At 42.1% G+C, this 50752-nt stretch overlaps 1 protein-coding gene across 1 annotated transcript; it reads right to left on the reverse strand.

Annotated features, from left to right (window-relative positions):
- Positions 1 to 11640: 11640 nt before the first annotated feature.
- On the reverse strand, positions 11641 to 47207 carry LOC138775008 (ATP-binding cassette sub-family C member 4-like; the record flags this gene model as incomplete). Its single annotated transcript, XM_069955767.1, has 11 exons — positions 11641 to 11804; positions 15763 to 15863; positions 16938 to 16975; positions 17942 to 18082; positions 18254 to 18466; positions 18730 to 18826; positions 24098 to 24184; positions 25126 to 25220; positions 34864 to 35055; positions 39578 to 39667; positions 47100 to 47207. Coding segments are annotated over 11 exons (1326 nt in total), but the record flags the coding sequence as incomplete, so codon positions are not given.
- Positions 47208 to 50752: the final 3545 nt, after the last annotated feature.

The raw sequence follows: 50752 nt of genomic DNA on the forward strand, positions 1-50752 counted from the left end.
AGACTGATGCAACCCTTTGTCTTGGAATATTTCAGTCACTTGCACTTTATAATATCAGCAGGGCTCAGGTCAGGCGAGAACAGAATGTCTGTGGTGCTCAGAACCACAGGATACTGTCGCCAACGTAGCAGCTAGGGAATGCCAGGGATGTTCGCAATAATAGACTTTAGTCAAAACTGAAGGAAATAAAAACTATCGACACCCGCAGAGGACAACAAAAGCAGCAGTACGATCGCAAAAGTTACGTCACAAAAAAAAGTGTGTGTCATAAGTTACTGATCACAGCTGTCTCATGCTGGAGACCGCCTCGATAGGAGAATATTGGAAGAGAGATCAACAGCCCAGCGTTGATCCACCTCCCCGTCCGCCGCTCATTCATCACTATTTCTTATAGGTACGCTCACGCCTAGATACTAAATTATTTTTAGAGACAAGACGCTTAAGCATGTCTACGGGGAAAAAAAAAATTACATTTTTTTATTTGTTCACACAATATTTTTCAAGGCCCTTCATTGGTACACAAGCTGGCAGTATTTGAGGTGGTTGTAAATGGAGGAGAAACATGTTAACAACACAGCAAGATGCGTCTATCACACAGAGTACATAACACTGGGATAAAGAGGGGCTAGTGTTGCTGTCTCGTCTGCTTAATGTTTTCTAATGTTGCAATAAAAATAAATCTGCTGGTATGTGTGCCAGGCGTATTACTGCACTAACTTTCAAGGCCAGTGTTATTACCCTTAATAATTAAGCTAAAGAAACTACAACTTTCTATAAACGAAATCACATCACACAGTCAATAACTCACCTCGATACTAAAAACCACAATGGACGAAAGCAAAGACTCAATTGGAGATTAAGGTTTGTTTCTGGAGTGGAGTGTTATTATCACAGTTTTGTCATGAAAAAATGAAAGGAGATGGATTGGCGTGCCGTATAAGAGAGCCGCCAATGGCTAGGCCACGTTTTGAACTATGCTGCCCTTGTGTCCATACAACAGCAAGACAAGGGCAGCTAATTCACAACCACGCTTGGAGCTGCAAAATGTCAATCTTATTGTTGAAATATTAGGTTTGTTTTAATAACAGTACAAAGATAATATGTTACCAATATTGCTTCATTTACTCTCAGGACCATGCAGATAATAGAATGCAAGGTTATGGAGCTACAGGGGAATTAAGGGCAATATACTTCTACATCTTAATTCCATACTATAATCAGAAATGCTCTTGCATTTCTAGAGGATATTAATAACATCATAACATTGCATCATGTAAATATATTTTTGCACATTTTAAGTAGTTCCCCACAGGTAAAGCTTTATGTTAGAGAGTCCATTAGGTTCTATATGCACTATAAGCCGAACTGTGCTCAGTCTGTATAACAAGCAAATGCCTCAATACATGGCTCATACATACAAGTGATTAAGGCCCAGCTCCGAACAGTATATTTTTTATAAATGATATAGTAACTTTATTAACTTTTCATATCTGTACATGGAGTTTAATTCCTTTTACATATAATAACATCAAATGATGTACAGAGGCAAAGCTACCCAGTTTTTAGTAAAACAAGATACATTTATTTTTTTTTTCTAATATTTTTATTTTCTGGATGTAGATTATTTTTTTTTTTTTGTATATATTAAATAAGCAGGGTCATTTCAGCAAATTTTGTGAATACAAGAAACTGTATTGTATCTTATTAGACAAAAATACTAGCTTCTTATGTTGTCGTCCACTCTGAAAAACCACACCTGCACCATCCTGTAGCTAGTTCACAGATCAATTTACAAACAAGACAATTCTATAGAGGAGGAAGAGGAAGAGTAGCTGGGTACACAGGCTGAGAAAGACATAGAACTGTCAAGTGAGATCTCACCCAGGGCTTTGACACACATGCAGCGTAAGAGCAACAGCTGTTTCACCACTTTATCTGGCTATTTATGTACATTTTATTACTTTTAAAAAAAAAGAAAGAAATTCAAATAAAAGTAAACGTGCTTAAAACTATTTAATCATTTTTGCACTATGATCTGTAAATTATTTTTTTATCTGTACTACTGTTAGGCCATGTTCCCACAACTTTTATTATAGAATGTATTTATTTAATTATAAAAAAACCCTTTTTTTGTAATTTTAAACCCCTCGTGCTGCAGCTAGTTTGGGCCTTAATGACCAGGCTAATTTTTCAAAATCTGACCTGTCTCACTTTATGCTCTTATAGCTCAGTGATGCTTTAACGTATGCTAGCGATTCTGAGATTGTTTTTTCGTGACATATGGCACTTTATGTTAGTGGCAAAATTTGGTCACTACTTTGTGTGATTTTTTGTGAAAAAACATCAAAATATCATGAAAAATTTAAAAAATTTGCATTTTATGAACTTTGAAATTCTCTGCTTCTAAAAAAAGAAAGTCGTAGCACATAAATTAGTTACTAAGTCACATTACCAATATGTCTTCTTTATTCTGGCATAATTTGGTAAACATATTTTACTTTTTTAGGGTGTTATGGGGCTTAGAAATTTATCAGCAAATTATCACATTTTCGTGACACTGATTTTTTTAGGGACCAGTTCTTTTTTTAAATGGATTTAGAAGTCTGGTATCCTGAAAAAACCCCATAAGTGACCCCATTTTGGAAACTACACACCTTAAAGAATTAATCTAGGGGTATAATGAGCATTTTAACCCTACAGGGGCTGGAGGGAAAGTATTCACAATTAGGCAGTAAAAAAATTGAAAATTTAAATTTTCCAATAATATATACGTTTAGATTAAAGTTTCTCATTTTCAAAGGAATATGAGACAAAAAGCACCCCAAAATTTGTAACGCAGGTTCTCTTGAGTACAACGGTTACCCCATATGTGGGCGTAAACCACTGTATGGGCACACAGCAGGACTCAGAAGGAAGGGAGCGCCAATTAGCTTTTCCAATGCAAATTTTGCTGAAGAAGTTTCTGAGCGCCAGGTGCGTTTGCAGAGCCCCTGTAGTGTCAGCAGAGAGAAAACCCCCCCATAAGTCACCCCATTTTGGAAAGTACACCCCTCAAAGAATTCATCTTGGTGTGTGGTGACCATTTTGACCCCACAGGTATTACAGGAAAGTATTCAAAAGAAGACAGTAAAAATGAAAAACTTGAATTCTTCCAATAATATGTTCGTTTAGTTTGAAATTTCTCAATTTCACGAGGAACAAGAGGAAAAAAGTACCCCAAAATTTGTAACGCAGGTTCTCCCGAGTACAATGGTACCCCATATGTGGGCATAAACCACTGCATGGGCACACAGGAGGGCTCAGAAGGGAAGGAGCGCCAATTAGCTTTTTCAATGCAGATTTTGCTGCAGAAGTTTCCGAGCGCCAGGTGCGTTTGCAGAGCCCCTGTAGTGTCCGTAGAAGAGAACCCCCCCCAAAAGTCACTCCATTTTGGAAAGTGCACCCCTCAAAGTATTCATCTTGGTGTGTGGTGACCATTTTGACCCCACAGGTATTACAGGAAAGTATTCAAAAGTAGACAGTAAAATGAAAAAACTCAAATTTTTCCAATATTATGTTCTTTTAGTTGAAATTTCTCAATTTCACGAGGAACAAGAGGAAAAAAGTACCACAAAATTTGTTAAAGCAGGTTCTCCTGAGTACAATGGTACCCCATATGTGGGCGTAAACCACTGCATGGGCACACAGGAGGGCTCAAAAGGGAAGGAGCGCCAATTAGCTTTTTCAATGCAGATTTTGCTGAAGAAGTTTCTGAGCGCCAGGTGCGTTTGCAGCGCCCCTGTAGTGCTAGCGGAGTAAGATCTCGCCATAAGTCACTCCATTTTGGAAAGTGCACCCCTCATAGAATTTATTTTGGGGTGTGGTGAGCATTTTGACCCCACAGGTATTTGAGGAAAGTATTCAAAAGTAGACAGTAAAATGAAAACTCGAATTTTTCCAATAATATGTTCCTTTAGTTTGAAATTTCTCAATTTCACGAGGAACAGGAGAGAAATGTCACCCCAATATATGTAAAGCAGGTTCTCCTGAGTAAACGGTACCCCATATGTGGGCATAAACCACTGCATGGGCACACAGCCGGCTCAGAAGGGAAGGAGCGCCAATTAGCATTTTCAGTGCAGATTTTTTCTGAAGAAGTTTCTGAGCGCCAGGTGCGTTTGCAGAGCCCCTGTAGTGTCAGCAGAATAGATTCCCCCCAAAAGTCACCACATCTTGGAAAGAGCACCCTCAAAGAATTCATCTTGGGGTGTGGTGGACCATTTTTACCCCACAGGTATTAGAGGAAAGTATTCAAAATTGGCCAGTAAAAATGAAAACTCGAATTTTTCCAATAATATGTTGGTTTAGTTTGAAATTTCTCAATTTGACGAGGAACAGGAGAGAAACGTACCCAAAATCTGTAACGCAGGTTCTCCTGAGTACAACGGTACCCCATATGTGGGCATAAACCACTGTATGGGCACACAGCAGGGCTAGAAGGGAAGGATGCGCCGATTTACAGGAGCAAAGCGCAGCTAGTAATGGTTATTAGAATAGCGCAGTTACTAAAATAAGATAAAAAAAATGAGATTACAGGTAATGTGGGGTGGTTACGGGCAACCAGGGGTGGTTATGGGCAACCTGAGGTGGTTACAGGTAATCTGGGGTGGGTACGGACAACATGGGGTGGTCACGAGCAACCTGCTGTGGTTACAGGCAACGTTGGGTGTGGTTACAGGCAACGCGGGGTGGTTACGGGCAACGTGTGGTGGTTTGGGCAACGTGTGGTGGTCACGGGCAACCTGCTGTGGTTACAGGCAACGTGGGGTGGTACAGGCAACGTGGGGTGGTTACAGGCAACGTGGGCTGGTTACAGGCAACGTGGGCTGGTAACGGGCAACCTGCTGTGTTACAGACAATCTGGGATGGTACGGGAAACGTGGGGTGGTTACGGGCAACCTGCAGTGCTTACAGACAATCTGGGGTGGATACGGGCAACGTGGGGTGGTTACGGGGCAACCTGCAATGCTTACAGACAATCTGGGGTGGTTACAGCAACGTTGGCTGGTACGGGCAACCTGCAGTGCTTACAGACAATCTGAGGTGGATACGGGCAACGTGGGGGTGGTTACGCGCAACCTGCAGTGCTTACTGACAATCTGGGGTGGTTACGGGCAACGTGGGTTGGTTACGGGCAATGTGGGTGGTACGGATAAACTGAAGTTCTTATAGGCAATCTGGGGTGGGTACCTGTAATCTGACATGGGCACCGCAATCTGGAGGGGGTCATTGGCAATTTGGGGTGGCAGAGGCAAGGTGCGGTGGTCAGAGGCGACGTGCGGTGGTCAGAGGCGACGTGCGGTGGTCAGAGGCGACGCTGCGGTGGTCAGAGGCGACGTGCGGTGGTCAGAGGCGACGTGCGGTGGTCAGAGGCATTGTGGCGTGGTCAGAGGCATCGTGGCGTGGTCAGAGGCATCGTGGCGTGGTCAGAGGCAACGCGCAGTGGTTACGTGCAATCTGGGGGGGGTTACATGTAATCTGGCATGATTACGGGGAACCTGGGGGGGTTATGTGCAACCTGGAAGGGTTACAGACAATCTGGGATTGTTACTGATAAACTGAAGTGCTTATAGGTAATCTGGGGTGGGTACATGTAATTTGGGGTGGTTACGGGCAATCTGGAGGGGGTCACTGGCAATTTGCGGTGGTTACGGGCAACGTGCGGTGGTTACGGGCAACGTGCGGTGGTTACGGGCAACGTGCGGTGGTTACGGGCAACGTGCGGTGGTTACGGACAACGTGCGGTGGTTACGGGCAACGTGCGGTGGTTACGGGCAACGTGCGGTGGTTACGGGCACGTGCGGTGGTTACGGGCAACGTGCGGTGGTTACGGGTAATCTGGGGAGGGGTTAGGGGTTAATTGGGAGTAAACTGCAATTATTACTATAATAAAAAGTGTGTGTTTTATTTTTTTGTATGTTTGTCACTTTTTGTACTTTACATATTCATTTCACTGTATTACTATGATTACTGTGATATTTTCTATCTCAGTAATCATAGTTCAGTGACAGAGACCAAATTGGTCTCTGTCACTTTAAATTTTCAGAGCTTGGCTGGTTGTGAAGCGCATGCGCACTTCATAACCAGCAAGGACGTCGAGGAGGAAGGAGCTCCGTCGATCCGGTGAGTATATGGGAAGGGGGGGGTGGGGGGTGACTGGGGGACGGGGGTGACAGGGGGGGGTGGGGGGCGACTTGGGGGGTGGGGGGACATCACTTTTTATCCCCTGTCACAATCATTTATGGTGACAGGGATAAAAAGTGCCGGGAGCACATGGCACAAGCGATCAGCGGTATATAGTATATACCGATGATCGCTTGTACCGGGACCCCACAGGGGGGTCCCCGATGACTGCCCCATGCTCTCCGCTACCTCCGGTGGCGGAGAGCATGGGGCTTTCATTCATTTTAACTTTTTAATCGCTGTGAACCGACTAACGTCGGTTCACAGCGATGGCGGCGGCCATCTGGAAATGATGGCCGCCGGGGGAGGGGGTTAGTTATCGGGGCACTAGGGGGGTCTGATCTGGGGTCTGATATACACTTATTTCATCTCCCCCCGCCGTAGATTCACGGCGGGGGGGAGATGAAAGGCGGCGGCGGCACCGGTACTCTCATTTACGACGGTCGCCGCTATAACGTTAATAGCGGCGATCGTCGGTAAGGGGGGGGCGGGACGGACCTCACACACTGCCCCAACCCCTCAGCTACCTCCGGTAGCCGGGGGGATGGGGTGGGGGCCGTCCCGGCCCCGCAGCCTTATTCTCTGCCATCGCCGTAAAAAGCTGATGGCAGCAGAATAAGGCCCATTAGTGACCGCCGTAGAAAGCCGTATCGGCGGTCACTAAGGGGTTAATGAACTTCTATAAGCAATAGCATGATTGCTAAAAGATCAATGCAGTACCTATGTACGGCATTGATACATCACCTTAGCACCACTATTGGTACAGCCTACTTAAGTCAGGCTGAATAAATTGCTGAGCAAGGCAGGCACAGGAGGCCTAGAAAAGTCCTCAGGCTGTACCGACAACAGATTCTCCCCCCGCCCCTAATGATCTTGTTACACAACCTTGTCAGTTAAGTAATGTAATGCTCTGGCTATTCTGAAGTTCACTGCATTTTAATAATTTATAATGACGATAGTGACTTTTACAGATAAGTGTTCCATCAGTGATATGAGGCCAACACACGGGCTGTATATCACGGGCTGCACACAGATGTGTGTTTTAAGCCTAACTTAGTGGAGGTGCTAGGCTGTTTATGTAACATGCATAAAGTAGCCCATTCACAGGTAGCACCGGAATCAATCATTTATGGCATATCCTGTGGATACATGTTGAAATGGGAATACCCCATAAAGGGGTACAAAAGGTGAACAAAAGACATATCAGTATATATATTTCTACATCCATGATTGTATACCACACTATACCAGCTCCTACTGTCCAAATTGTTCAATTTTTGTTGTGCTGAAAGATGTTGTCTATACAGCACACAATAAATTTTTTTTACAGACATTAAAATGTCACTTCGTCGTTTCATTTTTTTCTTTTTTCAGAAATCAATAGTACAGGTGATTTTCAGAAATCAATAGTACAGGTGATTTTAAGAAACTTTGTAGTTGGGTTTATAAGGCAAATATGCCATTATCTTCTCATTGTCCGGAAATCTTGACTCTTTTACATCAGTTCAGGCCCTGTCTGTGCTATGGAGAGGGGGGGGGGGAGGGGAAGAACAAAGGATTACACAGCTGAGCTGTGGAAAGCCCTATTTAGAGGTCAGGGCTGACCTGAGGGAGCTAGCCCCGTGATGTAGCTGTAAATTAACTTTTTGTTGTCCTGTTTGGTGCCTCATCTCTCCCCCCCCCCCCCCTCTCTCTATAAAGAACAATGAAGTCGGGGGGAGAGCTTCCAAACTGCTTTTTCATGATGAAAATGCTTTTTTGGACTAATACCCCAATTACAAAGTTTCTTAAAATCGCCTGTGCTATTGATTTATTAAAAAAAAATAATTAAGCGCCAGTGACACTTTAAGGAGAATGTGATGCAGACATCTGCACTAGTTTAATAAAAAATCCGGTAGTCATCTCCATTTTTATTCATACCATTGTAATTATGTAAGATGTCTAATTTGCCACAACAATGCACCATATTTATATGGTACATGTCAGCAGTTATAAAGTATATGTCACCAAGATAACTGTAACGTAACAACAATCCTTCACTGGATGAGAGACCTTTACATATATAGCTGAACACCACACAGACTATACAAATATTCCCTGTTGATTTTCTTTTACAGTTTTTTAAAAGGTAAAAATGGCCAGTAACATGTTCTTGTGCTGTCCTTAAAGGGATTTTTCTTCCAACACCTATTTTTTAACTCTCTAATAAATGAATATATATGGTAATAAAGTTATTTTACTACCTTTATGTGGTCTTTTCATTCTTTCCTCTTGCTTTTTCTAAATAGCCCAACTTTCTGTCAGGTGTTCGTCCTGTGATGGACTTCCAGTTCCTGTGCACAATCTAGCAATGCATTCAAGCAATTCTATCTCCCATTTACTATGTTAGTATGTACCTTTAAATAACTGGACAGATAGGCTATTCAGCGATCTGGAAACCTGGATGACAACTCTGTCAAGCTGCTTGACCATGCTAGGTCTTTCCGAGGACAGACACAAATAAAAAATAAACAAGTGAAATTAAAACTGAACACTTTACAGGACTGAGGTCACTTCCATATCTAGCAGGTATCTTTCAGTAGCTAAGTGTGCAGCCATAGATTATCCTATAGCAGCGTATGATACATGTAACATACATTGGAGCATAGCTTATGGGAAAAATGGTGGCTCTCTCAGGCACAATTCCTTCAAGACTAGACACGGTGCACAAACCTCAAAGGATTAGGAGGAAGAGACCCGGCACGATCCTTACAAGGGTTATTTTATTGGAAACAGATGCAACATGTTTCAGGAATTATACCATTCCCTTCTTCAAGCATATTACAGTAGGGCATTAAGTAACATACTCTGCTGATCACACCACTAAAGCACTCGGCTACCTAAGGTTCCACCCAAGGTCTGCATCTTAGTGCCAAAACCTGAAGAGTTGCTCTGTGTAAGCTTGTGTGTCTTTTAATCGAAGCAAGTAGCATTCAGAATTGTTCCAGAGTGAGGAACTCGCTCTGAATCAGTTATGGCCACATTCCCCAGAAATATTTATGTTGGAGGTATGTATTAAGCTATACTGCACTAAACCACCTTTATCCACCAACCACTGTGCGGATGGAAAAGATGCTGGCGTATCTGGTGACACCAAGGGCTCCCTGTGGTCGAGCATCCAGACCTCAATGATGCTGGACATCTCACATCATATTAAATTATTGCACTGTACCTCAGGAAACTTGAGTAATTGAGTCACTAATCCAAATTCTTTCTTGGTCAAATCTATCTATGTTGTGCTAATCAAGAAAGGATGTTCAACACACTGGACCATTTTGAAAAGTTATAATCAAAATTCCAGTCACCAGAACAATTGCATATAGCATTAACAAAGAATGTTGTTAGTATCTGGGGGGGAGTTTGACGGAAGTGTTCCTTTAATGTTTTCATGATGCACACCGAGCAAGCTAAGACAAGAAGTGTCTCAGACTAAATAAGACATCTATTTTTAGTCTGTTCTACCCTAGAGGGATTCAGGTGAGCAGAGGGAAATCACACAGCCAAGTATGCTGAGCAAAGAAAGAAAAGACTGATCACAGGTGGAAAAACTATTTTTGATATTCAGTTCTGTTGACACTTCAGAACACAAAAGGCTGCATGCAGAATAAACAATACAGATAAAGGTATATTAGCATTTTGCAAAGCCTTTCAAACAAAGAAATCAAAATGGGATTAAAGGGGTACTCCAGAGGGGGGGGGAGAGGTTTGCTATGGGGTTTTTGCTACTGCTTTGGAAAGTTCCTGTCACTGACAGTGGTGGCAGCAGAGAGCAACCTGTCAGACTAGAAAGAATACACCACTTCCTGCAGGACATACAGCAATTAAGTACCTGAAGAGAATGTACAATGTACAATCTCTTTAAGTTTTGCACATGGAAAGAACAGCACTGGCACAGGCCCGATTCCCGCATACAGTGCTGTTCTTTTCCCAAGCACCGTCCGGGGGTGAAGCACTGGAGGCGGCCCGCCCTCAGTAGGAGGAAACCCCCTGCCCGTCCACAACGCAGCTCCATTAGACTCCTAGAGGGGTGGGGATTTCCTCCCACTGGGGGCAAGGCCAGCCCACCTTCAGTGCTTTACCTCCCGGCCAGTGCCTGGGAATAGAATGGTGCCCTTACACAGGAACCGGCGCTGCGGTTAAAAAAAAAGGACCACAGCAGCGGCTTCCCTGCTCTGGCGCCGTTCTATCTACGCGCAGAACTTAAAGCGAATGTACTGATGATACATTCGCTTTAAAGGGTTCAGTTTTTTTAATCATTTTCAAATGTGTATAACTTTCTGACACCAGTTGATTTGATTTTTTTCTCCAGAGTACCCCTTTCATGTATCATTCTGGAGAAGCAAAGGTCAACAGACATTCACAAGGATAAACTTTAATCTAAAACTGGAGTTCTGTATTGGTACATACAGTTGTGCCTTGGATTACGAGCATAATTCGTTCCGGGGCCGTGCTTGTAATCCAAATTCACTCAAACCAAAGCAAATTTTCCCATAAGAAATCACTGATATGCAGACAATTGATTCCACACACCAAAAATGATTTATTATTCTGAATAACATGTAGAACAGAAGAAACAAACATTCAGAAACAGCTGAATATGTGATATTATAAGTTACTGTACAGTAATGGAGAGGATGGGAAACACAAGGGCTGACAGAGACTGCAGGGAGCATGAAGGAATGAGCAGGGCAGATGTGGGCACAAAAATGCACCACTCTCTGTCCGTCCTGTCCCCTGATATAAGCCCCAGCCTGAAGTGCATCTGCCATGATTTGGAAGGTGAGGGAGACTTCCTGTGTCAGAGTACAGTGCTGCAGACCACGCTATGCAGACCATGCCCCTCCTTCACTCACGCTCCCACCCAGTACAGGGAGCTCTTAAACCAAAGCAATGCTCTTAAACAAAGTCACAATTTTGAAAAACTGAGCTCTTAAACCAAAACTCTCTTAAACCAAGTTACTCTTAAACCAAGGTACCACTGTACTTGTAATAAAAAGGAAGAATATGTCAAAGGTAACAAGAGTAGTATGTAGACCTATATAGCTTGTAAGAGAAGATCTCTGTAACTGGGCCAGTCTTCCTCATGGTGTTGTCCTCAGATGTCACATGGCCATCACCATGCACATAAAAGTTGTACAAGATGGCAGATTGCAATAATTAAAATTGACGTGTTATAGCATAATATGGAACTGCTAAAGTCCCATAGACCGCCTGGGATAGTTTAGAGTGGGAATGACTGGTCACAGCAAGTGCAGCCGCACACTTCTGCCGCTTCATACTAGTGATCAGCAGGGGTCTTAGTACCCCGATTCCACTAATACAAACTTCTGACCGGTCATTATCACATGCCAGAAGTTTTTAAAATAAAGAAACACTTTATCAAAACATCAACTTACCAATGGGGTTTCTATCGAAAAACAACACTGGCGCTTGTAAGAGTGACTGGAACATTTGGTTGTGTAAAGCCTGGGCAGCAGAAACAAGGACATGAAACACAAGCAAACTCCGCAGAAAACCAAACACGATGGTAGCTGCTGTCAGACCTGAAACAATAAGAGAAAGTGATGTCATTTTAAGTTCTCTCTACCCATCTGCTAAATATGGAATGACACAATACTATCGATGTCCAAGTCAACTTGTTTATGAAAGTAAACCTCCAGTAAGGAGCTACTTAACTATTTTAGGTAATTATTTTCTGAGCAGACTTATAAGTTAATGTTATAACCAAAAATGTTTCCTTAAAGTAATTCCCAAAGTATCATACAGTTTGGTCCATCTATATTTGGACACTGATAATTTTTTCAACCGGTTTACTGAAACATATTCAAGTTATAGTTATATTATGAATATGGACCTAAAGTCCAGGCTTCCAACTTTCATTTGAAGGAATCCACATTAAAGGAGAAGTCCGGCCAAAATTAATTTTTGATATGTTGTTACTTATGAAAAGTTATACAAATTTCTAATGTACATTAATTATGGGAAATGCACATATAGGGCTATTTCCCTTAATTTAGTAGATCAGGAAGTGTTAGAAATATCTCTGAAGAAGTGACGTCACGACCCAGGGTGTAATTCCTATGGAGTGTCCAGCAGGGGGCGCTCTCTATATAGAAGTCTATGGGACTTTATTGTTTCTATGGGTTTCTATGTAATGTAATGTAGTGTACAGTGCTTTATTGAATGAATACATCTATGGAATACTTTGGGGAGCAAGTGTCCTTGCTCCCCAAAGTATTGCATAAATGTATTCATTCAATACATTCAATACACAGTAAGCCCGCCGATCCGCCGCATTTCCGCCGCATTCCCGCCGATCCGCCACACGCTGATCCGCCGCATTCCCGCCGATCCGGACCATATACATTGAACTACAGCTCCCATCATCTGCTTCTAGTATGAACAGGTGATGGGAGCTGTAGTTGGGTAAGGGATATCACATGTCGCCGGGCGCAGGGGGGAGCCGCTCAGTACACAGGAGCGCTCCCCCCTCCTCCTCCTCCTCCTTCCGTGATAACTTCCGCCTATACCAATGCTGAGTCCCTGCCTGGCCGCCGCTCTCCGCTCTCCCCCATACATACCGGCTCCCGATGCATCCTGGTGTCCGCGCTGATGCCGGGAGCCGGTATATGTGAGCGGAGAGCGGCGGCCAGGCAGGGACTCAGCATTGGTATAGGCGGAAGTTATCACGGAAGGAGGAGGAGGAGGGGGGAGCGCTCCTGTGTACTGAGCGGCTCCCCCCTGCGCCCGGCGGCATGTGATATCCCTTACCCAGCTACAGCTCCATCACCTGTTCATACTAGAAGCAGATGATGGGAGCTGTAGTTCAATGTATATGGTCCGGATCGGCGGGAATGCGGCGGATCAGCGTGTGGCGGATCGGCGGGAATGCGGCGGAAATGCGGCGGATCGGCGGGCTTACTGTGTATTGAATGAATACATTTATGCAATACTTTGGGGAGCAAGGACACTTGCTCCCCAAAGTATTCCATAGATGTATTCATTCAATAAAGCACTGTACACTACATTACATTACATAGAAACCCATAGAAACAATAAAGTCCCATAGACTTCTATATAGAGAGCGCCCCCTGCTGGACACTCCATAGGAATTACACCCTGGGTCGTGACGTCACTTCTTCAGAGATATTTCTAACACTTCCTGATCTACTAAATTAAGGGAAATAGCCCTATATTTGCATTTCCCATAATTAATGTACATTAGAAATTTGTATAACTTTTCATAAGTAACAACATATCAAAAATTAATTTTGGCCGGACTTCTCCTTTAAGGGTACAAACCCACACACCTTATACACAGCAGAAATGCAACAAATACGCAGCAGATTTGTTGGTACAGATTTGATGCTATGTTCAGTTATTTACATCTTATCTGCTGCGTATTTGTTGCGTGTTTGCTGCGTATTTGCTGCGTATCGCAGCAGTAAATACGCTGCTTATACGGTGTGTGGGTTTATACCCTAAGGGTGCGTTCACAACGTACAGGATCTGCAGCAGATTTGATGGTGCACATTTGATGCTGTGTTCAGTCATTTAGATGAAATCTGCTGCGGATCTGCTACGGATCCGGTACGTGTGAACGTACCCTTAAGGGGTTATCCAGCGCTACAAAAACATGGCCACTTTCTTCCAGAGACAGCGCCACTCTTGTCTCCAGCTTGTGTGGGGTTTTGCTGCTCAGTTCCATGGAAAATGGAATGGAGCTTAATTGCAAACTGCACCTGAACTGGAGACAAGAGTCGTGTTGTCTCTGAAAGAAAGTGGCCAATTTTTGTAGCACTGGAAAACCGCTTTAATAAGGCTATGTTCACACTACGTAAAACTATAGCTGTTGTTGCCGATGGCAACAACGGCGTAGTTTTTGCGGGATGGAACAATGCCTTAGTTTCAATGGGATCCCGGCTGGAGCGTATACACATTGTATACGCTCCGGCCGGGATCCCGTGCGGCCCCGCAAATAACTGACATGTCAGTTTTCTGCAGCCGCAATTCAATGATTTGCGGCCGTAGGAAACCCTGTCCGTTCACATTATGAAGTGAGCGGCTCCGGCCGCTCGCTCCATAGTGTGCAGGGGAAGCTCTGATGCGGGCGCACGCTGATGCGCCCACATCAGAGCTCTGCGGCCGGACTTAAGTACCGGCCGCGATGATCCGGGCAGAGACCGGACAGTCCGTGACCCAGCCGGGGTCACAGAACGGCTGGATGTTCACATTGTGTGAACATAGCCTGAAACTAGATAAAAGGTTTAAGAGTTTCAGTTACTTAACATGTGCCATTCTGTTTTTAAAGGGACCAAAAGTAATTGGACAATTGACTCTTGGGCCGTTTCATGGGCCAGCGTGGGCAATTCCTTCATTATGTAATTCTCAAGCAGATGAAAGGCCTGGAGTTTATTTGAGGTGCGGTGCTACATTTGAAAGATTTATTCCAAGTATTTACTATTCATTCCTATTCAGTGATGTTACATGGATGTCACCCATACAAGTATTTATTCATGTTTTTATTTTTATTTTTTGTGAGTAGTTGAAATGATCAAAACTATTTATTTTACTGTAGGCTAGGGCATGTGAATTGCATAAATATCTGATCAAACAAGGAAAAAACCTTGAGATAAGACGAATGCATATGACAGTATGGACCACTGCCCTGGAGAACCACAGACTGCTATTGAGAACAGATGCCCACTGTTGTCACTGCGCGTCTTGGTTTTCCCTGCAGTAGCCAATAAACATTACTTGCACATTATATGCAGATATCAGCTGATTCCCAGGCTTAAAGAAACTGGAGCCCCAGAAAAAAACTGCTAATAAAAACCAGGTATTTGCTGTGCAAGATGCACATTGTATGAAACCATTGAAGAGGACCAGTTTAGAAAGAATTGCTTGTTACTTATATCTGGTGGTGATTCACACAAACTAAATAAAAAGGATTGGAGTGGGTTTAATGTGTCAAATGCACCAGAATTCTGGTGTAATTTGCATAAAGAAAGTTTGCTTACATGTCTTGTACCTATTTAATATGTGATTTAACATTGCGGCGGTCAAAAGGGGGGGGCATCAGTAAAGGGGTTGTGGCCTAACATGCAACACAGTGAACCAACTAACATGCTAGAAATCTAGCAAGATTTACAATTAGACAGTTTTAGCAAATCTCAGCCATTGTCGTCATAAGGGCATCAAAGTCTACAAACTGATATAAAGACTTTGGGGGAGATTTATCAACATGATGTAAAGTGAAACTGGCTCAGTCGCCCCTAGCAACCAATCAGATCACTTTTCTTTCCTCACAGACTCTTTGAAAAATGAAAGGTGGAATCTGATTGGTTGCTAGGAGCAACTGAGCCAGTTTCACTTTACACCATGTTTGATAAATGTCCCCCCTTGACTTTTTCAGCCTCACCACAAGTCCTCTTTCATAGGCTTCAAAACAACCCCTGAAATTCTCAGCTATAAAGAACAAAATGTTTAGAGATATATTACCTGCGTAGACTCCCAGATAAAAGTTGAGATCTAACTGTACTGGTTCTGTGTCACTGCTATTGGTCCCAGAAGTAATATTCAGTTTTTCCTGTTCTGTCGCCCTAATAGAAAAATCAGAAAAGAATCATAAATGTTATTATGCAACCATTTCTACCTTACCACAGTATCAGTACGTGCCAAGAGACCTAATGCAGCATAGGTTTTTTTTTTGTTTTTTTTAAGCGACAGTAAGTTTTCTATGCAGTTCTGTGGGAATATTTTCCTTTCCATTCCTTTCCTCACTTTCTGGAATGGAAAGGAATAATTTAGTGCATCTTTAGGCTATGTTCACACAACGTCAAAAATAGTCAAAATGTCAAAAAGAGAAAAGGCGGCCGATTTTGATATTTGAAAAAAGTCTGTTATTGCCGCAATTTAACCGAGTGCAATGGCAATGCATTGAAGTCAATGGAAAGACAGACGTCCAATGCACACAATGTATTGAATAAAGGACGTTTTTACCGCGGATGTCAAAATGAACATGATCATGATTTTTCGGACATCTTTTGCAAACAGTGGACGTTTTTATTAGTTGTTCACACACAGTTTTTCTTTTTTTACTGTTATTTCTCTGTTTTTACTATTAAATTCAATGACACACCCAAAAAGCAATTAGTAATCCCAAACTAGAATAATGTACAAACAGCACTAAAGGCCCTATTCCACGGAACGATTATCGGCCGTATTTGGCCGATATTCGTCCGGTGAAATTGACAGCAACGATCAGCCGACATCGTTCATATCGGCTGATCGTTGCAGTCGTTTGTCTATCAACATGTTGAAAAACAAACGACTGATACAGCAACGATCTGCTGCCGTCACTCCGTGGAATAGGAGCGTCGGCAGCAGACACTGCTTTATCCTATGGACTGCCCAGACGATCAGACTTTATTTCCAATTAAGCACACATTCTGGTTCAGCATGGTGCAAATAGAGGTTTTCTAAATACAATTATCTTCCCATTTCCCTCTGTGAGCACCAGGCCATATACATAACAGTTCCTTACAGAATAAATAAAAAGGTGCTCCATTACAGAAAAGAGGACACCAACACACTATCATATTATATGTATAATATCAAACACTTAATATTTTATTTTATGGAGTGAAATAAACAATTTCATAGTGAAAACTTACCAGTAAGAAAGCCACCAGTCTTGCAAAACATATGCAACCTAAGGCAAATATAAAATACAATGTAAGAACACGAATTAAACAAATATTTCTATAGATGACGAAATTATTCCAGTTTGAAATCTATATCCAGAAAATGTATTTTATATATGGTATAAGGTTCTTAAAGGCAACCTGACAGTGATTCTGATCCTAAATTGCCATCACTACTATATATGGCTTAGACAAACCTCTCTGAAAGTATCCATGCATGCCATCAGTAATAGGCTATGTTCACATGTTTTTTTTCTCTCTGTGCCCCCCCCTCCCCCCCTCAAAATTAGTGTCTTAGGCTATTGGTACATTATTCTAGTTCAGGCCCTTTTGGCTGTGGTTCTTTTTTGAAGGTGCATTGAATTTATTAGTAAAGACATTGAAAGGACAGTGAAAAAGAAACATGTGAACTAAAAACATCCATGAAAAATTAATTTGACGTCCACGCACACAACGTACATTATTTCAGTATGTGTATTGGATGGAAGTCATTCTATTGGCTTCAATTATAATTTGGTAATAACGGACATTTTAAAAAACTTTAAACTTTTTTTTTTTTTTACCACACAGTATAAACATACAGCGCACCCGAAATCTCAGCAGCAACCCCTCCTATCCAGGTCTCCATTGTCACCCAATGACCCCAATGATTGAACAGATGTCAATCAAGTCAAAATAGAAGGAATAGAGGACTCAAAGCCAATGGCTTGTTCTTTCAGTATACTGCTGTGCTTTTCATTAAGAATAAATTTAATAGCAAAAAATAAATCTGCAATTATCAAAAAAGTAGGATGCTGGAGAAGATATGAACCATTGACAGCACACTGCATTCTTTAATGCACATGTGTTCTTATGGGACTTTTAAAGTATGAAAAAAATCAGGATGCAGACTAACAGGCAAGGGAACCATCCAATAGTAACACGTCCCTTACATAAAACCTCAAACTCTGTAAAGGCTAGCAAGAACAACATACCTGTGCTAAGATATTTAGCAGGATTAGGATAAAAATCATAAAATAACTAGATCCAGCCAGGAAGTATTTCTTGTACACCTTAAAACCAACAGTTCCCTCAGAGCGACTCTCCTCTGGAACTGCAGTCAGGACAGGCTCAGTCTATAGAGGTCAAGAAAAGACACCATGTATAATACACACAGTATACAGCAGTATCAATATCAATGATATCACATAATATTTGCATTGCCACCCTGTTAAAGAGAGCAGCTCATAGCATTGCAGTTCTAATGCATATACTGTCCCATAAAAACAGTCCAGTTTTCTACTTACTGGTAGGGCATCGGTAGCCCCCTCCTTTTGTGACTGTACAGTGGAGTCTTGAGACCAGACTGATGACTGGGAGAAGGTTCGGTTCCTAGATGACTTTATTAGTTGTCCATCTTGGGTTGTGGACTGCTCCTCTTCTCCGCTTTTAAGTAAAGAAGCAAAATCGACACCCGACTGAAGCAGCTCTGAAAAGGTTCCCTTTCCTACCATCTGACCCTAGAACACAAAAATAAAAAATTGAATACTTCTGCTAAGTTAGGACACCATTACTCCTAAAATTTGCCTTACCATTTTCGTAAGACTGTTGACATAATTATACCGTAGCTTTCCCACATTTCCACCATAAATCACAGATTGGTAAAAACTGTGCTGGATCTATGTTGTTGGGATCCACAGTAGGACACCAATAGACTGTTTAAAACAGACACACACAAGTGTTTTGGACCTGAGTCATACAGAATCTTCAGGACACAACATACCTCTTTCAGGATAAGAATTTGCTTTGCTGAACTCAGATATTGCAGTTGATGAGTCACCAAAATGCATAACTTTTTGCGCAGAGCCTGACAGATGCACCTAAGGAAAGAAAGGTACATTTCATGTAATGTGTTATAACAATTATATGAATAAAATAAACATTTTTAAGTAAGCAATGTGAATTCAATAAAAAGGTATAAGGTTACGAGCACAAGTCCAGAGTACTGTAGACACAGGTTACATGCAGGAAGGATTTGGTAAAGGTGAGAATTGTCAGTCTTTGCTTAGAGGGGTGATCTGGAGATTTGTTTAAATACATGTTATACTATTTACACAAGTTATATAATCAAGGTTCCTATTCAGTCACCACAAGGATAAATCTCTAGGAAGGTATGATGGAGAGGCACATAACGTTTCATCAGATAACTAAAATACATTATACATTGAAAACAAAATCCTCTATTAAAAGGGTTTTGTAGTAGGAAACATTTTTTTTTCCAAATCAGCCGGTGTCGGAAAGTTATACAGATTTGTAAATGACTTCAATTTAAAAGTCTCGAGCCCTTAATTAGTTGTCAGCTGCTGTATGTCCTGTAGGAAATGGTGAATTCTTCCCAGTCTGACACTGTGCTCTCTGCTGACATCTCTGTCCATGTCAGGAACTGTCCACAGCAGGAGAGGTTCTCTATGGGGATTTGCTTTACCCCTTTAAATCCACAGAGGTGGTTCTAATTTATTCCAACATTGTTACTAACGCTAGATGCACATTATGTACACGCACTGGGAGCAGCAACAGAAGGTATAATAGAGAATAAGAAAATTAGAAATAAGAAAAAAACAAAAGAAATTTTGTTTTCAGTTTTTCTTTCGTTAAGACTTGTCAATATGAATCAATAATACAATTAAAATTCACAACACAAAAGAACTTCAGCTTAAGATTTCAGGTATTGAATTGATGGCCTTATGAATGAGTAGCAGAAATGAATTCACCTTAATAACGCTACTTTTTAGAGACAGATCAAGGTTCTTTCCATGTTCTCACAATACAGAGCCCTGAAGGACACTGGATTCTTACACTTAATAGAAATGTGACAGAACTGTGTGGGTACCTGAATCTCCCCTTACACAAGGAGCCCATGTCAGGGCCACACACTTGTTCTTCTAATAAAAAATGCTGCTAAGGATTATTGGCACTAGAATACCATTATTTTTCAGAAGGTTTGCTTTTAAATACATACATGTAGACTGAATAAGGGTGCATTTCCATTGTAGCTGACAAAATTGCAAAAAAAAAAAAAAAAAAAAAAAGAGAATAATTTCAAAAGGCTTCTTGACAGATTGGAGATAGAGAACATCCTCAGTGGTCTCTTGCCTTACATTCTGATTTGATAAATAAAAAAAGCCTGGGATAACAAGTTGCTATGCCTTAATTTAAGCGCTTTGTCTGACACATTTCATGTGCAAATCCTTACAGTATTGCTGAACCGATAAATGTTTTATATCCCAGGGCCTCGACGGCTAACAAATATGTTCTGTATAGTCAATGTGTTTCACGGCATAATCAAGGCATTGAGCATCAGTTCACTTTGTGGGAATGTGAGAGGGAAACTAATCATCAAAGTAACTTTCTGAGCATTGTCATAGACATCCGAAATCTTCTGTCTGTGTCAAGAAAACAAATGTCTGAATTTATTTAGATAACACTGCTGTTTAGAGGAGAAAACAAAACATCAAAGAAAGCAACAGAAATTGTAACCAGAGGCAGCGGCAAACTTCAGGAAACAAACAAGACGTGAGGTTCGAGGAATAGGCAACATGAAAAAAAAAAAAAATGACAGATACTCGGTCATAATAATACTTTATATACAGAAGTGGTAATGCTGGGATGCATGGCTATATTGCTATATTTTTTACAAGGTTCTGAAAGTCTTTTCTGCTTCTCACAGACATAATAAAGATTTTTTTTTTACCAATTGCTCCATCAACACAAGTGATTTCTGATGTTACAAGATTACCCAATAAACACAAAGCATCAGGCCATTTTTAGTCCCTTTTGCAGAATGTAAAATGATAGACATTCAAAATACTTTAAAGTGTCACTGTCGTGATTTTTTTTTTTGCAGAAATCAATAGTCCAGGCGATTTTAAGAAACTTTGTAATTGGGTTTATTATCCGAAAAATGCATTTTTATCATGAAAAAGCAGTTTGAAGCTCTCCCCCCTGTCTTCATTGTTCTCCTATGGAGAGAGCTAAAGAAAAGACCAAAACAGGACAACAAAGAGTTAATCTACAAATCCCTCACGGGATATCTCCTGTGAAAGTCACCAGTGACCTGTCTGAGCTCAGATTACAGCTGTCACCCAGCTCCGTGCCAGTAATCCTCTGTTATCTGCTTTCTGCTGCCGGCTAACTCCCTCCTTCCTCCTCCCCCCTCCCCTCTCCCTAGAGCAGACAGGGGACGTCTCCTGCAACAAGTCACAATTTTCAGATTTTTCAGAGTGGATGAAAAAGAGGAAGGAGGGGGGGACCTGGGAAAAGGCTTTTTACATGCAGTTAATGGCAGATTTGGCTAATAAACCCAATTACAAAGTTTCTTAAAATCGCCTGGACTATTGATTTCTACAAAAAAAAAAAAAAAAATACGACAGTGACTCTTTAATAGTGTTTTGTAGAGCACAATGGCAAAGAAGCACCCCTCAAATTTTTTAAATTTGTTTTTGCCCATTTAATGCACAATCACCTCCACTATTACTGCTGTGTCATCTGTTTTATTGCAGCTCTGCTGTATCCACACAGTTCATCACTGCATATGGGTCATGTGATCAGCCACCATCTTGGTTTTTAGATTGCAAACTGTATCTTTTCCTTTCAAATCTGATATCAATCCCATAATGCATCAACATATTATCATATGTGCATCTAGAGCCATGTACTATGTCTGCCTGCTGGGAGGGCTGTGTAATAGTCCTTATCTCTATATATCTCTAAATAAGCTAACAGACTGTAAGTATGCAGTCAGGGGGGCCAAACTGTCATCTAATCTATCTTAAGGCCCCCTTCACACACAGCAAGAGGGGTGGAATTCCGCAGCAGACAACTCCGTTAGCCTCCACGTAATAATGCATAATTACACTGCATAATGACACTCTATGGTAGGTGCGCGCCCCGCATCGCTCAGCGTCTCTCCGCGCTGAAGAATAAACATGTTCATTCTTCAGCGCTGAGAGATGCAGTGCGAGCGCCTACCATAGAGTGTCATTATGACACTGAGTTTAACGGCATTCCGCCCCTCTTGCTCTGAGTAAACGGGGCCTAAATGTGTGACAGGAGATGCATAATCATCATCAGTAACTGTGAATAAGAGTTTCTGTCTCCCCCTGTGGACAGCTGGTATGGATCAGTCCATGCAGCTACATTATGTAGAAAGTTCTGGGATGAGATCACATGACCCAAGTAAAGCTAAAGATTCCAGGAATTTTCAGGTAGAAAGGAACAATGAAATTAGCCAATACTAACTGATATATATACTGATAACATATATATTAGCCAACTACCTGCATAGTAATAAAGGAGGAATATTAATAATAGAATTGCAGAATGCTGCTTTAACACCAAGTTCTGCTTTAGTACCATCCTTGTAAATTTTGCCAATTGCTTCCCTTTGCTTCCCTTTAAAATTGGCCATAAAGCTAAGGAAATGTGCTGGTACATCACCCAGTACGCTTCCCAACCATCCCCCTGTAGCCTCCGTCCCCTGTACAGACCGCAAGTTAGTTTAATAACCTCCTGCGCTCTATGTAAATTACCAGCCAAATAGTCACGGTGGGCGGGTGGCTGGTTATCTAGTCACAGTCCTGGGCAGGCTCCGGCGCTGTAATCACGCCCCTCTGGGCGTGTTGGAAAGCGCCGCATGCTGACGTCACTCGGGGGCATTGCACGTCTTTACTATTCTGCGCATGTCCAGTGCAGCCGGAGAAGACGCTGCTGTACTGCGCCTGCACGGCATAGTACAGCAGCGGCTTCACCTTCACCTGGGTGTCTTATCTTCTATGAAGCGCGCTTCATAGCAGGTGGGGGCGAGCTGCAACCAGCAGCCGGGCCCTTACTGTTAATGACAGGCTGCACCAATCACGCTGCAGCCTGTCCTTATCCCCTCGCGGGGTTAACCTACCGCGGCGTTTAATAGTAATCCCATTCCTGGACTGCTGGAGGTCTCTTACCTTCCTCTGTGTGGTCCAATCAGCGCTCTCCTTATTGAGTCCGTCACAGGCAAAAATGTTTTTAAAAATACCCCAAGCCCTTCCCCCAATATAAAAAAATAACCACCTTTCCCATAATATAAATAAAACCTATAAAAATAATTTATTAAACATATTATATACTGTAGGGTGCATAATCGTTTCGATCTATTAAAATATAACAATTGTTATCCCACACAGCGAATGTTACATTATATATTTTTTTTTAAAAATTAATAAAAAGTGATCAAAATGTCTGATCTACACAAATCTGGAATTAATAAAAATTAGAGATCACGGCGTAAAAAAGGACACCTTATACAGCCCCGTAGGTGAAAAACAGTTATAAGAGTCGTAATAGGGCCATTTTATTAGAGAATCTGTGTAAACCTGCCTATGGTTGTGTTCGGACTGACCTTTATAGAGTAATGGTATCATGTCCCTTTTATCATATAGTGCATTACATAGACAGAGGAACCCCCTAAAAGTTACAATATTGCATTCTCTTTTCTAATTTTACCAATTTATATTTTCAGAAATAATATTTTGGTGGCTCCTTCATACATGTTATGGTAAATTAAAAGAAGTTATTACAAAGTACACTTGTTCCTGAAAAAACAAGCCCTTACATGGCCCTGTAGATAGAAAATTGAAAGTACTAGAGCTCTTAGAAGGAGGAGGAAAAAACTAAAATTGGCGTGGTCTTTTGGGTCATTTTGGGCTCGGTACTCAAAGGGTTAAACACTATTTATTCTTCCAAAAATGTCCTAATCTATGTATATGGAGTATACATATAGTATTTTTCCTTAAAACGGAGCAATTCTAAATTTGATATAGAAAACTTCTGTCATTGATAAAACTATATTTTCTTGAGAAATGTTTCGCTATCAAGCCAAGATTCTTTTGTGTCATATCTATGATTTGTGCATTTCCTGCAAAAAAACACAGGGCGACATCCTTGCATTGCTGGACATTTTTCAAAGGTAAGCGTGTAGTTTTTCACTGAAGCCTGAGTGCCTGATTAATTGACTACAATAAAATAATCATGTTACCAAAGTAACAAGGACACCAAAAATACTGTATATTACTATGGGAAAAAAAAAAAAGTAGTAAGTGAGTAAGTATACATACTTTTCAAACAAATGTCTTCCAACCTCAGCATCCACAGCACTTAGAGGATCGTCCAGCAGATAAATATCCGCATCCTGGTAAACAGCTCTGTAAAAAAGCAACGGTAAAGTGCCAAAAATATTTAAAGGAAATGTGTCATTCTTTTGTTGTGTTAAATATTCTGGGCGGGGGTATCAAGACCAGAGTATTTGTACACCGGTCTAAAGCTAAATCACTGTCCCTGTGGTCCAAGCTCATAATTGGCACTGCTCCATAGGGAAATGTCTGAATGTTGAAGTGTAATGTTATTTATTGGTCGTGTGTGTATTAGAAGAGTAGCATCATTTCTGGCCATTATACAACTGGTGTTTTCTAAGCTAAGAAGAGGTGATCCTGCTCTTTTTTCCTCTATAGTACACCCTTAGAAGCAGTCGCATGGAGGACATTATAGAGCTGTACCACTACCTAGAATTTTAGGCAGTGAAAAAAGGCATTAGAGACATAATTAATAACGGTCTGCACTTAGCACAGACTGCTGGAGCCCTAGCTTGAACAGAAATTGTGCAACATTTCATTGCTAAGTGGGCGGCTTCAAGCAAAGGTAGGTGTGTTATTACAATTTAAGCTTGCAACCAAGCTTAAATTACTGCCATAGGTTTTTGAGGCAGTCTTAGGAGAGTTTTTAAGATTTACTTTTTTTTTTTTTAGAGTGAATGATGAGTTTAGAAGGGACTGGAGTAAATCAGCAAAGAAAGATGTGTTTTTGTCTGATAAGACAGATAACATTTTTAGATATGTGTGTTCTATTGATTTATGCAGCATTAATATCAATTCGATAGAAAACATTTTTATCATTCCCTGTGCCAACCTAGGGTGGAAAAATTGTTCAAAATGTTTCCACAAGCTCCAATTTTACAAACAAAAAAAATTGTGCAGATTGGAAGTTTGCACTACATTTTTTTGTCCTAAATCTCTGCAAAATCTGCAATTTTGCAACTCTGCACTGGTTATAGGGAATGATTAATTCCCTCCCCCCCCCAATTTTTTACCTTGCCAAGTTCACACGAGCCTTCTGTCCTCCACTTAAGGTAACTCCGCGATCTCCAATCGTAGTCAAGTCCCCATCATCTAATTGCAGCAAGTCCTGGACAAGTTAATATTGTAACAAGATTTTATTGCTTTGTGACATGCCACTAACACAACACATATTGAACAAATCAAAATATTAAACCCTGTTGAAAATTAGTTAAAAAAAAAACAACTTACAAACTTTCAGCTGTTTGCAAAAAAGTAATGGAATGGAATGCTAGCATTATGCTCCTGCCAGCAGTCAGAGCAAGTGAGTTACCTTCTCTGCTCCCAGTCAGGGTTATACTCCAATCCACTTTTAAGCTTCCTCTGCTGCAGCTGTTTCTGGCTCTGTTCATATGGTGCATGCCTGCCCCCTAAATTCTTCTGTAGTGACCCACCAGGCACTACAAAGTTTTATCTGCAATATGACATGTGCTTTGTAGAAAGTAACTGTGTAATGCTTTATCATTGGTGTCCAGCAGGTGGCAGTGCATTGCCAACATGTTGACAGTGAGCATTGGGACCCAGCGGCCTTCCACCTCAAGTGTGTTGCCTAGGCAACAGTAGGAGGTCTTACAGGTCCGGAGAGGAGTTGAGTAGATGTAGTCGGTGAGGAGGAGCAGACAGTGCTCTCCATCATAGTCAGATATAAGCAGTCGTGTGCTGACTAAAAACTTCAAGTAAGTGAAGTAACCTGCTGAGTGCAGAGCAGTCAAAGCAAGAAGAGAGAGGAGAGATTCTAAGCAGCCAGATAAAGGCTATAACCACTAAGGCAGAGGGAACCCAATGCTCACTTCATGCAGCCTGACTGGAGAGTGACTGAACACCATTCCAATGTGCTGTATTACTGTGTAAACCAGAAAGTAAAGTCCCTCAGTTATATCACCGTCTATTCATTGTCTCCAAACACTGGAAACCAACCACCTCATTGCTGTGACGACCGCCCGGGGGCCTTAGGAGAGCCAGGACCGCTAAGGTAGGAGTAAAGCACCGTGACACTATTGCCCCTGACAACACCACCGGCACCCTATCTGGTCCTAATAGAGCCTCCAGTCCACCGTGCGGACGTTCCAAAATGGCGTCACGAACAGGATAGAGACCTCTGCGCCTTGATCCATCAGTACCCTACTAATATCCAGGGGTGCCCCCCTGACAGAGACTGAGATTAGAAACCCCAAAAGTGACTTTTACCTGCTTAAAACAGCTGAATACTGCATTCACTAATTCACACTGGCAGAAGAGGGGTTAATCGGCCATTTTAAGAGATTAGACTGCCCTCCTGCTGCCCATATATGGAGAGAGGCTGTGTGCTGGACTGTGGTATTACATGCTGTGTCTGTGTGGATTGCTTACAAGTCGCCCTGTGAATAAAATCTATGCTAAAGCCCCCTCTATAAGTGTCTCTTACAGAAATAAGAGTTCAGCAAGCTGCTTGACCAGAGGAGCCAACCTTCTTCAAGGGGGAGCACAAAAATACAGCCATCATTGTGTGAAAGGAACCCAGCTAGGCTGTACACTCAGCAAGCTCCTAAGTCCCTGGAGTCCAGGATTTCATGCTGTGGACACATGAGTGAGTACTATTGGGGGAATAAAGCAGGGAAAAGTCTGTTTGAAGTATTAGCTATCTCCCTGAGTGGCACATTTTCCAAAAACAAGTTGCTGAATTTATTCTTAAAGGAGCCACGTCCCAATTTCCTGCCCGTTGCCCATAGCAACACTCCCAAAAAAATATAAGTTAGCTCAATTTAAATCTGCTAGGCTGGTGCAGAATGTTGAGGACAATGTTGGACAGCGAAGACAACACCCAAGTGGGCCACAGCAGTTCTTCAGCTCCCATTACACCCAGCTGCATTATGCAAATAAGTATGCCATACTATCCAGGCGCATCATGGTATCCTCATTATGATGGAACACCTGGTACCCTTCAAGAATTTAGAGAAAAAATGCAAAGTCATTTTAAACTGTGCTCTGTTACTGAAGAACAGAAAGTTGAAATTTTGATCAACCAATTACAAGGACCTGCACTCCGTGAGGTCAAGTCCTGGCCTGGACATGAGCGCCAAAACAGTAAACAGATCCTAGACCGACTGAGTGTTACCTTTGAGTCTAGAACTGCTTCTGAGCTGAAGAAGCGTTTCTTTGGGATGAGACAACGCCCCAAGGAGTCGCTTAGAGACTATTCCCTGACCCTGCAGGAAGCATGGCGAGCTGTTATTTGGGTCGATCCTCATGAAGCAGTAGGTCAAGACCAAACCCTTCGTGAACAGTTTATTGAAGGTGTGTTAGACAAGACTCACAGGAGCCAGTTGAAAATGTTGTCTGTACAGCATCCGAATGCTTCTTTCCTAGAATTTAAAGAACTAGCCATAGAAATACTAGAGGAGAAATCTCTGCCAGAATGGCAAGAAGATAACAGAAGTGTGACGACTCCCATACCAGCACCTATAAGTCTGATGGTTGAACAGAGTGCTCAGTCCCCGACTGCTCAAGTCTCACATTGCGCTAAAGCTATGGAAAAAGTAGAGAATGAAGCAACACTGGCTAACCAAATATCACACCTCACCAAAGCAATGGTAAGAATGATGAAGCGGATGGATCGACTAGAAAACCCCTCTAGACAAGGAAGAGAAAGTCCTCCCATACGGAACCGAGAGCGACCACCACCACCTACAAGAGAAAGACAGTGGCAACCACCGGTTAGACGCTCAGATACCTGGTATCAGAGTACCAGAGGATTACAGTGTAAATATTGTCACCGCAAAGGACACCGTGAGGAAGATTGCTGGCAGTTAAACGACAATCCCCTGAGGCTGCGGGACACCCCTCAGGTGGAGAGGCGATAGGTCCCAGAGATGCTACATGGATGCCAAAGTATGTGGGTTCTAGGCCTACAGTCGAAGTCAGCATTAACGGTGTGAGCTTCCCTGCCTTGATTGACACTGGATCTCAAGTGACCACTATAAGGGCCGCAGCATTTGAAAAGTGTAGTAATGGGGCACAGTTAACAAAAACTCCAGAAGCCTTGCTCCACATCATCGCTTCTAATGGAAAATCTGTACCCATACACGGGTATTGGGAACCAACCTTGCAGATTGGCGACACAGAACTTCCCCGACAAGGAGTGATCGTGATTCAGGTCTCTGAGGATGAAAACTTCTCAGTGATCTTGGGCACCAACGTACTCCGCCATTGCTATACTGAAGTGCTGGAAGCCCTACGAAAGACTTTACTAAATGTACCTAGAGGCTCTCAGAAGGCCATCCATAAAACTATGAAAGTGCTGGCAGCTCAACAGAGGTTCACTAATATCAAAGGAGAATATGCCGTGCTCGCATCAAAGACTCTCAACCAATACGGCTGCAACCTGGCACTGAGACTATGGTGTGGTGTAGAGCTTCCATGGGACTACAAGGACAAGATTACCCGGCATTGATAGAACCGACCCTAATAGGAGATGACATACCTGTCATGTCGGCTAGAAGTCTTGTGACAGTATCTCGTGGCCAAGTACCCATTCGTTTGTTGAACCTTAGCAACCAGCCAGTGGACTTGAGAAAGTATCAGGCAGTAGCCAGCTTGTACAGTATTCATCATGAAGATCTGCTTGAAACGTCTGTTACTGCTGCCCAACAAACTTCAGCAGGCAATTCAACTGAAGATCCAGATTCACAATCCTGGCTGTCCAAACTAAGTATCGGTGATGACACCACCTCCCCTGAACAGATTCAAGGTGTGCTGGAGGTAGCCAAGCAACATCATCAAGTCTTCAGCAAACATCCTATGGACTATGGACAGACCAGTTTAATCCAGCATACCATACCAACCGGTACGCATCCTCCTATCAGGGAGAGATACCGGCCTGTGCCTCCTGCCATGTACCAACAAGTGAAGAAAATGGTCCAAGATATGAAAACCACCAACATTGTCCAGGATAGCCACAGTCCCTGGGCTGCTCCCCTAGTCCTAGTAAGGAAGAAGGACGGAACAATCCGCTTCTGTGTGGACTATCGTAAGGTCAACAACATAACGCATAAGGACGCCTATCCATTGCCTCGGATAGAGGAGTCACTTGCAGCTTTAGGCTCTGCAGCCTTCTTCTCAACTCTGGATCTGACCAGTGGCTACTGGCAAGTTCCCATGGCACCAGAGGACAAAGAGAAAACCGCCTTTACTACCCCGATGGGCCTCTTTGAATTCAACTACATGCCATTCGGGCTCTGCAATGCTCCCGGAACTTTTCAGAGATTGATGGAGAGATGTCTAGGACATTGGAACTTTGAGACAGTCCTATTGTACTTGGATGACGTAATAGTGTACTCCAAAACCTATGAAGAACACCTACAGCATCTGGCGGAAGTGCTTAAAAATCTTGCGCGGCATGGGTTGAAAGTTAAGCCTTCAAAGTGTTACTTGTTGAAACCACAAGTGAAATACCTCGGTCATGTTGTGAGTGCTGCTGGCGTGCAACCTGACCCAGACAAGATAGCTCCTGTGAAGAATTGGCCTGCACCTAGAACAGTCAAGGAAGTTAAGAGTTTCCTTGGGTTCGCTAGCTATTACAGAAGATTTATTCCAAAATTTTCCCAGATAGCTAGTCCTCTCCAAGAGCTCCTTAAAGGGAATCCTAAAGATCGTCAGAATTCACGGATCCCTGTGGAATGGACTAATGAGAGAGAAGCTGCATTCCAGCAATTAAAAGGTAAGCTTACTGAACCACCGATACTGGGATATCCGGACTATAGCCTGCCCTTCTGTCTATACACTGATGCCAGTAAGAAAGGCCTTGGAGCAGTGCTCTCCCAGACACAGAATGGAACCGAAAGAGTAATCGCTTACGCAAGTCGATCATTGAGAGAACCTGAGCAAAATGATCAAAACTATAGCTCCTTTAAGTTAGAGCTTCTTGCTTTGGTATGGGCAGTGACTGAAAAATTCAAAGACTATCTAGCAGCTTCTACATTCACTGCCTACACGGACAATAACCCATTGGCGCACTTGAACTCAGCTCGCTTGGGAGCCCTAGAACAAAGGTGGGCTTCTCGACTAGCTAGTTTCAACTTTACCATCAAATACCGGTCTGGTAAGGCCAATGACAATGCCGATGCTTTGTCCAGATTACCCGCAGAGAAGGAACTTATATCCATTGATGAGCAGTGGGAAGATGTGGAAATGCCCGCTTTCTACGCTCGATTTGCACGGCAAGAGGCTCAGCAGATGAAGCATAACGCTCTCAGTAGTCCCCAGCAGAGTGATCTTGTTTCTCCAGTTGAAAAAGAATGCTGGCTAAAGCTTCAGGCGGAAAGCAGAGTAATCGGTGAACTATTGGATTACTTCTCCAGTGGGCGAGTTCCAGAGAGAATCCGAAAACACAGAGCCGACACAGAACTGACACGGCTTTGGCGACTGAGAAAATCCCTCTTCCTGTTGAGAGGTTTGCTTTATCGCAGAATTCTAGACCCAGTCACTTATGAACGAGTCTTCCAAGTGGTGATACCCAGAAGAGATGCCAAAATTGTCCTGGACATGTATCATGACCAATCTGGCCACTTTGGAGTTCAAAAGACAGAAACTACCATCCGAAAAAGATTCTTTTGGGTCAATATGAGAGCTGACATTGAGGATTGGTGTCGTAAGTGCCCCACTTGTGTAGTGAACAAGAGTGAAAGACAGAATCAGCGTGCACCACTCCATCCAATTGTGAGTAAAAATCCCCTTGAAATTCTAGCCATTGACCATGTGAAAATTGGACCAAGCCGATCTGGACACACCCATGTCTTAACCATGGTTGATCATTACACCAAATTCGTTGTAGCTGTTCCTGTAAAAGATCTCACTGCCAAAACTACAGCTGCCACCTTGTGGAAAAGCTTCATCCTACCCTATGGCAGCCCTGACAAGATTCTCACTGACAAAGGATCTGCTTTTGAATCTGAGCTGTTCCAAGAGTTGTGTGCTCTGTACAGTTGCAAAAAACTGAGGACAACAGCATACCACCCTCAAGGAAATGGATTATGTGAGAAAGTGAACCAAATCCTGATTAACAGATTCAAAACCCTCTCCACAGAGAAGAGGGCAGATTGGCCAAAGTTTCTTCCAGAACTAGTGTTCCTTTACAACAATATTTCCCATTGTTCCACAGGATACACTCCTTACTATCTAATGTTTGGAAGACATGGAAAACTATCTGTAGACGTTGCTCAAGACATCTCCATGCCCGATTCAGAATCTCTTCTTCCTCAATCAGATTGGGTTAAAGAACATCAGAGACGTCTAGAAGATGCCAAAGAAATTGTTGACTCTAGAATTGGGAAAGCTCAACAAAAACAGAAGCAGGATTATGATCTACATGCCTGTGCTGAACCCTTTCAAACAGGAGATTCCGTATGGTTGAAAAACAATCATCCTACTAGTAAGCTAGATAGCCATTGGGAGCGTGAACCGTACATTGTGCAAATATTCTTTCTCCAGAAGTGTACGAAATTTATCGTGAAAATCACGGTACTCAGCGAGTACATCGCAACAGGCTAAAGAAATGTTTGAGGGAACCTGATCCTCAACCGCATTCAAGTAAAGGGCCTGAACCTTTTGCACAAGCATCAACACCTCAGCAAAGTACCACTACTGAAGTACTCCCTGGATTAGATCCGTTCCAGTGGTTCCTCCAACCTCATATCAACATACTGGCTCCAGGGCCTGCAAACCCTACTTCAGTGGAGACCCAACAGAGTCCTCTGTCTATGCCTCCTTTACCAACTGAAAATATTGACACTCCAGAGAACTTCTCTACTTCGCTTCATGGCTTGGAAGAAGAAGGTACAGAACCAGAAGGAAGTACCCAAAACACTTTGCGAAGATCCCGAAGGGAGAATCAAGGAAAGCTTCCTGCTCGTCTGAGAGATTATGAACTGTTACCACCGCCAAGGAAGTTATCCTGTGCAACAAAGACTTTCTTGATTTAAGCTAATAACAAGTAAAAGACTTCACATCTGCTCAGGATATCACCCCAGTTGCGCCATGTTTGCGCCAAAGTCCCTTGCTTTTCCCCTTCTCATGTTCAGATGAACTGTTCATTATCCCTGAAAGGAACTTACTCTATGGATCGCAGTCATCGCCTTGTGGATTACAATTATTTCTATTTTTGTGTTTTTCCTATGGAATAACTTATTTTTGAGAACTATGCTATTCCCAGGATGTTCTTGTTGATGCAACGTTCAAGTTTACTGCCCAGAGAAGAGACTCAGACCTATACTTGAGCTCTCTGTGTCCATTTTTGCACTGAAAAGTGATACGTTGAAACATTATTTTTGCATATTTTTATAATTTTTCGTTGGACTTCTCATGGTAAAATGGACTCTTCACTAATGTTTTGCATTGCCTTTACTTAGTTTAGTCAGGATTTGCAGGTACCCCGAGCAGTCCTCACCCATTGGTCCAGACGATCCATTGCCTAGTGTCTGAAAGACGATCCAGCTGCTCCAAGTAAAGAACAAGTATAACTGTGTTTATTTAGTGTAACTGGTTTTTACTTCCTGTGTAGTTAGTTAGAGACGTCTCATTTATATTTTTGTAAACATGTATTGATCAGCATGTTGTGACACAGTGAAGGCCTACACTTAGTTTGGTAGTTTGACGCTAGTAGGTATCTTGGCGATAAAGCGTTCTGAGCAATTAAAGGCCTTGATACTCTTGAAGGGAAAACAGGATTAAGCCACCCTTCTAAGGGTAGATTAGCCAACTTGTTAGGTGGTTGGGATAATTACCCCCACACTTTCTATGTTTCCTGGCCAGAAACATCGGAAGGTTCAAGACTAGTCTTAGCCTTTAGCACACTAGTATTAGAGAGAAGAGTAAAACACATTAGCCATAGCATAGTCAGGGAACTGGGTATGAGTCTGTGGTAACTTTAGGTAACATTGGAGCTACATGCAGCATACAGAATAGCCTAGTCAATCTAGGTCCAGCTCGCATGACAATAGGAACATAGACACTGTAGTATACGTTACATTAGGACCAAGGCATTCCTTACAGGTGCACTCCACCAAACGCCTGGGTGAACATGGTACAGTGCCCCGACATACAGGTAGTTTCATTAGCACAAGCCGGGGGCGGCTTGGGTCTTCTTTAAGGGGGTATGTAGTGACCCACCAGGCACTACAAAGTTTTATCTGCAATATGACATGTGCTTTGTAGAAAGTAACTGTGTAATGCTTTATCATTGGTGTCCAGCAGGTGGCAGTGCATTGCCAACATGTTGACAGTGAGCATTGGGACCCAGCGGCCTTCCACCTCAAGTGTGTTGCCTAGGCAACAGTAGGAGGTCTTACAGGTCCGGAGAGGAGTTGAGTAGATGTAGTCGGTGAGGAGGAGCAGACAGTGCTCTCCATCATAGTCAGATATAAGCAGTCGTGTGCTGACTAAAAACTTCAAGTAAGTGAAGTAACCTGCTGAGTGCAGAGCAGTCAAAGCAAGAAGAGAGAGGAGAGATTCTAAGCAGCCAGATAAAGGCTATAACCACTAAGGCAGAGGGAACCCAATGCTCACTTCATGCAGCCTGACTGGAGAGTGACTGAACACCATTCCAATGTGCTGTATTACTGTGTAAACCAGAAAGTAAAGTCCCTCAGTTATATCACCGTCTATTCATTGTCTCCAAACACTGGAAACCAACCACCTCATTGCTGTGACGACCGCCCGGGGCCTTAGGAGAGCCAGGACCGCTAAGGTAGGAGTAAAGCACCGTGACACTATTGCCCCTGACAACACCACCGGCACCCTATCTGGTCCTAATAGAGCCTCCAGTCCACCGTGCGGACGTTCCACTTCCACTACCAATCACCTGATATTAGACAGCATATCAGGCAGTCCCACCTTTCCAAATATACTTGATCAGGTTCTTAGCCTGCTAGTTCCTGCAAAGGTGTTCTGTTCCCGTGCACAACCTCAACATGTTTCTGGACTTCTGCTGTTGTGTATCCTGCTACAGACCTGTGTCTGACCTTAGACTCATCCTGATTAATGACCCCGTGTGCCCATCCTGACCTGTGGCCTGATCCTTGACTACTAATGTACACTGCCAGCCACAGACCACAGCCTGTAGCTGGAATCTGCACAGCAAACTGATGACATGGTACACTGCACTTGCCTTACTAATAGCATTGGTAGTTCTGTTTTGGCCACTCACAGCATTATTTCACTGATAAGAGTCAAAGAGGTGTGTCCAGGGCCTCATGGGTCTGTAGCACCTCTCCGGCTCGCTTTAATCTGCTGCCCCCTTTCTCGGCGTTGTCAATCAGGGCTCTCACAGCAGTGCTAAAATCCTGTGCAGGCACTTCCTAAAAAATCATTTACTGACCTGCAGTTTAGTGCTTCAGTAAACGTAAGAAAGTAAAGACAGGATTAATAGTCCTCATTGTGTGTGTGTTGATTTATTGTAATGAGAGAGGTGCCAGGCTACTCTGCATACTAAGTACTGGTTAGGTCTGTCAAGTCAGCCTGTATATATCTGCTGCAACTGCACAAGAATATGAAGAGCGCTTAACAGTCCCTGGTGTTAGTGAAGAGCTCAAGGCAAATCGCTCCCTTGCATCTGTATATTACAGCAGCTTTGTCAGCTTTAGTTTCCAAACAAAAAAGTAAATCATAAACCACTGATAAATGCAGTAAATACCATTCAGCACAAGTCTGCAGCCAGACAGTTGATTCAGATAACATCTCACCTTCTTCAGTGCGCATGCCCTCAGGACTCTTTCATATTTCTCGTGGTTGTATTCTTTCCCAAATAATATGTTACTTCTGACAGTTCCTGAAAACACCCATGGCTGCTGTGACACATACGCAATTCTTCCTCTGATGTCCACAAAGCCTTTATCTTTTGGCAGTTCACCCAGCACTGCACTCAGAAGGGATGACTAAAGAGAACATATGTCTTATTACAGTTTTATAATGTGAGAATAACATATGATTTAAATTAGTGGATTAATTGGGATTTTCTTTTTTTTCCCCATTTCTTACACTATAATTCCCTAAAAAGGTCAGTCCAAAAATTGTTGGTTTTTATGTCCACTGTTTCAACTGTCGTTTAATTTTCTTGCTGCATCCCCTGTTCCAGATGTATAGAGGTTTTACCATGTGTATTGTCAATCACAGAAAAGTCAGGTGGATGGATACTTTACTGCAAATGGGGGTGTGAATGCTAGGCTCAGGGGGTGTGAATGCTAGGCTCAGGGGGTGTGATCAGAAACCTATGAACACTCATGCCCCCTCTGCCCATTTTGCAATAAAGTCCCAACCCAATAAAGAGTACACATAGTAAACCAAATGGTAAGAACGAAGCAAGAAAGTAAAAACAGTTATAAAAAAAAAACAAAAAAAAAACACACACACACACACACACACACACAAACACTTGATGTTTTTGGAAGTACCAAGGGGGATTAAATGAGTATGTCTGATCTAGACATTTCAGTCCTCTTAATCTCCATTAAGAAATATTAAGAAGCTCCATAAGCTATGTGGAGATGGCCATGAGAATTTTTTATAGATCACACTAGCATGGATATGTGACCATGGGAATAATCAGCATGGCTTTGATTACACTTCAAACACACATATCCCAATGTGATCCTGTGAGATAATGCAGGAATTCTGGCAAAAACTTACACAACCAACCAATACCAACAGTTTTAGGAAACTCTTACATATAGTCTCAGTGGCAGCATGGAAAGCCAGCCCACAAACCTGGAAATCCCCCCTTTCCACGAGGTACTCCCAGAAAAACTTTTCTACCTCTTCAAAATGAATAGCGTGGAAGCAATTATTCTGAAATAAAATCCAGTAGAGGGCTTCTCTACTTTACAGCAAAGATGTGTTTCCATATTTCCAAATAAATACTTTAAAACAATTAACCTGGATCAAGAACTAAAGGGTAACCCCCCCATATAACTGAACAACAGAACATAAGCATTGGAAGCAAGCAGCTCCCCTCTTCTCATCAATCATCCCATGTTCTTTTGACCCCATTTTCCTTTTTCAACCCACTAATCTTTACTCTAGGATTGTTTTTCCCAACCTTTTCTACCTTGAGGCACCCCTTGGAAATTTTTTTTACCTCAGGGCACCTTGACTAAATAATGTCATTGAGTGAATCCAAAAGGTAACATCTTTGATTTGGGGCACTCGCTTTCCCTAATTTTCACCATTTGGTCCGGACCACCTTGACAGTTTCTTTCAGCTACAATTCATCTCTTAGGAACCTGCCAGACAAACATCTTATACTCCAAACTTTTCCAGCAATTTTTCATTTTACCACCTATAGGGTCCCATAAAGTAGTATATCTGCTCTTTGGTGTCATGTCCAGTAAAATTAGTAGCTATGTAGGTTGCCCCCTGTAAGAGCCCCTGCTGTGCCCACCCCATACAGCAACAATACTCCCTTCTGTGACCCCATACAGTAATAATGCCCCTGTTGTGCCTCCCTCCATATAGTAATAATGCTCCCTGTTGTGCCCTTCCATATAGTAATATTGCCTCCTGCTGTGCACCCCTAACCCACAAAGTGATGATGCCCCCTACTTTGCACAGCCCACCTCCCTTCTCATATATAGTTATAATGGCCCCCTCTTATGGTCCAACAAATAAAAAATTAAAAAACATAATAATCACCTAATCCAGGCGTGTAGTGGGTCCCTCCATCTTCTGACCTCAAGCCTGTGAGATGCATGGACGGGATCCTCCAGCAGGCATGATGACATATCATTGTGCCTGCTGGAGAGATCATGTTCCGGTATCTTGTAGGCTGCGGGCATGAAGTTCCTGCAGCCTATCAGAAGAAATGGAGTAGGATGCTGACAGTTCCTGCTACTCTATTGTGTGCTCTTTGATGATCAGCCCACTCCCCCTGCAGTACAGTGAGCGGGCTGAACATTACAGCGAGTGGGGCATCACTAGAAGCTGTGCAACTGCATGCTTAAAACCTTGATGATCCAGGGTGTACCTGTACATCCTGGGGTGGGTAAAGAAGCTCAGGGGGGGAGGGGGTTGCGCTGCAATCCCAATCTGAACTCTGCGGCTCCTTGCTGTTATCAGCCGCCAATCGCCGCATCCAGGTAATTAACCATTTAAATGCAGCTGTCAAAGTTACCGGGCCGGGGCTCTGCGCTGTAATGGTGCTAATCCCGGATTGGCAATCCATTGCTCTTCATTTCATGAATAAAAAATCCTCTCTCCAATAAAACTTTAAAATAACCCCCTTTTCCCATTTTATAAATAAAAATAAATAAATAGATAAACATATTTGGTATTGCCGCGTGCATAATTGCCAAAACTATAACATTTTAACATTCCTTTAATAAAAAGTGATAGTGCTTGCATTTTTTCATCTACAGACCCACGAGCCCTCATTTTTTTACAACACCAATTGCACTTTGCAGTGACAGACTCATCAGTACGATTACAACGATGGGTACCTGATATAACACTTATTTTATTTGACAGCTGGGTTTCATTTAAAAAATGAAAACCTTTTAAAAAGAAACAAAGAACTAAATGGGAGATTTATCAGTGGGTGTAAAATTTAGACTGGTGCAAACTGCCCACAGCAACCAATCACAGCTCAGCTTCCAGCTCTGGTGAAAGGAAAGAGGAGCTGTGATTGGTTCCTGTGGGCAGTTTGCACCAGTCTACTGACCACTAATAAATCTCCACCTTAGTTCTTTGTTTCTTTTTAAAAGGCTTTAATTTTTTAAATGAAACCCAGCTGTCAAATAAAATAAGTGTTATATCAGGTACCCATCGTAATCGTACTGATGAGTCTGTCACTGGAAAGTGCAATTGGTGTTGCAAAAAAATGAGAGCTCGTGGGTCTGTAGATGAAAAAATGCAAGCACTATGACACGTAGAGGAGAAAAAGAAAGCACAAAAATGAAAATCTGCCCTGTCATTAAATGGTTAAAGTGATCAGCCACGTCTGCAGCTGTAGCTCTACAGCAGGGAAAAAGTAGTTTTATTCGACCATGCTAGTACGGGAGAGATGTCCTAGACGTCTGGGCGGGGAGCCACCAGTGTCTAGTCACAGCTCTCTGCCTGTTAGTGCGCAGCGTGAGGATGGTGAGCTGGTAGCTTTAGGGAGCTGCATAGCAGAGCTATACAGTGCAGCAGGAAACCATATTAGCACAGTCGTGCTGACTGGTTCCCTTTATTATGCACCAGCTGCCTTGGTTAGGGTAAAAAATTATCTTTTAATCTGCAGCACCAGAGTCAATATGGCGTGGAGAAGAGTGTCTGTGCCAAAGGCCTGCAAAGCCTCTCCTTTCTTCCTCCCCTCCCTCATCATCAGGAACACCCCTGTTAGGATTCCTCCTATTCATCACTTGTCTAAACACAGCACATGTGCCTTAATCCGAAGAGGCACATGTGCACAGTTTAGACAAGCAATGAATAGGAGAAATCTTGTCAGGGGCGTTCCTTATGATAAGGAGGGCAAAATGGAAGAAATGAGAGGCGTCACAGGCCTAGGGCACAAACACCCTAGGCCATGCTTCATTGACTCGGCTGCTGCAGATATAAAAGATAATTTTTTTACCCTAACCAAGGCACCAGGCACATTTTAAAATACACGACCGGGAAGGACTTACTGTCATCAAACGGACGGTACCAGCGGTTTTGGGGCAGGTGTGGTTGGTGGATAGAGTATCCCTTTAAAGGGAACATGCCAACCAGAATACCGCAGCACCCTGGTTAGAGACTTCTGCTCTAGAATTAATGTAATGTCTTGTGTAGTTAATTACCTAATTCAAATGACTATCAAGGTTAACTACCTAAAAAATTCCCACTCAGGAATCCAATCCAGATTTTAGGAAATCAACCATCAAGTACGTACCCACAACCTTAACCTTCCTGCTGGAAGACATGCTGGTCATCACCATAACATTTTCTAGTTTCTTCGAATTGACATTAAATTTTTGGACAGACTTCAGTCAGTGTGATGACAAAATTTTATGTATATTACATATATATATATATATATATATATATATATATACACACATACATACAAACACACACTTCAGCAGGTTATGTAAAAATACCTATAAAGCCTATATAAACGATTGTTAAATGTTAAGTGTGGCTTAGGTTTCAGCATTATTCATTCTTATGACAGAAAAAAAAATCATAGTCCAATAAAAAAACACAATACAGCAAGGTAAACTAAACGGACTATTGTGTCTTCACAAAGAAATAACACCCCAAGAAGTTTTTTGACATTTGATCACCTAATTGGAATGCATTAATTGTCCCAATGTACGTACAGTACACATTCTTTTTCATCACAACGGAATACAGCCTACAAAAGTATCAGCATTTTCATTATACTGCAAAATCAAGTTTCAAGATATTTACATAGCGTGGGGAAAATAAAGAGAGAATACTTACTTTTCCTGCCCCAACTGGTCCAATTACAGCCACCAAGTCCCCTGGTCTCACACAACACGAGATATTCTGGAGAGTTGGCATTTCAAATGTCTGAGATAAAAAACAAAAAAAACAAAGTATATGAAAAATATTTATGTTCATTAACAGTATTAAGGATGCAACTAACTGCAAAGAATAAAGACAGAAGTCAAAGGTACTACAATAAAAAATAAAAGAGGTTTGCTACATTTCTGGTTTGCATTCCATCAAGACCATCTGCAAGGAGTTTGTATGTTCTCCCCATGTTTGTGTGGGTTTCCTCTGGGTACTCTAGTTCCCTCCCACATCTAAAAACACTGATAGGTGGGTTTAGATTGTGAGCCCTATAGGTGGGTGGCAAGGAACAAACTAAGTGATGACATTTTATGTAGAGTGCTTTGTAATAGGTCGGTGGACATACCTGTCCGAATGATACCAAAATGACATCTGTCAGCAACCTATGGACAGATTTGGCCAAGTCTGATCATAGACTCAGATTTTGTTTTTTAAGATGTTCCTAAGTATTATTTCCATAAAAGCCACCCATCGTGATTACATTCTGGAATAATCTGGGCAACCACATCTACTTTATTAGTCCACAATTTAAAACTGAAAGTTTATACTGTATCTACCATTTTATTGTCCCAATGCGTCAGAAATTAAAAATGATGCACATTTACAAATGGTCTAGGTCATACACTTTGTACAATTGTGTCTACAGCTCACTGTCTAGAAACAATTGCTGTGTAGTCTAATCCTGCAGCCATGCTCCCTTTAATTGGACATACATTAGTTGATTGGCAAGTTATAAAGGAACAAGAGAAATATAGTAAGTTTTCAAAGGATCAGACTACCCAAACTTTAGTCTGTTACCATGAGGCTTTTGGAGTGTTTACATAGACATTTATCTGATATATTTTTGAAGCCAAAGCCAGGAATGGATTTGAGAAGTGGAGAAATCTTTGTCTTTTCTTTATTACCTGGTCTGTTTATAGTCTGTTCCTGGCTTTGGCTTCAAAAATCTGTCACATAAATCTCTCTAGCTAAACACACCATACGTCTCCACAACATCATCTTCAGGTGAAAAAAATGGACGTTTGATAATGACAACAGTTAATAATGATCCTGATCACAACACTGGGTCTACATTTGAAAAAGAAATTCTGCTGACCTAAATAGGTTTGCTAATTTTACCCAAAAAGGTGAAAAGTTGCCCATTCCATATTTAAAAGGCAAAAAATATACAATTATATACAAATTTTTTCACAAATGAGAAATGTTTGATTAAAGGTTTTATTAAAATCTAATATTTGGAGTAATAAGTTCTGAAAATGCAATAGCATGCAATATCCTTGTTTCATGCAAAAATTTGTATATCTTTTAACCAAGAAAGCAATAGTTGTGTTACGTTTAAATTTTAGGGAGAAATTTTCCTCTTTTTGGATGCCCTGGAACAGTCATGACCAAGGTTGTCATCGGCAGTAGTCTGCCATCATGTTTGTGTTCCATCTAGCCTGATATCTATTGTATGTTCCATGGTCATGATGTCTTGGTGAAAGTGTTCTTGTTCTTCGCTCATAGCTGCCAGATTTGAAGGGAAGTAGTTCAGGTGGCTATGAAGAAAATGAAATTTAACACAATGTTTGCCCCGAGTCTTTGAAAAGAGATCAATAAATTTTTAAATAAAAAAGGTTATAATTTTCTGCCCTAAAGTTGCCAAGAAAGTCTGTAACGACGTCAGAAAAGGCAGAACAAGCATTCTTTTCTATGGTTTTCATAGTATTAAGGAATTCTTTGTCTTTGGTTATAAGTCTTATTTGCGGGTCATGAAATATGCCAGCTTTTAGCTTCTTTTGGGAAATTCAGCTACATGTATTTAAAAAAAAAAAACAGTTCAATTTAGCATATTACATAATAATGTATATTGCAAAAATTATCATGCCCTAAGTTAACAAACTAAATTGTCAAAATATTTTAGTTACGCTTTACATTTGCTGCGACTTTTAAGCCTCGCGAACGAGTGAATGCTGCCGAAAGTTTTCGCACTGCTTATAGCCACAAAATGCCGACATCAGCAGTTTTAAATGACTCATTCAGTATTCTTGCATGTAGTTATACCTATTGCATATTCAGCATAGCTTTCTACACACTATTATCTTTTTTCACATTCAGCATTTCCAAATAATATAATTATATATGTTACGTTATGACTACAAGAGTTTATTAGTATTTGTTATTTTTGGATTCAGCACGCCGAAATACATAAAGATCCTGTAGTCGTAAAAATTGATGTATACCAGTGTTATTTATGGCCGCCATTTCAAAACAACAGCTGTTATTTTACCTAAAGGGAGGGTTCACACTACGGAATTCTCGCGGACAATGTCCGCGGAATTCCGTCAGCTGTCCGCCCGCATGGGCCTTTCCGCCGGCCCCATAGACACCATTCTATGGGCCGGCGTATTCCGCGATCTGCTGAAAGAAGTGACATGACACTTCTTTCAGCTTATAGCTGAATACGCCGGCCCATAGAATGGTGTCTATGGGGCCGGCGGAAAGGCGCCCAGATGTGCGGGCGGACAGCTGACAGAATTCCTCTGACATTTTCCGCGAGAATTCCTCAGTCTGAACCCACCCAAAAAGACGAAGTGAGGACACAGCCTTAAGATTTGTAGCTAAAGGTGCTAAAGACACAAAATTAAAGGATTTTTTAATTTAAAAAAAATGAAATTTTTTGAAAAGTTGCTTGATTTTCATTTCAGAATAGAAATCCTCTGATATTAACTAGGGACTTATCACTTTAAAGTAATCCATCTATTCTGCTTTTTTTCTAATATATTTCCACATCACTAAGAAAAACAGATCCACTTATTGCCAAGGTTTAACATGTTGATGATTAGGAAAAAAATACTTTAGGAATCCACATGTAAAAGAAACAAATTCAAGAGGGTTTTATATAAGAGAAGGGTAATATGGCTTACTGTATATCACTATATTAGCGTTGCCTCAGTGAAGCTAAACTTCATGTAAGGCAAGAAAAAAAAAATATACCAGTAGATGGCAGCAATTAAACAAAAACAAGAACATAGACTAAGGTCTGTGAGAGCTCAAGAGGAAAGCCATAAGAAAAAGATACAACTCTTTCTGCCACAAGATTCACTTAAAAAGGTACCTACCACTTCATGCAGCGGGATCTCTGTTCAAAACTCCCATGGCTCTGCACTTTGTCCTAAAGCAAGTGTAGTATGGACCTTACAAAACTTGCTTTGGAACGAAGTGCAGAGCCATGGGAGTTTTGAACAGGTATCCTGCTGCATGCACAAAGATTTAGGTACTTTTAAAAGAAAAAATCATTTAAAAAAGTAGTTTCTACCGTCTGTTCACAACCTTCAATTGCAAATATGTATGTATTCACACTGATATGTTAGCACCTTAAGAGTGCAGTCATTATGACTATGTTAGGAATTACTAATTATAAAGTTTATATTTTGCACTGAAAATCAAACACCCTGACACGCTGATGGTTAAGGTGGCAGGGGAGTCCCCATTACTTAATGGGTCGTCTATGTAATGCACAAAATTGCTGGGTCCTCTCCAGCGGGAGAGATGCAGTTTTTAGGATTTCTTCCTGCTGAGTAATAGAGGGGTATCCAGATTGAGGCACACCCTTTTATGACAGAACATGATGTATAAACACACAACCTTTTGTTCCACCAAACACGTCTCCTATAGGTTCACAACAGTTTTTTCACATAACAGTGCAAAATATAAGCAGTGATATAGCAAATCTTATAGGGAAACAATCAGCCCAATTGGGTTGATGTGGTTCTCTGGAGCACAGTATAAAGCTCCTGTGCAGCTCGTGGCACGTATCAGCCACGCCGGCAGCTTTGTACCAGAGAAAAGTTTAATCCCCTGGCGCACAGCAGGGAGAGGGATTGCAGGTAGTCATCTGGGCGGCCCCACGACCATGTCTAATCACCGCTCTCCCTATCAGCGTGTTCGGCAGGGATGAGTGACAGCCAGAGAGGCCCAAAGTCTTTCGAGAGTCTGTCACTGTAGTTTTTATTACAGGCCCTATTTCCTCATAGTGTATTTCTGCCCTCCATGCAACCTCGAATGATAATTATCATGGGACAGTGTCAATCCGCTATAGCCCCCTTGGGAACATTTCCAAATGCAGACAGGTAAGCACGCATGGTTCATAAAAATGCTGCCTTTACACATACTCTAATACATTTTAAATTTTGTACATTATATTATACTGTAATGTCGACTGGACTATGATCAATTAACTCTAATAAGTTGTGTGAAGAAAACAGCTCATAATGATCAACCCGCTCAGGACTCTGTAATGCAATAACCTCTACTAAAAAGATTAAGGTCTTTGTTTTACAATAGACCTTGACTCACAATATAATTACATAAGAAGCAGATTTCTAAACCAGCAAGTAACTAGAAGGACTGCTTTAGGCCATGTTCCCACTATGGGTTGGGGGCGGGGGGAGCTGTTGTTGGGTTCCAGATGCTTTTGCTCTGGGCGCCCTGACCCATCTATGTATCACCTATATAGCAATTATAGACACAGCTGATATAAAATACTACATTCCCCTATAATTGTTCCATAAAATATTAAAAATACTCAATGTTATGCTTCCTGATAAAGGGAATGAAAACAGAAGATGGGGGGCGTATGTTACATTAATGGGAATATGAAATGTATTGCTTATGTATCTATTTGGTGTTCTATAGAAGAAATGGAAGCACTGGTTTTATGTAGGTGGATTGCTCTTGTACAGAGGGAGAATAAAGGAAATGTATAAGAAGGAGGAAGGATTTCAATGCCTGAGATAAAGTAACTGATGGCTTCTTTATATATCACAGCAGCACAACATGAAACACAGTCTAGCTGATGCCAAAGCATTTCAGAGCTGTCACAGCCATGACTAAGGGTCCTACTTCACGGGCCGAGGAGGGCCCGATCAACGAGGTAAACGAACGCCGATCTGCTAGATCAGCGCTCGTTTACTGGGCCTATTCCACGGCCCGATGATCGTTGAGCGAGGGCTACAGGGACATAGTTACAGATGTCCTTGCAGCACTTGCACCATACATTACATGGTCGGACTTTTCCTTCGCTACATTTTCCTCCCCGGGTCCCACGGCGCAGCATCAACTCCGGTGCGGCCTGTCTGAGCTGTCAGACTGCTCAGCCAATCACTGGACATGGCGGTCCTGGCCTGTGATTGGCTGAGCTGTCTGACTGCTCAGTCAGGCCATTCCGGAGCTGCTGATGCTGTGCCGCGGAACCTGGGGAGAAAGACGGAGCGCAGGAGAAGACCTGCCAGGTAATGTATGCTGCGCTTCTCAAATAGTCGGTCGCCCGCAATGCACCACTATTCCCCGTAGGGTAGGTCTGGCCCTAAATAATAGATCAGCCGAGGCACGATCGGCTGATCGTTTTCTCTATTCCACCGAGCGATGATCAGCCGAATCAAGCCGATTCGGCCGATTATCACTCCCGTGGAATAAGCCCCTAAGGGCCATGGCAAAGGGCTACAAGTGTTTAAAAGGCTTTGGCATCAGCCAGACTGTGTTTCATGTTGTGCTGCTGTAATATATAAGCCAGGGGCATAACTACAAATGGCTGGGTCCCATAGCAAACTTTTGATTGCGAGCATCATTTCTTAAGTCATCTCAAACAGCTACATATAGTTACAGCTCAAATACCATGTTCCCTGCATGGTACTCTCTACACAAGTCATGGGGCCTGCCCTGAAACCTCTCCTACAGCAGTAATGAGTCATCTAAAGACGTGGCTGCTGTAAAGAAAATCTCTAAACTGCTGTTCACAGAGCAATATGGCTGCGCCATGACCATGAACAATAAATATACAAAATCTACAATTAGAAAATAAACAGGTAAGGAGGTTGAGAGACAGCTGTTGTGAATAATGACAGCATCTGCTGTAGGTGGTTATTTGAGAGGTATTGGTACTAAGTTGTTATGGCAGCCACTGGCATTTTAATGACCTACAGAGCCATAACGTTAGATGTGCTGTACTATTACAGCCCGCCATCATCAGAATGACAGTACACTGCAACCAGTAGCGGATTATAAAAAGGTCCTTTTCAGGCGGGAGCTGCTGGGGGGCCCATGGCCGCCCAAAAAGACTTATACTTTCTGTATTGTATTGTCTCCTGGCTACAGTTCTACCATGATTTGCAAAAAAAAAAATCTCTGATTTTTTTACCGCAATTTTGCACAAATCAGATCATGACATTATCTATCCTGTACTATGGACACTATGCTAGTGTTGCCATAGTTACAGTGGGGTGGGGGGGCCCCCCCCAAGTATGGTCAACAGCCCAGGGCCTATGGTAAAGTTAATCTGCCCCTGACTGCAACACATTAAAAAAATTCACAACAACCTGTAACAATCTTTAAAAAAAAAAATCTAAATGACAAAAAATAAATATCGTCACATGCGTAAATGTCCCAATTATTTAAATAAATGCTTATTATGGCTACTAAAAGGTCTCATAATATTGATAGCCACAAATAATGATCATTGTTTGCGGTCATCAATATTACGAGATGGCTGCCTTTCCCCGCTAGGTTCCCGAAGTGGAAACATAACCTTAAACTGGCCAGATATACCATTGCCATCAAACCTGGAGGCACTAAGGCAAGGGGTCAAAGACAGAGGCACTGATACTAAGGGGCGACTCGGGCGACTATTGCTCCGTGGAATAGAGAGAACGATCAGCCGATGATCGTGTCATCGGCTGATCGTTCATTTAGGTTCAAACCTAAAATCGGTTGCCATGATCCACGATTTCACAAACATCATACATTACCTGTCCAGGCGCAGGTCTTCTCCTTCTCCCGATCCCGCGCAGCAGCATCAGCTTTGGAGCGGCCTGTCTGAGCTGACAGACCGCTCAGCCAATCACTGGCCAGGATCGCCGTGGCCAGTAATTGGCTGAGTGGTCTGTCAGTTAAGACAGCCCCGCTCCGAAGCTGATGCCGCCGCGCGGGACCGGGAGAAGGAGAAGACCTGTGCCTGGACAGGCAATGTATGAAACAAGGGCTGCAAGGACATCGCTGCAGCCCTTGCTAACGATTGTCAGGCCATGGAATAGGCCCAGTAAACAATGTTTACATCGTTGATCGGGCCCTGCTCGCCCCTTGGAATAGGACCCTTAGTTTTATATAGCGACTGTTAGTTTGAGCTTGGGCAGGAATCTGCAGACTCAGCCTTATGTTATATTGGAAGATCTTACAGAGTAGGTCTCCATCAATTTACTACATTTCTAATTACACAGCCGTCATGTTTTTAAGTTTGACACGGTCCTTTATAATAATAAAGGGATAAGGTTAAGAATTAAGGGTGTGTCTTGGACCCCAGGTCTTAGTGCCTGTGGCTTTGGTGTCAATACTGGAAAGTGGGTACTGGAAACTGTCCCGCCTATGGAATAATTTTATTTTTCTCGTTTCTTACCGTATCCCAATAACAAGTCAGATCTTGAATTCGCACCAAAAGATCCCCCTCATTTTCTTCTGGCTGTTCTACTGCCGGTTTAGAAATCTCATCAAGCAATAAGAAGTTCTGAAATGGAATGAATTAAATAGTTAAGATTTTTTTTTACAATTTGGGGATATTTTACTTTCACTATACCTTATCTGTTTTAGTTATATAGTTACTGCTTATAAATAGTTGGGGTATGTTCACATAAGCAGAAACCTCGCCTATGTGTGGCACTGCACTGAAGCTTTCTCCAAAAAGTAGTCATCATTGTGGAGATTTCAAAGGAAACGCACAGAAATCTTATGATTCCACGGTAGAACCACAGGGACTCTATGTGCAACAAATAAGCTTTTTGTCAATACTAAGGGAGCCTAAAGCCAAAGCCAAAGCCAGGAATGGATTTGAAAAGAGGAGAAATCTCAGTCTTTCCTTTATGACCTGTTCTCTGTTTATAGTCTGACAGATTTTTGAAGCAAAAGCCAGGAACAGACTATAAACAGAGAACAGGTCAAAGACTGAGCTTTCTCCTCTTTTCAAATCCATTCCTGGCTTTGGCTTCAAAATCTGTCAGATATATCTCTCTGTGTAAAGGCCCCCTAAGGGAGACAGGACAGTGATCTGCAGGGTGCTATGATCTCACTATTTCAGGACTGTGGGAGTCTCAGTTCAGACACCTCAACAAATGCAACTCCTCCCTAAAATGACTATCCATCTTTATGTATCTAATGACAACATAGAGACACGTCACAACATACATCCACAACAATTTATATAATTCACTTCAAATCCTAAATCCTTTTGACCTTGGTTATGACAAGAACTCAGCATAAATATGCAGCATCTGTTGTCACTATACAAATAAATGATATTATTATTATTATTAGTATTATTATTATTATGGAATTTACACAGAATATGAAGAATTACCCAGAGATATGCTCACAACAAATATGCGTATGTGTAGATTTTGAACAGAGAAACAGAACCTTACTATAGAGTAGAACAGAAAAATTGCTTTTTGGCTGGGCCTTGTTAAGAAAGGCACTTGTAATTGAAATGTAATACAGATAATCCACACAGGAATTTAGATACAAGGATCAGATTAAAATGAAGGAAGTAGGGCGTGTTCTTTTATATAATTCTGCAGTGAGTCTCTGCCTCATGACTGCTGTGTACAACTGCTTTGAACACATTTAACTTCTTAATGACCAATATGCTTTTTTTTTTTACGGTGGTCATTAACCCTTTTACAACCATGGGTCATTAATTCATCAATGCCCAGGTTGTTTTTTTACTTCAGCTTATGGGGGTCATAATGATGCCATAAGCTGAAGTCCCCATCTATGCCACCTCCCCTCTGCCCCCTGCTGATGTTAGAAACTTGCAACAGCAGCAAGTGAGAGATGGGAGGGGCCAGAGCTTGCGGCCACGCGCTCAAGCCGGCCTAACCTCCCTCCATTCCCCACCAACCTCCGTAGCCAGGACACCAGAAGCCTGAGGCTTGGGTGCTGACAGTTGCGGCGGGTGCCCGGTTAGCACTGACAGCCGTGACCAGCTGCAGATGACACAGGCACAGCTTCTGTGCCTGTGTCATTTAGGGAACGTTAATTAACGTCGCTGCAGCGACATTCATTTACTGTGCAGTGGCATGAGGGGTTAAGGGTCCTTATTTTAGGCCACAGCCCTCCCATGGAAGGCCTAGAATAAGGCAGTGCAGGTTACCTGTGAAGGGATTGTGGGGGCCCCGCTGTATCTCCTTTCCTGGTAGATTACCCTGGTACATGACACGGTCACGGTCAGAGGTAATGTAATAGAAGCCCTATGAATATACTACTGACCCACAGCTCAGTAGAAATAGCTGAGTACCATGGAGGGGATCTAGGGGCTCAATTACAGCAGGGAAAGCTCTAAAATCACACCACTATGTTGTCATTCTAAAAGGTTAATCTAGCAAATTTAGATAGGTTAAAAAAAAATAAAAATCTTTGAGAATTTTTAGAGGTATGCTTTAAGTTACAGTAAAACAGGAAACCTACTGTTAATGCTCCAGAGGTTACAGTTCATTTCAATCCAGTGCAAATACACTAGTGAACTAGCCCAACATACAACACCTGAGGAAATTTATAGAACCACTTAAATACACAAATCCATATAAGACAAAGTATGTTTGCTTAGTGAACACTTTGTGAACTAATGAAAGAGTTTATTGAAGAGTTCTGTACAACAACTACTTAACGCAGGTTTTACCAACCAATATAGCTGCATGTGCTATCACCCTGCTATTCTAGAGACCTAAACTGCAGTTCTTCTGAGCCTGTAAGATCTATCATGATAAAAATGTTCATCGTACTATAAGAAGACTGTGTGCGGCACATAAGCCTGAACGACATGCAGGTTATGCTGAGAAGCTCTGGTATATAAGGGTATATAAGTGTCATGGCGGCGCTCCGTGCTTCGGGACGCCGCATAGCTTCTCCCACTCACTTCTCAGCAGACACTTCCTGTGTAATAAACTAAACATTTAACCAGTGGAATACATCCACAAATGGAGGCTATGACCTTCTTAAAACGGATCAAAATATATGAAACCAAAAGAACACCCATAAGAATGAGTAAAGACTATTATAATCTGCACCAAATCGACCTAACAGTGTACTGTGGAAATTAGAAAGAACATGTGGTACCTGTCCAGTTTTTTCTCTACTGCTCTCCCAGTCAGTACTCATGGATTACTGGATTTAGAAGCAAATCTAAGGGGTCCTTTAGAGAAGCACTGATTGACTTAAGCGCATTTTTGCCCATTATTGCGCAAAAAATTGTTTATTCATTCGAATTCAAGCAATAATCTTGTGGGGTAAACCAGCAACAATCAAACTACAAACGAAAAATCGTTCATATGTCACTGAACACATCTTTTGAGCTGACCTCAAAATTATTGTTAATCGTTCTCCAGTCTCTGGGTGGGTTCACACTACGGAATCCGTACCTTTCCGCCGGCTCCAGAGACACCATTCTATGGCCAGGCGGAATTCACCCACCCATAAAATTGAGTCTATGGGACGGGCAGAGATGCGCGCCGCTGTCAGTGGGTACAGGAATTTATTGAGCGGATTCCGTAGTGTGAATCCACCCTCTCAGTGTAAACTTTAACCATTCATAGTATATAGGCAACTATGAATTTTCACAGAATATACACAATTAAAAGAAAAAATTATCACTTGTTGTTCGCTAAGTGATCGATTAAGCAATTTATCTGTGCGTGTAAAAGGACCCTTATAACAGGTACTCAGCACTAGTATTAGGCAGCTATCATTAGGAGCCACATCCTGACTGCCACCAGTTAACGGAGGCCATTGGGACGTGTTGCTAAGTTGCCACAATTTTTCTTTGTCTGTATTTTACTTACCCTCCCCCCTCCCCCCCCCTCCTCTGCTTGATCCCCTAATGAGTACCCTAAACAAAACACTGGTGGCGGGAGATTAGTAAGTAAATTGCCAGGTAAGTGGCGATAGGGTAGCACGGGGCAGGGTCAGATCCTTATTAACGATCACCCCCCACTACTCCCTGAGCAGTATGGGCAGTTTGGGTGCACCCATTAGGGAATATTAGGTCCACTGCCCTAAACA

The sequence above is a fragment of the Dendropsophus ebraccatus genome, unplaced genomic scaffold (genome assembly GCF_027789765.1).
Source record: "Dendropsophus ebraccatus isolate aDenEbr1 unplaced genomic scaffold, aDenEbr1.pat pat_scaffold_1237_ctg1, whole genome shotgun sequence".
NCBI lineage: Eukaryota > Metazoa > Chordata > Amphibia > Anura > Hylidae > Dendropsophus > Dendropsophus ebraccatus.